Source organism: Peromyscus californicus, unplaced genomic scaffold, assembly GCF_007827085.1.
Source record: "Peromyscus californicus insignis strain IS unplaced genomic scaffold, ASM782708v3 Scaffold_13__1_contigs__length_99412109, whole genome shotgun sequence".
Taxonomy (NCBI): Eukaryota; Metazoa; Chordata; class Mammalia; order Rodentia; family Cricetidae; genus Peromyscus; species Peromyscus californicus.
The window spans coordinates 30,321,156-30,393,244 of record NW_026294424.1 but is presented as its reverse complement, the minus strand read 5'-3'; the positions used below and the strand labels follow the sequence as shown (position 1 = coordinate 30,393,244).

Genomic DNA, 72,089 nt, shown 5'->3' with positions numbered 1-72,089 from the left:
CTAAAAACAGTGGATTGCCAATAGCTCTTCAGTAAGTGGAGATGCCTGGATATTATCTACCCATCTATGCTGGGGGATTTTGGCTAGTATGATCTTATGCACATCTTATACAGATAACCCCAACTGCTGTGAGGTCATGATTGCAATAGTCATATCATGTTGAGGAGATAGCATTTGGCAGCATCCCTCCCCATCCTCAGGCTCTTACATTCTTTCCACCACCTCTTCCATAGTGTGTCCTGTGCCTTGCTGGTGGTCGGGTTAATATAGATATTAATACAGATAATTAAAATAGGTGTCCTATTTATTGCAGATTACTCTCTGATGATATTTTATTTGTATGTTAATAAATAAAGTTTGCCTGGAGATCAGAGGAAATAGCAAGCCATTTTAAGTAAACACAAAAGTCAGGTAGTAGTAGCACACACCCTTAATCCAATCACTTGGCAGGCAGGGTCTCTGTGTATTCAAGGCCATACTAGGGAACAGAGCCAAGCGTGGTGACACACGCCTTTAATCCAGTACCAACTATAGAGACCTGGAGGTCTGTACAGACATGCAGTGACAAGAAAGTAAGGTAGCTGGGCTAAGAGCCAATGAGAGGGCAGAACAACAAGGCAATAAAAGCCTGGGTAGATAGGAAGTTGTGGCATTTTGGAAGTTGCAGAGCTGGTGAGGTAAGGTTGGCTGGTGGCTCTAACTATTTCCCAGATCTCTAAGGCTTTCACCCCTATATTTGGCTCTGTGTTTTATTTAGTAAGACCACTTAGAAATTCAGCTACATTGCTCCATCTCTTATTCTCTATATTCTTACCAGTTATCCAGCTGTTCATTGGCTACTACCCACTGCAAAAAGAAACTTTTCTAGCCAAGGGTGAGAGCTGTGGGGAGCCAGATCAATCCAAGACTTTCCCAGAGGCCCTGATGAAAGGAAAGGGGGAACTTTAGTTCTGTGTCCTTGGCCAAGAGTGGACTTAGCAGGGCCAGTCTAGGGCTGGAGCCAGAGCCTTGGAGGAGTCAAGACTGCAGTTTCTGCGGACCTGACTCTTCCCCCTGATCTGTGGCTATTGGTCCTAAGCAGCTCTATCTGAGTAGCCCATGTTCTCTTTGCCAACATTGTCTGACTTATCTTTCAGCTGATCTTGCCCGTTCTTGCCCCTGCAAATAGTATATATGATGTTTTAGTTCTTTTTGTTTTATTTAAATAACATTTTTTCAGTTATTTTACATACCAATAGCAGTTTCCCCTCCTTCCTCCCTCCAGTCCCCCCTCCCTGCGCCCCCCCCCCCCACTTCCCATCCACGCTCTCCTTCCACTGATCCTCCTCTTGTCCCCATTAAGAAAGGGGCAGGCCTCCCATGGGCTTGAACATAGCATGGCACATCAAGTTGAGGTAGGACAGAGCTCCTCCCCCTGCATCAAGGCTGGGTAAGGTAATCCAGCATGGGGAACAAGTTCCCAAAAGCCAGCTAAGCACCAGAGATAAGTCCTGATATCACTAAGAGCTTTATAAAGAGACCAAGCTGCGCAACTGTCTTCACACACGCAGAAAGCCTAGGTCAGTCCTATGAAGGCTCCCTAACTGTTGGTCCAGAGTCCATGAGTGCCCACAAGCTCAGGTCAGTTGTCTCTGTGGGTTCCCCTATCCAGCTGTTTCTGTGGGTTTCCCTGTCATGACCCCCCTGGATCCTACCATACCTCTTCCCTTTCTTCAGCAAGACTCTTGGACCTCAGCCCAGTATTTGACTGTGGATCTCTGCATCTACTGGATAAAGGCTCTCTGATGACAATTAGGGTAGTCACCGATCTGATTACAGTAGATAGCCAGTTCAGGCACCCTCTTCACTATTGCTAGGAGTCCTAGCTGGGTTTATCTTTGTGGATTCCTGGGGATTTCCCTGGCATCAGGTTTCTCCCTAACCCCAAAATGCCCATCCCATCAAGATGTCTCTTTTGTTACTATCCTCTTCTGTTCTGCCCCTAACCCACCTCCCATACTCAGCCTGCCCAACCTGCTTCCTCAAGATTCCATCCCTGTATCTCCCTTCCCCAGCCCCCAGTTCACCCAGAAGATCTCTTCTATTTCCCCTTCCCAGGAAAAACCATGCATCCCTCTTTGGGCCCTCCTTGTTATCTAGCCTCTCCGGGAATGAAAACTAAAGAAGATAAGAAATAAAGAAGACAAAAGAAATATCTGGGACCAGGAGAACTTGCATAAGCTGATGACTTATGCCAAGCAAGTTGCTGACCTAAGCATCAGTTGTTGAAGATGTTGTCTTCTGACCACTGGATATGTTTTACATCTTTGTCAAAAATCAAGTATGTGTCAAAAATCAAGATGTGTAGACTTATATCTATATCTTTAATTCTAGTTCATTGATCTAGGTGTCTGTTTTTGCAGTATAATTGGAAATCAGGTATAGTGATACATCCTGCAGTATCGTTTTTATACAAGCTTGCTTTGGTGAACAGTCTTTCATGCTTCCTTGCCAATTTTGGGGTTGTCTTTTCTATGTCTGTGAAGAATGGTGCTGGAATTTTGACTGCGCTTGCATTGAATCTGTGGATTGCTTTGGTAGGATGGTTATTTTCATAATATTAACCCTTCTGATTCATGAACATAGTATGTCTTATCACCCTTTATTATCTTCCTAAATTCTTCCTCCCATATCTTAAAATTTTCTTCGTGGGGCTTTTCTTTCCTTGGTGAAGATTATTCTATGATTGTTGCTTTGTTGATATTGTGGATGAGATTGCTTGCCTGATTTATTTTTCAGTATATTTATTGACATTTGTGGAAGCCATTAATTTTTTTGTATTAGTTTTGTACCTTGTCTCTTTACTGAATTTGTCAGCTCTTAAAGTTTTTTAGTGGATCCTATAGCATGTCTTATTTATAGAATCCTATTATTTGCAAATGTAGATATCTTTACTTCTTTTCTTATGTGTATCCCTTTTATTTCCTTCCTTTGTCTTATTGTTCTGACTAAGACTTTAAGTACTATATTGAATAAAAGTGGAGAGTGTGATCACCCTTGTCTTGTCCCTGATGGTAGTGAAAACTTTAGAGTTTATCTCCTTTAGCACGGTGTTGGGTATGAATTTTTCATTTACAACCATTATTATGTTGGGGTGTAAGCCCTCTTTCCCTAACTTCCCTAAGACTTTTAGCAAAGTTTGTATAAGTGAACTGGAACCACAGACATGAGCATCACCAACAGTTTCCCCTCTCAGTCTCTCCCCGCATCCCCTTCCTCTGTTCCAACCCCACCCCTCCATCCACTCCTCCTCCTTTCTGTTTAAGGAAGGGCAGGTCTCCCATAAATATCAACAAAACATGGCATACTAAGTTGCAGTAAGACTGAACACCTCCCCATGTATTAAGGCTGAGCAAGGAGACCCAGTTTGAGGAGTAGCGTTCCAAAAACCAGTAAAAAAAAAAAGTCAGAGACAGCCCCTGTTCCCACTATTAGGAGTCTCACAAGAGGACAAAGCTACACAAGTGTAACATATATGCAGAGTGTCTAGGTCAGTCCCATGCAGGCTCTCTGGTTGTTGATTCAGTCTCTATGAGCCCCTATGAGCCCAGGTTAATTGATTCTGTGAGTTTTCTTGTGTTTTCCTTGACCCCTTCGGCTCCTACAATCCTTTCTCCTCCTCTTCTGCAGGATTCCCAAACTCTGCCTAATGTTTGACTGTGGGTCTGTCTCTGTTTTCATCAGTTGCTGGATGACACCTCTCTGATGACAACTGGGATAGACACCAACCTAGTCCCAGGAGATGGCCAGTTTAGGCTACTTATCTGCTATTGCTAGGAGTCTAAGCTTGGGTCTCCTTTATAGATTCCTGGGGGATTCCATTGTGCCAGGTTTTTATGTGACTCCCAAATGCCCCCACTTTTCCAGTAGTCTCTTTCAGTACTCTCCCACTCCTTCCCCCCTTAACCTGATCACGCATGTTCCCATCTCCACCCACCCTCAGTCCACTCACAAAATCTCTTCTATTTCCCCTTCCCAGGGAGATCTTGGTGTCCCCCCAGATCTCCTACCCTCTCTGTTACCTACCCTCTCTGAGACTGTGGATTGTAACATGAGTATTCTTTATTTTACACTAATATGTACTTATGAGTGAAAACATACTATGTTTGTCTTTCTAGGTCTGGGTTGCCTCACTCAGAATGATTTTCTCTGGTTCCATCCATTTGTCTTCAGATTTCCTGGTGTCCTTGTTTTTCACAGCTGAGTAATGCCCCATTGGGTAAATGTACCACATTTTCTTTATCTGTTCCTTGGTTGAGGGACATCTAGGTTGTTTCCAGGTTCTGGCTATTACAAACAAAGCTGCTATGAACATAATTGAGCAAGTGTCCTTGTAATATGATAGAGCATCTTTTGGTTATATGCCTAAGAGTGATATAGCTGGGTCTTGTGGTAGGTTTATCCCCAGTTTTCTAAGAAACCACCACAATGACTTTCAAAAATGACTGTACAAGTTTGCACTCCCACCAGTCATGGAGGAGTGTTCCCCTTGCTCCATATCCACTCCAGGATGAGCTGTCACTTGTGTTTTTGATCTTAGCCATTCTGACAGGTGTAAGGTGGAATCTCAGAGTCGTTTTGATTTGCATTTCCCTAATGGTTAAGGATGTGGAACAATAAGTGTTTCTGGGGCATTTGAGATTCTTCTGTTGAGAATTCTCTGTTTAGATTGGTATCCCATTTTTTAATTGAATTATTTGGTTTGTTGATGTCAAGTTTCTTGTGTTCTTTATATAATTTGTAAATCAGCCTTTGCACAGATGTGGAGTTGGTAAAAATCTTTTCCCATTCTGTAGGCTGCCATTTTGCCATATTAACAGTGTCATTTGCTTTACAGAAACTTTTCAATTTCATGAGGTCTCACATATTAATTGTCATCTTAATGCCTGTGCTAATTGTGTTCTGTTCAGGAAGTTGTCTCCTGTGCCAATGCATTTGAGATTATTTCCCACTTTCTCTTCTATCAGGTTCAGTGTATCTGGATTTAGATGAAAGAAATGTAAAGGACAACAATGGACAAGTCACTGTTCTTGAATAGTAGCACAAAAGAACAAATAAAGAGGTCATTTAAAGTGTGGCTGTAGTTTAGGAGATGGCTCAGCATTCAAGAGCACTTACTGCTCTTCCAGAGGACCTGAGTTCATTTTCTAACATGCATGCCAAGCAGCTCACAACTGCCTGTAACTCCAGCTCCAGTGGATCTGATGCCCTCTTCTGGATTCTCAAGCACATAGATACTCACATGCACATATTTCAAAAACAATTAAAATAATTTAAAAGTGTAGCTTTGTATAAAATATGTGCTTGGTCAGCAGATAAGAACAACAATTTAATGAAATATCATTAAATCAGACAGCATTTGTAGTGTCCCAAAATCATATTTTTAAAAAATCAAGATAATTACAAACAAAATGTCTTTCAAATGAAAAGGAAAAGCCTTTCAAATTCTAGAGAGAAAAAATACAAGTAATAAGATATTTACCAGACCTACATCATGAAAGCAATCTTGCCTTTAAAGTAATAGAAAAAAATATGAGATATATAGATATATAGATATATAGATATATAGATATGAATATAAAACATTTATAACTGGTAAAAATGAATAGAAACAAAAAAATTAAACTAAGAAAAATCTCTTTTTAAATATTGCAGTTGGGAAATAGCTATTTTTTATTTAGTTTTACATATTAATTAATTCTATTAGTATGCATATCACAATGCATCCTGTTTATTTAACAGGCTTTAGACAGGGTTCTTCAAAGGAAAAGAGTAGTTTTTTGGTTGTTGTTTTTGCCTAAGAAAAAGTTTTTCACTACTGTGGTGGTTTGAATAGGCCTATATATTTGAATGTTTAGTCACCAGGGAGTGGCACTGTTTGAGAGAATTAGAAGGATTAGGAGTTGTGGCTTTGTTGGGGTAGGTATGGCCTTCTTGGAGGAAGTTTATCATTGGGCGTGGGCTTTGAGGTTTCTCTCTGCCCACAGATCAGGATGTAGAACTCTCATCTACTTCTCCAGCACCATGTCTGCCTGTGTGCTGCCACATTCTCTGACATGATGATAATGGATGAAGTCTCTGAAACTGTAAACAAGCCTCAAATTAAATGTTCTCCTTTATAAGAGTTGCCTTGGTCATGATGTCTTTTCATAGAAATAGAACTTGACTATGACAACTATTATGGAGGCTAGAGGCACAGAGTCAAGAACCATAGCATGAGTTGGTATCTGGAAATGCAGAAGAGCTAATGGCTCTGTTATATTCCAACTCCAAAGGCCTGAAGAAAGTTTGTAACTGTGGTTTTCATACAAAGATTAGCAGGTTCCAGACCCAAACTCATGAACATTTAAAGCTTCAGCTCAGTTCTGAAGACATAAAAACCCCCAGTGTCCTAGTTGGAAAGGCAGCAAGCAGTTGGAATGCTCTTTTACTCACAGCAAAGTCAGGGGTTTTTGTTCTGCTCAAGGCTTCAATTGTCTGGAAGAGCCTCAAGTACAATTATGGAGATTGATCTATTTCAGCTAGCAGCTGAATTGTTGATCTTACCCAAAAATCACCCTCACAGAAATACCAGAATATGGTATTCAAAAATTTGGGCACTCTGTAGATTACTCAAGTTCACATTTAAAATGACCATCACACATGATATTTTGTTAGTATGCCCCTTTTTGTGTTTCATGTCCAAATCTCTCATTCTTATGAATGCATTAGTCATTGGATCACGACCTACTCTACTTCAGCTTGACTTAGTATTATCTGGATTACACCTACACAGACTCAGTTTCACCATAAGGTCTCATTCATAGCATAATGGGCCAGAACTTAAGTATCTCTGGAAAATGATATAATTCATCTCAAAGCAAATATTCATAGTTGGAAGCTGATGGGATTGATAGCCAAGCACATTATCATAGGCCAGTGGATGCTTTCTAGAATCTTTTAAAAACATTTTTGGAAAATAGGACACAGAGGTCACTTATGCCATAGTCCTTTTATTGTGGACCAACACCTAATGTCTAACAATTTTGAAAGGTATTAGAGTAAATTTAGCACTAATACAAAATTTATTAGTTCCTATAATATTATTAGTATAGCCTCCAACCTAGTAAATAATTTTCATTTTAAAGCCAGGGTAGAAAACTGAGGAGAAAATGGCCAGTAGTCATTGCTTTCAGGGTACAATATGGTACAACTGCTTTGGAAAATTGTTTGGCAGTTTCTTCTAAAAATGAAGTGTAACATTTTCCCGTGTCATGAAGTCTACTCTTGAATCTATATTAAAGGAAATGGGCGCATATGTTCCCCGCTTGACACATACAGGAACACTCATAACACCACATACTAGAAGGAACCCACATTCCTACCAGTCAGAAACCAATAAATGCATAGCGAGACATCCATAGAGTAGAATATTTCTCAGCAATAAGAAAAAATGAAATAGAGCCACAGTCACAGCATGGGTACATTTCATAAAGAGAATGTGGAACAAACCAGGAGCAATGTGCACTTACATATCAGAGGTAATAGGAGGTGGCAGGCACACTGCACCAGTTGTTATTCCCTAGGGCAGCCATCAGCTGGGAAAAGTCACCAGGTCACTTTCTGTTGTGGTAGAGATAGTCTCTGATTTGCATTGAAAATGCTTACATATGTGTTTGGGTATGAAACTTTATTAGGATATGCACTAAAGGTGAGTTTAAATACAGGTATGGAAAGGAAACTCAAGAATCTGTAATGTACTGAATATATACCTATCTGAAGAACAAATACAAATGGTTAGCAATGCATGAAAAAATGTTTGTCATTATTTGCCTTCAAGAAAACACAAATCAAAACTATGAGATATCATCTCACTCCAATTAAAATGGCTATTCCAACAAAATACACAGTCAAGTATGTGGAAAAAAGAAACTCTTAAAACACTGTGGCTGAGGGGCTAGAGAGATGGCCCAGAGGTTAACAACACTGGCTGCTCTTTCCAGAGGTCCTGAGTTCAATTCCCAGCAACCACATGGTGGCTTTCAACCATCTGTAATTCAATCTGGTGCCCTCTTCTGGCATGTAAGCAGAACACTGTATACATAAATAAAAAAATGTAAAAAACAAAACAAAACACTGTGACTAGGAATATAAATTAGTACAGCCATTATAGAAAAGAACTCATTATGGTGAGTTCTCATAAAAAAATAAAATAAGAACTGTATCATACCCTCAGACCATCCAAGTGGCCTGGAAGAGACAGAGACAAGACAAGCAGCCTGGATGAGGCAAAGACTAGTAGAGCTGCCTGGAAGAGGCTCAGATCATCCAAGTTGCACGTGACACTATTCTACCTTTGGGGTGCCTGCAGGCTGTGCAGTGAGCTCCAGGTTTCCAGACTTTGTGAGTTGTCACCCATGCTAAGTGGACTTTTGTGGTTGATATATTGTGCACCCTAATAAAACTTATCTGGGGATCAGAGAACAGAACAGCCACTAGGTTAGACACAGAGGCCAGACAGTGGTGGCACACACCTTTAATCCTATCACTCAGGAGGCAGAGATCCATCTGGATCTCTGTGAATATAAGGCCACACTGGGAACAGAGCCAGGCATGTTAGCACACATACCTTTAATCTCAGCACTTGAGATCTCAAGTCTTTGCTTGGGAAGGACACACGCCTTTAATCCCAGGAAGTGATGGCAGGAAGCAGAAAGGTATATAAGGTATGAGGAACAGGAACTAGAAGTTTTTAAGCAGTTCAACTGAGATCCCTTCCAGGTGAGGAGGACTCAGGCTTCCAGTCTGAGGAAACAGGATCGGCTGAGGAGTTGGCGAGGTGAGGTTGGCTGTAGCTCATTCTGTTTCTCTGATCTTTCAGCTTTTGCCCCAGTATCTGTCTCCGGGTTTTCAATTAATAAGACCTTTTAAGATTTGTGTTACAGGCTTTGGTGACGCAACTGTTTTTGAGGCATTTCTGCTCCTGTGAGTAATCCCTCATCCAAATTCCTCTAAGTAACCCCAATGAAGTTCATTGGTTCAAAAAGCAAAAGCACATCAGCACAACAATTAAAATCAAAATATATTGTATGAAAAATAATTAAGTCAATTAAAAAAACAACAGCAACAACAACTAGATCCTAGGATGATGAGATGATTCCTAGTTATACACAGAAAGGAAAAAAATCAGCACCCCAAAGAGATATCTGTATACTCATGTTTATTGCAGCAGTATTCACAGCTAAGATAGGGAACCTACTTCAGTGTTCATAAAATGGGATACATATATACCTAGTGAAATATAGTATTCATGCAAACAGAAAAATAAAATATTACTAGATGTAGTAAATGGAAGTGGGGGTTATTATATTAAGTAAAATGAGCCAGATACTGAAAAATAAGCATCACCTAATCTCATTAGGATGTGGAACTAACAAACTTGCCTGAATGTGTTATAGTGACTAACAGAGCTCGTGCATGATTGACAGAGTGGCAGGAAGGCTGGTAAAAGGAGGTGGGATTTTATTAGTACATACTATATGCATATGTGAAATATATCATACTGGGCCCAGTTAATACACATAATCAATACATGTTAGTCAAAAACAAAGATAATAATGGATAAGAGAAGGCCCTAAGGGATAAAAGAATTAGAAACTTGATTAGAATAATAAAAGTAAAAGCCCTGACAATTATTTGCTTCTTTGTATTTTGTGCCTGCATGATTTTCACAAAACAAAAACTACAAAAAAGTTAATATTTACATGTATTCTCATTGCTAATCGCTATACACATTGATATATACCTTTCCTTAAAGTTCATTTTTCCTCTGGAACGTATCTCACCAGCTGTTCATTCTTAGTGTTTTTTAAGAAAAATAAAATGTCTAATTCATCTTGAATGATAACTCTGTTAGTCTAACAGTATATTGAGAGGTATACTATGATACATTACGAATACACAGAATATTCGGAGGTATATCAAATTACGGAGGTACAAAGGTTGGTATAAGACACCCAGTCCTGTAAGATGAGTGTGCTGTCCCAGGAAACAGGTTAACAATGTTTAAACACCCTTTCTTGTGTCACCTGAGAAGTGGAAAGCTGTTTTGCTGTGCATTTCACAACTACCGAGTGACACAGGGGTGAAGCAGCCCCCTTCTCAATATTCAGTTCTAGCTGAATTACTTGGTAGCTTAGTAAGTGAGCCAAGTGTGGGAGACAAGATGTGCCAGTTTCTGCTTGTAGATCTGAAGAGCTTGTGTGACACAGGCTAGCTCCTGACAGAATAATGGAGGGACAGATGACAGTGTAAGGCACATTTGCCAGCAGCTGTGGACTTTGTCAGGACCAAAGGATGCCTGAATTTTACCAATGGGCTAAGTGCAGGCTGTGCTCTGGGCTCCTGTCATGGTCGGTGCTGGCTGAAGACCCCTGAGGTCTTGTCCCATAGGTTTTCCCAGATGAGTCATGGGAGCTCAGCACCATAAGCTAAAGTTGAACACTGTCTATTTTTAAAGCCAGAAGCCAGATGAGGAGACACAGCTGCAAGAAAGAAAACATCTGTCCAGCAAGGTCCCCAAACAGCACAGGGAAATCATATACTTTCAAGCATTGCTACTCAATGTTCACAAGTTCAAATCTAGTTTTGATCAGACCCCATGAGGTGTCCCTGGACCATCCCTTCCCCATGTCTCAGATGAGAAGAGAGTCACTTGTTAGATTTTTGAACATATTTAGGAACTGCACAGTCTGGGAGCTGGTTGAAAACACATTTTATATCTTAAAGTTCCCATGGAGATTTCTATTAACCTCAGAAACATTAAAGGTATGTTCATTTTTAAAGAGAAAGGGGGTTTTGTTTTCTAAAACTATTTTTAAGTGGAAATGAGTGATCAACTGACTTGAAATTTTGCCTTCCTTCTTGTTGGCCCTGTTTTATGTACAGGTTAAATTTCCTAAATCAGATCTACAGGCTGCCACGCGGCTCAGGCGGGTGAAAGACACCCATGGGGCAGCCTGGGTCCTCACTGTCCCAGGTACCTGAAGGCATCCAGAGGCCTGTAATGCAGGACGGGTGGGTTCTGTTATGATGAGCAAGTATATGGTGGAGAAAAGGAAGAGAAAGAGGCGAAATGGTTCTGGTGTTGCGGTAAGAGGCAGATCTGAAGAAGAGAGGGTGGTGAGGAATGGGCTGATGTTGGTGGCCTGCTTGCCACCATGGACCACGGTGATGTCTGGGATGCTGCCTAGGGCCATGTCTGTGTCCTTGGTCTTACTGAAGCCAGGGTCTGTGTTAATGTCTATGACCCATGTTGCCACCAAGGCCACATTGATGCCCAGGGTCTGGATTGCCATCTGTGGCCATTTTGGTGTCTGGGGGCTATGCCGTCACTTGAGCCATGTTGATCTGAGTGACCTATGCTGCTACCAGGGGACATGATGACATCTGGGCCTCAGCCACTGCCATGGGCCGTATCTGGGTCCATGTTCCTGCAGCAGCTAGGGTGTGTGTTGATATTCATGACTTCAGTAACCACTGAAGGCCATGTGGATGACCAGGTCAGGCCTGACACCTGAGTCCATATTGGTGCCCAAGGGCCATGTTGCCACCAAGGCCATGGTAATCTGGATATCCTGTGCTGCCACCAAGGACCATGGTGATCTCCAGTGTGGGGCCATAGCTCCTGATACCTCCTAAGGCTGTGCAAATGTTCATGGTCTTGGCTGTCACCTGAGACCAGGTGGGGATCTAAGGGTCATGCTGCAGCCAGGGCCATACAGATATGAATGGTCTGTGCTGCCATAAGGTGCCATGGTGACATCCAGGCCCAGGCTGCAGCTGGGGGTCACATATGAGTCTGTGTTGATGTCTGTGGCTCCTGATACTATCAAAGGCCATGCTGATGTTATGGCTTTGGGCCATCACTGGACCATGTTGGTCTCTGAGAGTCACACTGCCACTGGAGCCATGGTGACATCAGAGCCCAGGCTGCTGCTGCTAATGTCTACCACAGCCAGGGTCTCGGTTTATATCCGTGGCCCATGGTGCCACCAAAGGCCACACAGATGTCTGGGGTCTAGGTCACAACCTGTGGCCATGTTGGCACCTGAGGGCCATGCCACCACTGGGGTCACACTGATCTGAGTGGCCTATGCTGTTATCTGAGGCCAGGGTGTCATCCAGGCCCAGGCTGCTACCTAGGGCTGTATCTGGGTCCATGGCCCTACTGCAGCCAGGGTCTGTGTTGATGTTCATTGTTCCTGATACCATCGAAGGCCGTGATGATGCCGGGGGTCAGGGCTACTACCTGGGACCATGTTGGTGCCTGAGGGCCACATGGGGCCGAGGTGTTGTCCAGGCCTGGGCTGCTGCCTAGAGCCACATCTTGGTCCGTGGCCCAGCAGCAGTCAGTGTCCAAGATGATATCTTGTGTCCACGCCTCCTGTTACCACTGAGGAATGTGCAGATGCTGGGGATCTAGGCAGCCACTGAGACCCTGTCAGTGTCTGAGGGCCTTCCTGCCTCAGGGCCATATGTGATCTGTCTGGCCTGTGCTGCTACCAGGGCCATGGTGACGTCCCGGGCCCAAGCTGCTGCTGAGGGCATGTCTGGGTATGTGGTCCTACTGCAGCTGGGGTCTGTAATGATGTCCACGGCCCGTATTGCCACAGAGGTTCATAGGATCCATGTGTTTTGAAATACAATGGCTGTGCTGAGCCAATCTGCCCCTCACTGGCTCTGGGTAGCTGGCCCTGCCACTCGCTGGTCACTGCAGCAAGAAAGCTGCTCCCCCATGGGAGAGCTGGCCCCCACACTTGGTAGAGATGGCCTCACCCCTCACAATGGATGTGGGAGGGCTGACCCAAATGGCATGGGCCTAGAAGAGCTGGCTCTCTTCTTTGCCTGGTGGGGGCAGTCCTAGTGATCTGGACCAACCAGCCCAACTACCACCCACACCCACATTCTGTGCCTTGGGTTGGCCCACCCTAATATTTACCCTATCTGTGACCTGCTGGGGTGCGTTAAGGGACTCCCGTTGCTCCTAGAGTTGCTTCTCACAAACTATCCTTCTTAGAGTTTGAGATGGACTCTGTCACTCCTCAAGAACTGGCCAAGTTATCTAGGCTTACTGGCCAGAGAGCCCTGTATCTTCCTGTATCTGCCTCCCTCGTGATGAAATTATACATACACACCACCACTCCAAGCCCTTTTACATAGATTCTAGGGTCAAAGGCAGGTCCTTGTTTCCTCAAGGTAACTAACTGAGCCATGTCTCCAGTCCTGAGAAAAATCTTAAATGTCTCTCAAAAAGACCATGTATTAAAGGCATGTTCTGCAGTATTTGGAAGTGGTGCTGAAATTATGTGTGTGCCTCTACTAGGTTCCTCAGGAAAGAATTTAAAAACAGCTTGGCTCATGTATGGCCATAAATCCATCCCTCTGGGAAGCTTCCTTACAAGTCCAAAATCTTCCTATAAGAGCATTACACAGATAATATTTTTTCTTTCCCTTTTCATGAACATGGAAGCTATTTCTCGGTTGATCCGAGCCAGGACAATTGCTCCCACATAACCAGTTTTGGTGGGCACAGTTCGCAGCCCGAACAGCTGTGAGTTTTATTCCTGTGTTATCAGTTTGCATTTTAGCTCTTATAGTTTTGGGGTGAGCACAAGGTATCCATTAAAGAATGGACTTAGTACTCCATCTTGACTGGAATCTGGTTATATAATCTAACTTGTTGAATTGACTGGTTGGCTCATTTATTTCACCCAAAAACAAAAGGATTAGGCTTCAGAGTTTGACTAAATCCCATCAATATTTAAATAGCCTTCTCATTAATTTCATTTTATGAGCAAGCCATAATTATTTTTTATTTCCTTTTTGGCCTAGAAATTTTTGTTCTCTAACATCAGAAATATGAATCAGTGAATAAGCCAACCCCCTTTTCTAATTTTAAATCTTATTTCAGTTGTTCTATATATATATGTTCCCCACCATATGAACCATGAAAGAAAAATCCCAAATCATCAAAATCCCTATTTATCTGTCCTTGGGAAGAAGCCTACCTCAGCAAACCCCATAACCATTTCCTGTCTTCCACTTCTGTTGAGGTTCTGGTTAAAATTCCCCATAGCTCACAATATGTACAGTAAAATACCAGCAGGTTTTTAGTGCAACATAACCTCATTCCATAATGTTAGTTTTATGATATTTTATTCCCTATCTTATTCACACTTCAGCCATTCAAATTTAGAGGAGGCTTCAAGGGGCTTATTTATATACATTTTAGTAGATTCAGATTCAATCCACTAAGGCCATCAAGAACACCTTAGAACTGGAAGTTAGTTGGGACAAATTCCTATATTTTGTCCTACACGTACAGTTAAATTTAGGGAAACTGTACTGAGCAGAAAAGAGAGGAAAACCCAATCAGTAATAATATGTTTGGAATTTGGAGAGTAAACAAAAAGTTACATTTGAAATAAACCTTATGGTATGTGAAGTAAAGGACCTCACAAAAGACTCTCCTGGCATTAGGTGAGCAGCCAAGGCTTTACACTGGAGCCCTTTGTCCACCTTCTTCTAGGCAGCTCGTATTTGCTGAACAGGAAGGAAGGAAGGAAGAACTAGGCTGGAGGAAGTTGCGAAAGAAAATCCTTCTGATATCTCTCTCCAGATAGTATTTAATTCATTCATTCTCGACATGTGTCACAGGAACAAAGACATTCAGTTTCACCCCAAGCTTGTTAGAAATGCAGATTTGTAGGCCTCTCAATCAGTCTCTGGGGATGAAGTCTAGAAAACTGGAGATGAAATCAAGATGCAATCACTTATTTATGAAGTGAGTACCCCAGGTATCTAACCAACAGTATAGTGACTCTGGATAATAACACTGTATTATTATATACTTGAAAACTGCTGAGAAGTGGGTCTTGTGTTCTAAACACACACACACACACACACACACACACACACACACACCAACCACAGACACTGGTAGATTTATTAATTAGCTTGATTTGTAGTAATTATTTTATAATGTATATATACATATGCATTTAAAATACCACATTAGTTGAATATTTCAAATATATAAACTGTTTAATTCTTTTTATGTTTTTAATTTTAAAAAATTACGTCACTTTCCTGTGTCCCTCACCTCCCTCCAGCCCCTCCCAGCTACCTGCCCTTTAACTCCACCCATGTTTCCCACTCACTCCCAAATGATAACCTCTCTTTCTTTATTATTATAACGTGTGTGTGTGTGTGTGTGTGTGTGTGTGCCCATGTGTGTGCATAAACTGCTGAGTCTGTTTTGTTGTTGGTTTATATATGGTTTCAAGGCTGACCACCCCACTTTAAACAAATGCATGGTGGTTCTTTGTCTAGGTGTGAGACCCCATGAAATTCCCTCCTTTCCATATTTCCATGTCTATTAATACTGTCATTCTTCTAGTATTGCTTATGCAGCCATTTCAGAGAGATTGTTTCATAGCAGACTTCCTTGCATTCTGGTTCTTACAATCTTTCCACCCCCTCTTAGAAATGTTCCCTGAGCCATAGATTCAGGAGCTGTGAGGTAAATATCCTCATTGGGACGGGTTCCCCACAACCTATCTCTTGATCTCTGCATTGTGTCTAATCATAGTTTTGTGTGATGATCTCCATTTGCAGTAAGATGGACTTCGTTGATGAGGGATGGGAGCTACACTTATCTGTAGATATAAGGGTAAGATTTAGAATATTAAAAGGAAATCTGCTGGTCTAGTAAAGTGGCAGTGGTATATTGTTTTCTAAGGTCCAGAGCTCACTAGCTCTGGAAAGCTGCCCAAGTTTCCAGTACCAGGCATAATAACCCTCCCATTGAGTAAGCTTTAAGTCCAATTATGCAGCTGTTGCCACCAACATATGAGTATCACTTATTGTACCATTACGTATATCTTGCCATGCTGATATTTATCGCGGTTCATAGGTATTACAAGTGGGTAGGAGTTTGATTGCCTCACTCCCTTGGCAGCTTGCACAGTATCTTCTGAAACCATGCAAGTTAGACCACAGGAGAGATACTTTCAGGTCAGATCTAGTTGAATACATCCAAGTTCTGTGTCCTACGTGTGCAGAATCTTCATCTATAGGGCCCTACCCTCAACACCCAAGAGACAACCAAGGGCTACATTGATCATCTATACTGTTTTGGGAGTCTCTTGGACTTCCTGTGCCTGGTATTGGTGTTTTTGTTAGTCTATGGTTCTCACGGGAAGCATTGAGAACCCAAGTGTCTTAACTCCCATACATATAAACATGTGTGTGTGTGTGTGTGTGTGTGTGCATGACATGTATGTATTATGTATAAAAGTTCTCCAGGAGATTTAAAACAGACTAAACTTTGATGACCATTGAGATAGAAGAAAGTCAAGTAGGCAAGCTGAATAGAAGAACAAATGCAGACTCAAGGAGTCACATGTAATTGGAAAGCCCAGACAAGCAGTCAGCATGGTTTGGGGGATTGGTACAACATAGCCCAGAGGGTGCAACGTGAGTTCTTAGATGAGGACTGGATTTGGGGGGCTAGACAAGCTAAAGGGTAGTCTCTTCATTCTGTTACAATAGAAAATTAATTACTAAGTGGGTAAACTAATATCCAAGTCTGGCCATAAGATTAAAATGAAATCAGGAACTAATATAACAATTAAGTTAATATGACAAAAAAATAAACAATGCTTTGAGAAAAGATATGTAGATTACCTAGAGCCAATGAGATTATAGTCAGTAATATAAAGTTTCCATCCTATAGGTAGACTAAGGGCCTCAGCTGTATTTCTGCTACAGTCTTCATTGATTGTAAAATGAGCTTCATCACGACGATGCTTAGGCTGGGAGACAAGCTGCAGATAGAAGACAATGTGCAGAAATGAGAAACCAATAACCTAGTTCTATCACTGAAAATCTAAGGTCCTAACAAAACACCTAGTCCCAGGAGTACTAAGATAACCATTCTTTTTATACTTCAGTAAATAGTTTCTAACTTTCTAAGGTATGTAAAGCATTTAGCATTGTTCTTACTACACTGTCAAAGAAAAATGTTATTATTCTAATGATCAATTTTAAAGAATTCAATGGAAATCATGTGAATTGGAAGCATTTATTTCCAAGAACTTATGTAATGGCATATTTTTGTTATAGAAGAAAAATAACAATAAACAATATGAAATTGTGTGCTGTAGAACTTTGAAATACCACTGTTTAAAAAAAATTTAATTTCTGCTTTAATTCACACTTACTGGGTGGATGTGTAGTTGCAGAGCCTGGGAACACCTGGAATGATAATGCTCACCGACTCAAAAACAAAACCACAGAGCAGATGTGTTGCTCATGAATTACAAGTGGATGAGTGAAGCGTTGGAGCACAAAACTATTGGACACCAAACAGGTGCAGGGTAAGAACTCTGACTTGTTTTGTGAGACTCGGGGTGTCTACTGTGTTATGTAAAATACTCATAAAGAAGACTATACTTCTTTAACTTGAATATTCACCTTTTGTTTTACACTTTTATGTAAATTACTAACATTGGAATTTTCTTTGATAAAGTTTAACTGTATACGATCACTCAATTTGTCTAAGGAACTTGGACCCCTTCTTCTAAATTTTGATTCCATGGATGCAATTTCTAGGTTCTAAATGATATAAAGTCTCTTCATTTCTTTGTTTTTAAAACATTGTCATAAAAGGACATTTTCTAATACTAAGCAACTTCAATATGCCTTATTACAGTGTCTTACTATTGCTATCTTGTGGCCAGAAAATGACCATATGTGAATTTTCAGAAAATTATGTCAAGTGTGTTCATGAGATTCACAGAGATGAGGAAAGAGACAAAGAAACTCTTGAGTGATGTGACACTCTCCAATCTCCAGTGTACAAAAGAGTCTACAGATTTGCACTAAGATCTGTTAGATGAGTCCATATGAGATGAGAGTTCTAGTTTAAGAGGTTGGATGGTCAGTGTTGTACCCAGAGTCCCCCAAAGACCACCAAAAGACCGATCCAAATGCAAAAGCAAAGAGTATTTTAATTTACAAGTTTAAACTCAGGTCCCTCCATCCATCTGACACAGCAGCTGAGCAGGAGATCTCACTCTGAGTGGCAATCAAGCAGGGTTTTTATAATGGTTAGGGTAGGGGATCTAGAGGAATTCCAGCTCTATGTAGCTACAAGCTCAGGATTGGTGCTTACTTTAGGTTAGAGATGCTTGGTTTGAACTGATTGGAGAGTTGCAGATGTAAGGAAATAGCCATCTCCTCTAGCAGTTTGTCATCGCAGACCCATTTTCTCTGACAACTAGACATCCCATTTCCTATCTGTAGGAAACTTGTTCCCTGTAACAGATATGATACATAATCTCTCATATCCTTTAGGTTATGGCAGGAAATGTCTAGAACTTGTTTTTTATGTGGCTCTTAATTGTCTGGGTCTAGGAGCAGCCCATCCTCTGGTGGGTTTCCCAGGGCTTAGGGTGGAGGGGCAGCCCATCCTCTGGTGGGTTTCCCAGGGCTTAGGGTGGAGGGGCAGCCCATCCTCTGGTGGGTTTCCCAGGGCTTAGGGTGGAGGGGCAGCCCATCCTCTGGTGGGTTTCCCAGGGCTTAGGGTGGAGGGGCAGCCCATCCTCTGGTGGGTTTCCCAGGGCTTAGGGTGGAGGGGCAGCCCATCCTCTGGTGGGTTTCCCAGGGCTTAGGGTGGAGGGGCAGCCCATCCTCTGGTGGGTTTCCCAGAGCCTGCTGCCCCAGTCTGACCCTTCTCTAAGATGGCTACAACCCTGTCATCCTCCCAGTTAGAAGGTTGAATTTCTCTTTTAAAACTTCTTGCCTGGTGGTGGTGGCGCACGCCTTTAATCCCAGCACTCAGGAGGCAGAGCCAGGTGGATCTCTGTGAGTTCAAGGCCAGCCTGGTCTACAAAGTGAGTTCAAGGACAGGCTCCAAAGCTACACAGAGAAACCCTGTCTCAAAAAACCAAAAAAAAACCAAAAAACAAAAAAAACCTTAGTTTTAAGTGGTTAAATAAGATGTACAGACAGATATATGGAATGATTGAATAACTAATAATTATCCACAGGAAAATTAGGATAAGTTATGAATAGATATAGAGAGGGGTGTAGGTAGTCAGTATGTCTGGGACAGACATAGTGAATAGAGAGCAGGAGTTGGTAATGAGTGGGGGTGGGGTCGAGATGGTAACGTATGGGTAGAGTGGAGAATATGTACTCAGTGGACGAATCTGGCAACAGTTCATGAGTGCAAGTAGATAGTGAGCATATGGAGTAAATATGAGGAAGAATGGGACTGTGAATGGGTAGATGGTGAGTGTGTATGATGTTGAATAAGTATCAAGTGTATGAGGGCAGGAGGATGTAGCAAGTGCAAGTCAGTGATGATGTGTATATAGGGAGAGGCAGGTGATGGTGGCATTAGGACAAAGGTTTCTAAGGAGAACTCCTATCTCCTGTATACTTAAATAATAACTACCTATCATTCTAACTCTAGGTAAGTGGTTAAAGGGATTAAATCGGTATAGAATAGCAGATAATGGGAAAGAATGAGGTGAGCTGTGTGAATAGTGAGTAGCTTTGTGTAACAACCCATGTAGTTTTTGTGTGAGATTGAGGGGTGTGATAGTAACTAGTTAGGTAGCCAGTGAACAAAGACATTGGACCTAATCCTTGTAATCAGACTTTTCTTGTTCAGCAGATTTGGTCTCATACTTGGAACTTAGTCTTAAAACCAGTCTTTTAGGATTTGGGGTATATTGCTCTAAGTTTTCCTGGTTTGTAGAGTTTCCATTAAGAAATTAGCTGCTCTTTCGATGGATTTTCCTTTATATGTGACTTGTAAGATTTTTGGCTATGTTGTTTTGGTTTTGTTTGTTTTAAGTGAAGTCTCACTATGTAGCCTTAACTGTTCTAGGACTAGATGTGTAGACCAGGCTAGGCTTGAACTTACAGAGATACTCTTAACTCTGCCTTTTGAGTGCTGGGATTGAAGGCATGTCTGTGACTTTCATTGTATCTTGCAGCTTTTAAAACTCTCACTTTGTTCTATATATTTAATGTTTTAACTATAACATCCCATTTTATGGCCCTATCTGTTTGGCATTCTGTGTGTTTCTTATATCTGAATGGATTTGGCTTTTTCCTTAGTTTGGTCTAGGTTTTTTTTGCTTTTGTTTATTTTATCTATGATGTTATTGAAGATCTTGTCTATGCCACTGACTTGGGATTCTTCTTCACCTATGGCTATAATTTGAAGATTTTGGTCCGTTCATTGTGTCCAACAGTCCCTGCATGTTCCTTTTATGTGTTTCTTGAAGTTTTTCATAGTCTTTGTTTGAATGGTCTAATCTCTACTTCATTTTCAAGTCCTGATATTCCTTCTTCTACTTGTAAGGATTTCCTCTGCATTTTCTAATTGGATTATTGAGTTTTTCCAACTTTCATCTTCTTTCTAGCTTGAGTTCTTTTTAATATTTCTATCTCTTTATGACATACAGTTTTCAGATTCTGGATTGGCTTTGTTACTTCATTCAGCACTGTATTTGTATTTTCTTGGCTATCACTCCAGACATTTGTTTCTTTTCTCATTAAATTCATTCTTTACACTTGTAGAATTCTTTGGTGATGTTTGTGATCATTCTTTTAAGTTCTGAGTCCCAGGGCTTACTTAGTCAATTCTCATTGGACAATATTTCTATATAGCACTGGATGATTTAGAGGGGAGATATACTGTCTTCACCTTTCTTGTTGTTTGTGTTTTTACAATGAGAAGTGGACATGTGGACTCCATTCATTGACTGGCTGTTTGATGTGAGATTCTAGGCTGCCTCAGGTCAGACTAGTACACAGGCACTTCAGTAAGGCCTGAGGGTTGAGGACAATATGGGTGTGCAAGTTTCCAGGAACACACTGGGTTGGATCCATGAACAGATTTGCATCCTGGGCTATGCCTGGAGGTTAGATGTGGTGATATTTTATTTGTGCTCTAATAAATAAAACTTATCTGGGGATCAGAGGACAGAACCAGCCACCAGATTAGACATAGAGGCCAGACAGTGATAGCACACACCCTTAATCCTATCACTTGGGAGGCAGAGATTCCTCTGAATCTCTGTGAGTTCAAGGTCACACTGAGAACAGAGCCAGACATGCTGGCACGCACCTTTAATTCCAGCACTTAAGATCTCATGTTTTTGCTTGGGAACAAGGACACATGCCTTAATCCCAGGAAGTGATGGCAGAAAACAGAAAAATATATAAGGCATGAGGACTCAGAGGTTTTCAGTCCGAGGATTCATGGAAATAGGATAGGCTGAGGAGTTGACAAGGTGAGGTTGGCTATGACTTGTTCTATTCCTCTGATTTCTCAGCATTCACCTCAATATCTGGCTCTGGGTTTTTTTTTTATTAATAAGGCCATTTAGCAATTCGTGTTACAGTTAAATATTGTTCAGGCAGGCTAGGGTCAGCAGGGGTGGGAATATCAACAGACTGTACTAGTACATAGGTTGTGCCAACAGGAACAGGTCTGAGATTGGGAAGGAATACGCAGGGTAGGGTTATAGCTTGGTACAGGTCATTCTACCCAGGCTAGGATATAAGTCCCTGGCTTGTTCTGGGAATTAGAGATGGTGAGAGTCAACTAGGATTCAGGGAATTCACCAGACTGGACCTGGACACAGAATATGGAGGCAAGGACTAGATGTTGGATATGTTGTGGGTAACTGGAATGAAAGAGAGGGGACATAAAGTACAGGTAGTCCAGCTGGATCTGTGGCATGGGTGTGGTAGCTACAGTGTCCCAGGTAAAAAGCAGGGCTGAGGTTAGCAGCAGGTACCAAAGGAAGCGAGATAGGTAGAGAAGAGTGTCTTAGTCAGTGTTCTATTGCTGTGAAGAGACATTATGATCACAGCAACTCTTATAAAGGAAAGCATTTATTGGACTTGCTTGTAGTTTCAGAGGTTTAGTCCATTGTCCTCATGGCAGGAACATGGCAGCATGTAGGAAGGCATGTTGCTGGAGAAATAGCTGAGAATTCTAAATCCAGATCTGCAGGAAGCGAAAGACACTGGAATTGGCTTGGGCTTTTGAAACCCAACAGGCCACCAGTGACAAACTTCCTCTAGAAAGACCACACCTATTCTAGCAAGGCCACACCTCCTGGTCTCTCTCGAGTAGTGCTCCTCTCTAATGACTAAGCATTCAAATACATGAGCCTTTGGAGGTCATTCTTATTCAAAGCACCACAAGGGGTCTTGCCTATTTTTAAATCTCTACTACTGAATATGTTTCTCACAATGGTTTCACTTTTGTTTGCATATTGCTACATTAGCTTTTAGTATTGTTCTGTACCCTTTGCCACCAAGTATACACTTGGATAGTCTCTCTTTTCCGTCCCACACCAAACATACATACATTCCCTCTCATTCCTACCTCTCTTATTCTTTCTGCTTTCCTTATCTCTTACTTGGTATAGCTCATAACTATAACCTTCAATGGCATCAACAATCTCTGAAGTCTGTGGCCCTAAATAGTATCCAAACAATCATCTCCCAGGAGGATAGGATCACATTTGATCTTTTTAAAAGGTGATCTAACACCAGTCACTACACTCACCTACAATATTTGCCTCCCATCCCTAATATTAGTAATTAAAATCCCATCATACACCATATTGTCCTTACTTATTTATCCTCAAATGGCTATTGAAGTCAAAGAGAAAACCATTAATTGAACAGTGCATCTGCATATACGACCATCCAGAAGTTGTAGCTGCTTTCGCAGTTAATCATAATAGGAGAAATATAGAGTATGTACAAGAACTAAGCTCTTAGACAAAGGATATTTCTTATGAACTACATACCTCAACTCTATCACAAACTAGTTGCAAATTAGCCAAGATACATATATCCTAGGATGGTAATGTAAGAGACATGAAAACTCGAGGTCACATAACTTCCAAAAATTATTAATCACACATAATTGCCAACAGTAAAAGTGAGTTAGCTGAAACTTCAGTCACCTCTCCAAAAAAAAAAAAAAACCTTCTAAAGAATAGCAAATATTTTTTAAGGTTTATTTATTCATTATGTATACAGTATTCTGTCTGCATGTGTCCTTACAGGCCAGAAGATGGCACCAGATCTCATTACAAGTGGTTGTGAGCTACCATGTAGTGGTGGAACTCAGGACCTCTGGAAGAGCAGTCAGTGCTCTTAACTGCTGAGCCATCTCTCCAGCCCCAATAATAGCAAATATTAAAAAGAAAAAAAAGGCAAGCAAGCAAACTGTTGAATGAATCCCAAGAGAACACACACACACACACACAGAGAGAGAGAGAGAGAGAGAGAGAGAGAGAGAGAGAGAATAAATTAATTCATTTCCAAGAGCCACAACCATGAAATGTACAAAATAAAAAATAAAAGTGCAGAAAAACAAAAGAAAATAAGTGTGACTTTGCTAAGGGTCTATGAAAAAGCAGACAACAGCAGCCAAGAAGCATCATTGTACCTGAGAGGTGTACCCTATTTTAAAGGGTCAACAGGCAATACCAGAAATTTCATATATTCTATTCATTATGACAGTTACACACATAAATATGGAAGAGACAATTCAGAGAAACATTTCTTTTTCAATAAGCAAGTCTTAAGTTATACATGTGTGTACATGTGTATGAAACAGCAGCTAACTTGTGAAGTCAATTATGCTACATTCTTAAGGTACAACTGGTAAATATGTAATTGAATTAAAGTACTTATGATTTAGCAAAGTAAACATATATACATAAAATATATAGATACTTTATTCTAACTTTAAAACCCATATGTTTGGGTGTAGGTATTAGAAATATTTATACTAAGCTTTAGTGTTTATCTCTTAGGAATGGGAATTCTGAGTCTTTTTTCTCCTTCTCTCTGTTTATTAATTTTCCATTGGTATTTGTTATCATTTTAAGTATTTTTCAAAGTACCAAGAAGAAAGGATTTTGAATGTTTTCATCACAAAGATATGATAAATGTTTAAGGCAATTGATATGCTAATTACCTTAATCTGATCATTATACAATGTGTATGTAAATCAAAATGTCACACTGTATTTCACAAATACATTTTATAAATCTGGTAATTAAAAATTGACAAACTTGCCATGATACAGGGGTTCACAGAGATAGCATAATTTCTCCAAAATCAAATAGGTAATAAGTAGTAAAACCAAAATTCCAATATGAATATATTCCTTCTATAGTCCATGCTTTATGATTTATAACACTCTAGTTGAAAAACAAATTCAATAGTAATCTCAGTCTGACCCATTCTGTTCCCCTCACATACACTACACCATCATGATCATCACCATCACTACTATCTAACCAAACAAAAGACTTTCCAATGGCATCACATTTAGGAACTACTGCTTCAATACCCCTCACAATCACCTGGAGGGCCAGGAACTCAGAGACCTAGGACAAAGCCAAGATATGACTAACAACAACAACAAAAAAAGCCCTCAATGAAATGATTCCTGATGATATTCTCCTATGTTCATAGATTGGTGCCTACCAAATCATCATCAGAGAATCTTCATCCAGCAACTGATGGGAGCAGATCCAGAGACTCACAACCAAGCATTAGGCAGAGCTCTGGGAACTCTGCAGAAGAGAGGGAGGAAGGGTTGTAGGAGACAGAGGGTTCAAGGACACCAGGAGAACAGGAACCACAGAATCAACTAACCTCTGCTCATAGGGGCTCACAGAGACTCACAGAGACTGAAGCAACAACCACAGAGCCTGCACAGGCCTGTGCTAAGTCCTCTCTCTATACCTTCTGGTTGGTTAGCTGTGGGTTTTTGTAGGAATCCTAACAGTGGGAGCAGGGTGTCTATGCCTCTTTTGCCTGCTCTTGGGACTCTTTTCCTCCCACTGGGTTGGCTTGTGCAGCCTTGAGGTGAGGGTTTATGCCTATTGCATCTTGTTAGGCCATGTTCAGTTCATATTCCTGGGAGGCCTGTTCTTTTCTGAAGGGAAAGGGAGAAGCAGTGGATCTGGGAGAGAGAGGATGTGAGTATGTGTGGGGGGTGGTGCTTGGAAAAACAAAAGAAGGGGAGGCTGTCATAGGGATGTATTGTATGAGAGAAGAATAAAAAAACTGAAAATAAAAGAACTACTGCCTCTGCAAGTCACCTTGGCAAACAACAATCAGTAACAGCTAGAACTTTACTGGCTGAGAGGCCTGTTGTGCAGGGAGACTTTCTTGAGTTCCAAGAAGAGGCAGCATGCCAAGAGTGTTCTCCTGGGAATATAATATATGGAATACTAATTATGTACTGCTAGAACACACACAACAGGAATATAATTACACTGAGCAAGCAGGAAGGCAGATTATTTATCAACCAGAGCAGAGAAAATGGAACATTACCTAATAAGCAATAATTGAAAGTTAATAACAGATTTTAAGAATCTATCTTTGTTTCCACAATGATGCTATAAAAACTCAGATTAACATAAAAATATCTAGATATGAGAAGTTTTTCTCTAACAGTATGATAGGAATGCTGTTCAAAGTGATAGGAATGATAACACCATTCTGAGAAATAGTCATAAATACAGGATTTTGGTTATAAAATAAGAATGTAATAACTAAGGTAGTATAACTTAAAGCATATTTGATATGCTATGAAATCTTTTTAGTGGTATATTGGTTATGTAAAATTGTATTTACAAAACTATGACCTAATTACTTCAATTCTGCAAATATTATTCCATGTTGTTTAGCCATCTGTCCAAATGCTGGCTTATACTACACAAATGGGCTTGAGCTATAATAGAAAAATGTACATCCTCTAGTAGCTTTCAACCAGATCCCTGCTGGCCCCATCAGATGACCTTCTGCAAACAGTGTTTGTGATCTGACCTTTAGTGTATGCATGCTTGAGTCCCAGATCTGCTTTGTAAGAGTATATATAGGAAGTCTTTGCCAGATAGTAGTAAACATAGGGTTTTTGTCATTTTGTAAATATTAGTATTCACTTTGTGATTAAGGCTCATCATAAAGAGAACACATGCGCGCGCGTGCGCGCGCACACACACACGCACACACACACACACACACACACACACACTGAATGAATAAATAAATAAATGTTCTAACAATACAGGAATGAATAAGTGCTGTTATAAACAAAGTAAAAGCAACTTACTAATGTCTTAACTTTTGTATCTACTAAGAGTGACCCTTCCCCTGTATAAACACAAATGTGTTGTGTGAGTTACTTTGTAAATAGAATACCTCTAACTTTTATGATTTAGAATAATACCATGAACATCCTCTTAGCTAGCATTTCAGAGAAGCTAGACAAGAAAGCTTGTGTGTGTGTGTGTGTGTGTGTGTGTGTGTGTGTGTGTGTGTGTGTGTGTGTGCTGTGTATGCCAGTATCTGAGGAGGCTAGAAGAAGGTGTCATATATGCTGGGGCTTATGGGAGGTACAGGTGATTATGAGCCACAAAGCATGGGCACTGAGAACTAAGCTATTGTCTTCTGGAAGGGAAGAAATCACTCCTAACAACACTGCCTTTTTCCAGCCCCAGGTTATTATCTTAGTTCACATTTGTTGCTACAGCTTGGACACATTGCACCCATTAAGTTTTACTGACCATATTAAGTTTAGGCACTTTTCTTTTATATTCCAGTTTTCAGTCAACATTCCTTCCCTATTATGATCCAGGAACAGTAAGTGGTTGGACTAGAATCCCTGTTAATACAAGGCAGCATGTCCAAAGGAAACCCTTTCTCCTCTCTGCACAAGAAACTGACATGTGGTGATATTGTTAGGTCTGGATACGTGGAAACACGCCAACTATGTCACAATATCAAGAACTTTCTGGAAAAAAAAGTAGTAAAAAGGTAATTTTTCGATGTAAAAATGCATCTTAACTGAGAGAAGTATAGATGTAGAGAAATACCTGTTTGGGATTTCTTGAATATGGTGACTTGTAACTCGGTATCCCCTTGGCTAACATCCTACAAGCACAGCCTGCACAGATGTTAGAAGGGATAGAAGCTCCTGTGCATCATTAGGGCTACAGAACAACTCAACCAACAAGAATAACAAGTCATACTTAAATTGTTACCCAGGGCCAAAAAAGTTTTCCAGATGACATTATGGACCATTTGACGGAATGCTATAGAAGAGGAACACCTTTATTAACAATTCGGCGCTAATATTATGGCATAGTGCTTATGCTATATTTCCCTAAGTTAGGCTCCCAGTGTAGTCTGTATTAGTCTATGAGGCTCAATGTTCAATTGAGTTTAAGAAAATCCTTTGGCTAATGATAAACCACTATTGTGAGCACAATGCTCTTCTTGAATGTAGCTCATAGTGGAATCATGGTAGACCACACCAGTAAGTTTACTTTTGTTCTAAGTATAGCACCTATATGCTGCAGAGCATGGTGTCTCTTGTCTCTTCCACATAGTCAGCATGCCATGGAGGCTCATTTTTATGTTGGTCAAGTCATATTTCCACTTCTTATGGTAGAGTTCCCTCCCACTTCTGTCTAGAGTTCCAGTTTTAAGTATAGTAAAGTGTCCATCACTCCATAACAAAAATAAATAAATAAATGAACAGCCACTGTTCTTAGTTTTTATTTGGTAAGTTTAACATCTGAGTCACTTGTAGTTCAGTTTCCATTATCTGGCATTCATTTTGGCTTTCAATCATTCTTCTTTTCATGGTGATGTTTTCATTTCATTTCCAATGCTGTGATAAAATACTGCAACAAAAAAGTATCTTAGGGAAATGAAGGGCTTGCAATTTCAAGTTACAGTCTCTCATTCTGGGGACGTCAAAGCAGAAACACCAGGAGGATTTTGTCATATCACCTTAACAGTCAGTAACAAAGAGAGAATAAAAGCATCTTTGCTTGCTTCCTTTCAGCTAGCTTTCTCTTCTGTTATACTGTTCCGAACTCCCTGCCCAGGGAATGGTGTTGCCCACAATGGCTGGGTCTTCCTACGTCAAATAATAAGCCAATCTCCTACAGATATGCCCATAAACAAACCAGATCCAGATAAGTACTCATTGAGACTCTCCACCCAGTGTTAAGAGACATGTTTCTTTAATGCCGAGTTCCTAAAAGGAATCCCTGGAAATGTTGAGGAGTGACTTTAGGTATTACCAGCTACAGTGTCTAACTTTTTATGTGAATTCATGCTTGTTTGGAACAATCTTTCACTGTGGACAATCTATGTCTTTTATACATTTTTGTGTGCATTTCTACCTGAGGACTTTGCAGATACAACCATTTGGGAAATTAATTTTCACCTGTGGCCTATCCACCTCACACTTTATTGACTCAATGACAAAGAGCTGTTTGAGCTTTTTCACACAGATAAACTTCCTAATTGCTTTTCTGGAAATGTCGGATATACAGTATGACAGACGGAACTATGTATCAAACTTCCATCTTTACTTCCGTGTGCGTACTGCAGAGTGAGGCTCTAACAGCTCGTATCTTTATAAACATCATTCTGCATACTTAGGATTCTCTAAATTAGCTTCTTCTTCATGCTCTTTGAAATTTCCTAGCTATTTGTACAAGTTTTATCCATATTTACTCTGTATTTTTTGCACATTATCTGTTTTATCCACCATGTTGTTGGGGTTCCAGTGCTCTGTGCCTGTCAGCCTACTACAAAGAACTTTGTTAATATAGTGACCTTTTATCCAAAACGTTCACTAATAAATATCATCACTGAAGAATATCATACAGTATTTAGTAAAAGCAACTATCAGTTTTTTCTCTTTCTGTAAATCGTGTTTTCCATCCCATCAAGAGACAAAATCTTTTTCTCTTTTCCTTGACTATGAGCTGGCCTTGTGGGTCACTTTACAGTAGAAAATACTGAAAGCTGTGTTCTGGGATTTCACAGCCTATTCGCTAAAATAATTGTAATTTCATTTTATTCTCCTGGTGCTCTGTCATCTGTGTATCAGGAGCACAGTAAATAAATGAGATCCCACGAGAGAAAGCCGGTAGTAAGAGGTCAGCTGAGTTTTCATGTGGATAAGTGACCTCAAGAGCTTCAGGGAAATCACCAGCTGAGGCCAGGACAACCCATGGATCTGCATGAAATAATGAGTTGCTGCTGTTTATGACACCAGCCTTGTGACTGTTGTATAATAATTGGTGCTTAGTTAATGACCAATAACTTTCTGTGCCCCTGAATGATATTACAGAGGAGCACGTATCCTAAATTACACTAGAATTCTAAAACGGGTGATTTTTTTCTCTCAACTGGCATAACTACAACTAAAAGGTTAAGCAATTTTAATGTCTTAACTTTTTCAGATTATGGATGCATATTTGGGGACTGGGCTCTTCTTGGATTAAAGCTGTATAATTAATCACTTGATATTGTCAATTAGTTTCTGGAAATTGATGCTGAATTTAAGGTGATTTGTCTTTAAATGAAATAGATAAGCATATATATATGTGTGTGTGTGTGTGTGTGTGTGTGTGTGTGTGTGTGTGTGTGTGTGTGTGTGTATGCTTTACATTAACCCAACAGAAATTTCTTACATAGAAGAAAGTATCCTATAGATTTCTGACTGTGGAAACTAACCTTTGTATTCACACTGGAATGAATTCAGTTCCTTACCCATGGGTCTTTAGTTCTGGCATTTAAAAAATAAAGCAAATGGCACCCCTCCAGAATTGATGCCAAATGCATGCTTCAGCAATAATCACCATGAAGATTGTAACTTGCCATGCTTTTGACATTTCACAAATTCTGACTGTAAATTGTAGAGAGAGAGGAGCAAATTTTAAACTGTTAGCCCATTTTATTATAAACATAAAGGAACACATTTCCCATTACAGCCCAGTAACTTTCATTTTATGAATGTCCAGATCAAAGCATTAAAGCTATTTCTATGTATTCCAACGGGATTTTCTGAAAGATGTGTCAGGCTTTATGAAAGAGAACAAGCTGGGAGGAGCTGGACATAAAGTGTGGCCTGGTTCTATGATCAGTGTCTACTATCTGCAAAGTTTCTAAAACACAAGGAACTGAGAGTTTCTCCAAGCATAACATTCTTTATTTGATTCTACAGAAATAAAGTATATTTATCATCCATATTACTGATGTTTATGATTGCCTAAGCATAAAATAAGAAGAAAGAATGGCCGCTGCTTACTGCCAAGCACAGGTTAACGAAATCTCTGCTTCTGTATGTTTTTTGAATAACTGTCCTCTGGTCTTAAAATAGTTCTTCCAACACAGTTCTTCTGCTATTATTCTCTCATTAAATCATCACATAGATAATTGTATCCTATTGACAAAAGAATCTACTGGAGCGCGCTTTCCTTTCTATCAAGTAAAGGTCACAGGAAGTGAAGACAGCTATTAAGTAAATAGCAAATAAATTCAACTCTACAGAAAATGTCTTCATGTGCACACATTGCAGATAGGAAGGTATGAAACTGAAAATACAGGTTTCAAGTTTAAGATACATGTAAAACCACTGAAGTACTTTGACAAAGCATAATAAAATGATATAAATGAAATCTCCCTGGCTCTTCCGGTGACAGAAACAAGGTAAAAATTTTTATTACCAGTTCAATAGGGCATTAGCTCTTTTTTGCTGATTTAAATAGTCTGTATAATATCAAATAACTGTAATAATGATGAAGCTTTATACAGTTTCTCTTTCTTTTTCTTTCTTTTGTCAATGCATATTATAATACATATTAAGAACTTTTACACACACAGAGAGAAAAGAAATTCTTACAGCTGAAACTTGATTAACTAAAATAACTATACTTTTTATCAAGCCATAAAAAGAATTAATCTTTCTCTGAATTAAAACTATATTTAGTCAATAGAAGTAAACATAAATCTTGAATATCAAAAGACACTTACAAAGTGTTGGCTAAAGATGATTATTCCAATTCAATATATCAGTGTAGAGGCATGAATATGATGCTTTTTGCTAAAGATTTAGTTTTCTCCTCATAGATACAAATCTTAGAACCACAATATGCCAGTCAGCCCTTGCCATTGCAGCAAAACATTTGAAATAATAAACAAAAGAGAAAGAAAACTTAATTTTGCCTTATGGTTTCAAAGTTTTCTATTTTTGGTTGCTTGGCTTCTTGTTTAGGGAACTGTGATGGCATTGGAAATCATGAAAAAAAGCAAAGCTGCTTATTTTATGGTGGCCAGAAAGCAGAGAGATGAAGGGGCTGGGCAGGTCTCATACCTGTCTCAGGGCATGCCCCCAGTGTGTTTCTTGGTTTCGGCTCTTAAAGGTATTAGCGCTCCTCACAGGCTAATATAGTAGTTACTTTTTCTGTTTCTGTGACAAAACACCCTGAGGAGAGCAACTTAAGAGACAAGGGAGCCGGGCGGTGGTGGCGCACACCTGTAATCCCAGCACTCGGGAGGCAGAGGCAGGAGGATCTCTGTGAGTTCGAGGCCAGCCTGGTCTACAGAGCTAGTCCAGGACAGGCTCCAAAGCTACAGAGAAACCCTGTCTCGAAAACCCAAAAAAAAAAAAAAAGAGAGACAGAGAGAGAGAGAGACAAGGGGTTTGTTTGGGCTTATAGCTTCAGGGGTCACATTCCATCATGGCAGAGGTGTGGCCACAGGAGTGGGAGGCCAGCAGTCACATGGCATCTGTAGTCAGGAATCAGACAGTAAACAGGAAATGAGGCTGGACTATAAAGCCTCACAACCTGCAACCAGTGAGCCACTTCCTCCAGGAAGGTTGCTACCTTCTAGACGTAGAAACTGTTCAGAACAATTCCAGCAACTGAAGAGCAACTGTCCAAACACAGGAGCCAAGAGAGGAAAATTTCATATTCAAACAACAGCAGCTGGCAACTAATCCTTTAGCATGTAGGCCTTTGGGGTACATTAATAAATTAGTTTTTAATTAAGTAAATACAATTACATCATTCCCCCTTCTTCTCCTCCCTAAAAGTCTTTTCATGTTGTTCTCATGTTTTCCTCCCATTCATGGTCTCTTTTTCTTAAATTATATATACATGCAAATAATATATGCATATAATGTATATGCAAATAAATATATCAATGCTGTCTGCCATAGCCATTTAGCGTTTCTTGTATTTATATGTTTTTAGAGCTGACTATTTGGCATTGTATAACCAATTAAGGGGTTCATCCCTGGGGCAGACTAATTATCTTGCTCTCAGTAGTCTTTAATTGCCTGTAGCACTTCAGAGAAAGGTGGGGCACTATAATGATGCCCTCATCCATGTTAACAAATTAGTATTGTTATTGCTCAGGTCTTGTTTAAGCAGCCATGCTGTTGAGAGTTCATGGGTTTGGCTCCCTGTCATCCATAGAGGAATCACCCTTGCAGCAGTGAGGTCATGGATCTTAGAGGAGAAACTACTCCCTCTTTCCCAAACCCGTATAATCCCTAACACAATTCTACGTATTTCTCCTTATGCCCACAGAGAAGTGTAGCTCCCACTCCCCACCAAAGAAGCTTCTTATTGCAGCGCAGCCCACTGCAGAAAGTCACAGCTGGTCGAAATGCAGACAACAGTGACTGTAGAGTGCCCGGCTTCAACTCAGATACATCTATAACACAACACTTACACCGAAGGCTCAGGGAATATGGAGGAAGAAAGGGTGGAAAGATTGTGAGAGCCAGAAGGACTCTGGGGGACTTTTAAAAACCCACACCATACCCACAGCATGTATTTTATATGGCAGAGACTTTTGGCAATGCTATGAGACAGGACTAAGACACTGGGATAAGGAAAGAAACTAGTAAGAAGCAATGAAGTGGTGACAGAAGAGGAGGTGTGTGCTTTTCTTTTGATCAGAACGAGGACTTTCAAATAGATTGATGTAAGTTTGCCACGCCAAAAATATAGAAAGATGGATTCCTACATATAAATAAAATCAACTCCTCAGTGAGAACACAGAGAAGCTGACTTCACAGAATTGTAGTGAGCCTTAGTGCTGAGACTGTTTCCTTAAATAACAACATGGTCTTAATGAGAGTGGACTGACCTCCAGAACTCCAAGCACCAGGATGTCTGTACTTTCTCCTGGGATCACACACACTACTTTGTTTTATATTTATATTTGTTACATATGTTCTATTTCAAGATGGTGTGTAAAATCATATATAAAAAAAAAAAAGGTTGCCCGATCTACCAATACGTTGATATTTTATTGGCAATATCACTAACAGCCATAGACCTCTATGTGAACACTCAGTCTTTAGATAAGTGCTCTGAAGTGCATTCTTCCCCTGCTCGAGTTGACAGCCTGGTTTTCAACAACATGAACTGTGTTGCCTCTCTGATTCCTGACTATAATGACATAATCTTTCTGTCTGTGATGTGTGGTAGGGGTGTCTTCCCAACAGCTATTAGCCTTGACTTAAGAATACATACTTTAAATCAAAAATACATTTTAGCTTCACATTTAGAGTTGTAGGGGAATAAAGTTATCATGAAAACTTTAATGATGTGCTGCCAAGATTTCTCAGTGGGTAAGAGTACTTGCCACACGAGAAAGACAGTTCAAGTTTGATTCCCAGAACCCATGTAAAGGTGAAAGAAGAGCTTGACTTCATGAAGAACTCTCATCTCCACATGAATGCCACAGCTTACATAATTATGCCCTACACACACACACACACACACACACACACACACACACACACACACACCACACACACACACACACACACACACACACACACACACACACACACACACACTGATTCTTTAAAACATTTTACAACATTAAAAATCTGCTATCAGAAGATGATAAGAATATTTATAGCAGTAAGACCGAAGAAAGCCCCAAGCCATCATTCTGTTGTCTGAACTCTGGCAGGTGCTGAGATGGGAAACTGTTAGAGAGTGCTGTGCTTTTATTTTATATTATATTGATCATTAAGTGTTCTAGGATTAAGAACAGCATTTGACTTTATTGCTAATGTGTCAGGGTGTTGGCAAAATCTATAGAGATCATGCACTTTTCATGGCATTACCCAATCATGTGTTGTGTTCTTGAATGTTCTTCAGCTCCAAGGACCAGTTATTCACTTGTGTCCACCTCAAGTGTAGATGTCTCTTGTGAGGAAAATGAAACCTCAGATAAACTCAGATGAAGGAATAAAAATGAGAAGAAACTGAAGACAACATCCTTTCCCAAAGGTTCCCATTGATCCTGTTTCTCTGCCTCCTCCCACACAGGGCTCATGGGATTCCAAAAGGGATCTGAGGAAGCATGACAAGGGCTTTCCATGAGAGAGGGGAGAGAAAAAGTTCATACAAGAATCACTGAATTTAACGTTTTACAAAATTGTGTGATATAGAGAAAAGAAACAGAGTTCTGGGGTGATACACAGAGTAGGACATGACTTAGTTCTTTAGTCAAAAAGAGTTCTACCAGAAAAAGTAACTTTTATAGTGAGACAAGAAAAAAAAGCCAAAGGAAATGAAGTTTCTGGATCAGACAATGCCCTGTCCTTAGTGAGGTCGTTAGGACTGCAAAACCGTGTGATGCTGAACTAGGTCTATCTTCTGTGGGGAAAACATTTCCCATTCTGAGTCCTTGCTGGCAGCTTTAAACACTAAGACATTATTTTAAAAATTCAGTAAGAAAGAACTTAAGAAAAATGGAGTGTGTGTTTTAAAATAGGAAAATTGTCTTTGGTACAAAATGAAAGTGCATTAGGAAAAGACAAAAAGAGGGCCTGATTTATATAGAAGCTCCCCTCCAAGCTCCCACTTGGTCCACTATCTAAATGAGTCCTTGTTGGTTGATTGCAAGCCACCATTTTTTCCTAAGGTCAGGTAGCAAAATGAGACTTCCTGGAGGACTTATCTTGACCATGAAAAAAAAAATACATCTCTGTAGCACAAATCCTAATTGGTTTTAATAACAAAAACCCAGAGTCAGATATCAGGGTGAAAGCTGAAAGATCAGAGATGCAGAGCAGCCAGCCACTAGTTCTTACCTCTAGGAATTCTCCACCTGAAAGAGCCTGAGCTCCTGTCTCCTCCTGCCTTACATTCCTCTCTCTGCCCAGCTATATCACTTCCTGTCTCCACCTCCTAAGTGCTGGGATGAAAGGTGTGTGCCACCACTGCCTGACTTCTATGGTTATCTAGTGGCTAGCTCCACCCTCTGAGCTTCAGGCAAGCTTCATTTGTTAAAGCACAAACAAATTATCACCACACATCTCAGACAGGGGCTTCCAAATTTCAGGTTCCAGTTCTCCCAGGAACACAGAATTCATATGGCCTTCCATTAATAAAAGAAATTACAGACTCTGCTGTTAGCTCAGACCTATCTAATTACTTTAGACACTTCCTAAAGATTCAACTTTCTTTAAAGGTCATAAGCATCATAGATCATATCTTAATATTGTCTTCATCTGTATTCTCTCCTTTCAATTAGCTACTAGGCTATTATAACCTCTGTGATTGTCATTGTAATATTGCTTTCTTTGACAATAGGAAATTTAAAACAATTATTTCACTGTAGGAAATGTTGATCATGTATTTGTCCTCTTACATTTTTCTGACATTACACCAAGTCTACTTATGTGAATGAATTGTAGAATAAGATTAAGACAAGACATCTTTCCTTTATATACAACCCTAGGAGGAGTGACCTTCCATTACAACATTGGCTGTCTAGAAATTTACTGAGATTTTTTTGTACTGTCTTTTTTGATATGCAAGAGCTTTTACAGGAATTATTTGGTAATCGTTTACATAGATTCACCAAGCAATACCTGAGTACTTACCATGAATCATGCATTAGATATATTCCAATGTTTTCAGCTTATAACAAAAAACTAGTAGTATTGAGGAACTTCCATTTTCACAGATATTCAGTCTTTTACAAACTCCTGTATGGCCCCCTTCCTATTTCCCCACCAGGGGCGAATGTTCCCAGTGAAGGAGTGCTAATGAGTGGCCTGATTCATTGCAAAGGGGTAAAAATTGCCCTCGTGGGGCAGATCATATGAGGCTCAGCAGAGTGATAGAGTACAAAGAAGCAGATGCCTGCCACAGGGTGTTGGGGGCTGGCAGGACTCACAGGGTGAGGCAGAGCTATGAAGCCTTTTCTCCCAGACTAGTTTATTTGTCCTCTAAATCATCCTTGCAATGAAACAGCCCAGTATCAGCTAAGCTCCTTCTGACACAACCCCAAAATGCTTTGTTCTCATTCCACTCCAACAGTTCCCATCAAATCAATCTCCTGCTCTCCTGTGCCCACGGGAATCCTCCAGGACCAAACCATTCTTTCTAAAATCCAAGTGCAGATAAGGTTGGCTCTGGGCTCTCTGCCCTACACTCTATGCTCCTTCTAGTTCCATGGCTATGCCATGTACACTGTCCTGCTATCTATCACTAAGTTATCTATGACACAGTCTTATAAATTAAAAAATACTGAAATTTTAAGGGTATTTGTAGCTTTAAATTAACATACAAAGTATTAGGTCTCATGTCATTTTCAAACATAATTTCTGTTGATCCTTTTTTCTCCAATCCCACTCACCTTCTTGTACCCTTCCATTTCTAGGAGTCTACTTTCTATTTTTATGTCATGTGTTCAATTTTCTTCCACCATTCAGCACCATTTTTGCTATAATTTATTAAGTTTAAAGTTGTAGACATTGTAATAAATAGTATTTTTATTTAACATAAAATTACATCATTTTATCACCTCCCTTTCCTCCAATTCCATATCAAATATATGACCCTTTATTCTTGAATTGTGTGGGTGGTGTGTGTGTTGTGTGTGTGTGTGTGTTATAAAATCTCCTGGATTGGTTTAATGTTTCGTATATGTATATTTTTAGGACTGACCGCCTGTACTGGGCAGCATTTAAGGGGCTTATCCCCAGAGAAACTTAATTCTTCCTCAGCAGTCTTTTAATTGCTGTAGCTCCTCGGGTAGGAATGCAGCCACTTGACATTTCCCCCAGCTACAATAGCACGTGAACTGTAATCACTGTTCAAGTCTTGTTTAAACAGCCATAAGGTTGAGATTTCATGGTGTAGCTTCCCTGTCAAATCCAGAAGACACAATCTTGCAAATTTCCCAGTCCTCTGGCTCTTAAAATCTTTCTGCACGCTTTTCATGGAAGTTCCCTGAGTCTTAGGTGTGGGGGTTGTTGTAGATGTATCAGTTGGGGCTAAGCATGCCACAATCACTTGTTCTCTGCATTTTGAGCAATTTAGCTTTCTGTAATGGCCATTTGCTGTAAAAAGAAGCTCCTTCAATGAGGAGTAAGAGCTACACTTTTGTGTGCTTAAGAAGTATTTAGGATTCATTTAGGAATTATACTGGCTTAAGAAAATGTCACTATTAGGTCCTCCTCTAGGATCTATAACCTCAATAGCCATGGGTAGTTGCTTAGGTTTACTGTACCAGAATGATTTCTCTCCTATCAAGCAGGCCTTAAGTCCAATTAGATAATTGTTGGCTACCACCAAGATATAAGTACCGCTACTGCACCTTTAGAAATGTAGTGCTTTATCAGTCATTGTTATAGTTTATAGGAGTCAGCTGGGCAGGATTATTAATTGCTTTCCTCCTTTGTCAGCTTGCATAATGTCTTCCAGTACTACAAAAGCTAATCCTTAGGAAAAAGGCTTTGAAGTCAGATCCAGCTGGAGTTCTCTTGGTCCTATGTCCAAAGTGTGTGGTGTCCTCAGCAATAGGGACTTACCTTTAACTTCTGGGAGGTGGTAATAACAGACTACATTGTTCAGGGAGTCTCTTGAATTACCCTGATCAAGAACTCAAAAGTTTTATCATGTCTAGAACTAGGATTTTGTTAGTCTATGGCTCTTTGTGAGAGATTTCATCTCAAGAGCATTAACTTATGATATACATGCATACATACACACACACACACACACACACACACACACACAATATATGTGAAATAACCTTAACCCATTTTAGGTAAATACAAATGATTTCCTATGGCTATTTCAGACATCCTTAGTGTTATTATCCCACCTCCCTCCCTCTTTCTTTCTCTATAGTGTTCCTTCTCCACTACCCAATTTTCCCCACTCCCATACCCGATATGTATCATGCTATTTCCTTTCTCCAGAGCCTCTTCCCCACTGATGGTTCCTCTGTACTTTCTTGGTTTCTGTTGCTACTCCGAGTAATATGTTCACATCTGAAGGTTTGGAGCTAAGAACCACAGATGAGAGAGAACATTGAATGTTTGTCTTTCTGGATTTGAGTTGTCTTGCTTAATATAGTATTTTCTAATTACATCCACTTATCTGCAAATTTCATGATTTCATTTTTCTTTACAGCTTCTGTTGTGCATATCTATTTTTCATCATCCATTCATCAATTGAAGGACAGTTAGGTTGTTTCCACTTACTAGGTATTGTGGATACTGTTGAGGAATTACCTTTGAGGTAGGATGTTGAATCCTTTGGACATACACCAATGAGTGATACCAGTAGGTTATATGGTAGATTTGTTTTGAGCTTTTTGAGAATTTTTCACTAATTTCCAGAGTGGCTGCACCAGTTTGCAATTCCACCCACAGTGGATGAAGGTTCCCCTTACCCCACAGCCTCATCAGCATTTGTTGTCAGGTATTTCCTTAATCTTAGCCATCCTGACTAGGGTAAGATTCAAAGTTGCTTTAATTTTCATTTCCCTAATTGCTACAGATGATGAAGACTTTTTGAGATATTTCTTAGTCATTTTATTTCTTCTTTTGAGAACTCTTCAAATCGACAGCCCATTGTTTAATTGGGTCACTTGTTTTCTTGACTGTGCTTTGAGGTTTTAGTCTGGACATGAGTCCTGTATTTGGCTGGAGAAGTTTCACTCCTACTCTGTTTTCTTTGCTGTACAGAAGATTTTTAGCTTCATGTGCTTCCACTTGTCAAGTATTGGTCTCAATTTTTGGACAAATGGAGTCCTATTTAGAAAGTTCTTTCCTACACCTATATTCTGGGGTACTACCACCTGTTTGCTTTTAAAAGTTTCAGTATTTCATGCTTTACAGTGAGTTCTAATATAAGACCTCAATGGATAAACATTTTGAGTCAACTCTTGTGCAGGGTAATAAATACAGGGACTAAATTCTCTCTTCCACATGTGGACATCTAGTTTTCACAACAGCATTTGTTGGAGTTACTATCCTACAGCTAGTGTATTTTTGGGGATCTCAGTCAGCTATCAGCTGGCTGTAGTTAGGGTCTTCTATTGAATTCCATTGGTCTACATGTCTAAGTTTTTGTGCCAATACCATACTGTTTATACTACTATAGCTCTGCAGTATACCTTCAAATCTAGAATGGTAACCCTCCAGCATTGTTCTTTTTACTCAAGATTGCTTTGGCTCTCTGGGATCTGTGTGGTTCCTTATGAGTTTTAGGAACCCCCCCCCCCCCATTTCTTTAAAGAATGCTGTGGGGTTTTGACTGGGATTGCATTGGTCAGCAAATTGCTTTGGGTAGAATGGTCATTTTCACAATATTGATTCTGTCAAACCACAAGCATGGGAAGTCTTTCCATTTTTCTTTCTTTAGTTTTTCAAGATAGGGTTTCTCTGTGTAGCCCTGGCTGTCCTAGAACTCTCTCTGTAGACCAGGTTGGTCTCAAACTCAGATATACCAGTCTCTGCCTTCCAAGTGCTGGGATTAAAGGCATGCACCACCACTGCCCTGAATAAAGGCTTTTTTTTTTTTGGTAGTTTTTAGACACAGGACTTCTCTGTAGTCCTGGGTGTCCTGGAACTCACTCTTTAGATCAAGCTGGCCTAGAACTCACGAGATCCTCCTGCCTGTTCCTTTTCTGATGTCACCCTTAATCAATCTCTCCAGGGTTAAGACTTTCACTATAGAATTCTTTCACCTCTTTGGTTAGCTTCATTCCTCGATCCTTTGTTTTCTTTGAGGCTTTCATGAATGGGAGTGTGTCTATGACCGCTTCCTCAGCTTGTTGGGGTATTAAAAAAGCTACTGATTTTTAAGGTTGATTTTTGTATCCTGCCACTTTGCTGAAACTGTTGCTTCTGCTTTTCTGGCAGAATTTTCAGGATCACTTATATATATCATATCATTTGCAAATAGGGATTAATTTGATTTCCTTTCCTGTATCTAATTTCCTTCTCTTGCTTTATTGCTCCAGCTAGTGTTTCCAGCACTATATTGAAAAGAAAGGGAATAGTAGGCAGCCCTGTTTCATTCCTGAGTTTAATGGTAGTGCTTCAGGGATAATGTGGGTCCATCACACAGAGCCTTTATTATGGTGAGGTATGCTCCCTCCAGCACCAGTCTCTCTCGGACTTTTTGTTTGCTTGCCTGTTTTGTTTTGTTTTGTTTTTTCAAGACAGGGTTTCTCTATAGACAGGACTTTTATCATGAGGGCATGTTGGATTTTGTCAAAGGGTTTTTTCTGCATTTATTGCAATGATCATGTGTTTTGTTTTGTTTTTTTTGTCTTTAAGTCCCCTTATATGGTTTATATTTATTGACTTACATATGTTGAACCATCCCTGTATATCTCTGGGATAAAGCAAACTTGATCATGGTCGATGATCTTTTTGATATATGCAATTTGTAGTATTTCACTGAGGAATTTTTGCATCTGTGGTCATTGGGAATATTGGTCTGTAGTTTTCTTTTTGTTGTTATGTCTTTACCTGGTTGGGTATTAATCATAATTTTTTTGTGTATATGTGCCTATGTGAGCATGAGTGTGGCTGCCCAGAGGCCAGAAGACACATCACATCCCCTACAAGTGGTTGTGAGCTGCTGGAAATGTGTGCTGTGAACAAAACTGTTCCACTTCAAGAGCACCAAGCACCACGAACAGCTGAATCATTTCTTCAGCCTCTTTAGCACTGCCCCCCACCCCAATATGGTCCTTTCTATTTCCATGACCACATTTTCTGCAATTCTTTTTATTAACTAAATATGAATTCTCTGAAAAGCAGTGTGTGTCCTGATTAAAAAACTTTCAAGTAATCGAGTATAAAAATAGTTATTGGTTCAATCTTGATAAAGAAAACACAAGTCCTTTGAGAAGATACTTAGGATACCTCTAGTATCTATTATTTTGAAAGCTCATGAACCTTACAAGGTTAACAAATACAGCTTCTCAAGGCAACCTTCCTCATCCATGCCAGATAAACACAATTATCATAAAAGTCTTCCTATACATACTTTGTAACAACATCCTTATAATAATCAATAGGTTCTCAGAAACACTAGCTTTTCATCAGAATACCAAGAGAATCACCTAGAAACCTATGGGATCTATAGAAACATAAAATCCCAAGCCTCATACCTGAATTAGATCCATAAGTGATTCATTTGTCTGTTAAAGTTTAGAAGCTCCATGAGTAACACTGAAGGGTATCTAAAACTCACGTGCTCTTTAGAATGCCCATCCCCCATTGCCTACTTCCAGGTCTCACTGCCTTACCATCTGAGAAGATAAGTAATAAATAAACTGCTGTTTCCTCCATTTATTTCAGAAGAACCAGACTACCTAATCATACCTCATTATTCATTACTCACTAATCTCCATGTGCGGTTCTTTCCCTTTCAGATTCAATTTCCACCATTCCTAAACTATTAATTGCACTATTTTGCCCTTTAGGATCTAGGGAAAGCCATAGCAATCTAAACATTTCCATCTATCTTGAAATATTTCTTTCACCCAAATGCTGTTCAAGTAGCATGTACCCTAAAGCCCTATCAATAGAGATTCCTTTCCTCCTCACCACACTTAGGAAAGCGGGAGTGAGGAAAGGGTAATAATACTCCTTTTGGGGCTTTAACACAGTTTCAGGATCACGGTCTTCTCATAGCTCGTGTCTTTATAGCTCCTATCATCGCCAGGCATGCTAGGATTATTATATGTGCAATGCAAGCACGTGGACAGTGGAGAGAGGTGGATCCAGAGTTAAAGGTTAGCCTTAGCTGCACAGTTACTAGACTTGAAGGGACTATTCTTAACAGACCAATCGATAGATGATTCTGCAGTAGGTAATATTCAATCTTAGAATAGTGTGGTGTTTCAGATCATGTCCAGTGTCCTTAGCATGTGGGCTAAAGGCTTAGGGGATGAATTATTCCTTCCCTATAAACAAATCTCCCAGTACTGTGGAAAAGAATAAATACTTCATCCCTACTACAAACCAGTCCCAGCACAATGCTGGAAAAAAAAAAAAAGTAACTGAAATACAAGTGATTAAATGACCTAATTCAAGATCATGATTCCTAACATAGAAACACAAGGAACATGAAAAATCAAAGCAACACGGCACCTCCAAATATCCCCAATCCTGCAGTGACAAATCCCAACAAGAACTGGATGAAATAATCACCATTCCACTGGCTGGAACCATGGACTGAATAAAGAGGGAGAGCTAAACCCTAGTATTCAACACTTTCTGCTTCCTGACTGCAGTCACAATGTAACTGGCTGACTCAAGCATACCACCATGGTGGACTGCACCTTTGAATGGTGTGCCAAAATAATCCTGCAGTCCTTAAATTGCTTTGTTCAGGTATTTTAACATGAGACAAGTAACTAAATTATGAAATACTGCAATCTAATACAAAAAGTGTTACCAGCACAAACTAATGCAAAAACTGTTTCCAGCAATGGGGTTGTCTATAACAAACCTGACTAAGATGGTTCTGAGGTTTTTGGAATGGTTTTAAGGACAAATATGGAAGAGTTTAGAACATGGGTTCTGAAAACACTTAAAAATATTTATAGTAAAAATACTACAAGCAGAGCTAAATGACCCATTCTGGTGGAAGCTTGGAAGCCAATACTGAGAAAAAAAGACAGCAGAAGACAGGTGAATGAGGCTTCAAAGGGCAACAAAGACTTCTATAAAGAACTAGGGTATGTGACTTTGGGTTATACTCTGGTAAAGAACCCAGCTATACTCTGTGTCTTAAGAAACCTAGTGAGGTTGAGTTATGTACTACATATGTAATGCACTAACTTACACGGGAGAGGGCATGTTAAGACAGCACAGCATTCAGGCTACAGCATGGGAACAGCTCAGTTAGGTCTACAGTAAGAAAAAGAAGACATGAAAAATGGAAGTTCATTAAGAAAAGTTGTATGAACAGGTCTGTTCCTCCAGAAAACCCTGACTAATGCAGATGTTGGCACCGGAAGTAGTCTTTAGAGCAACAGATAAAACTATAAGTGTGACTTCTTTCAGTATTTGTAATAGGCTTTCCAATTTGTCAACACTGACAGTTACTGAAGCCTCTCCAGTTACTGAAACTTCTAGAAGCTTGGAGAGTACTGAAAGTCCCTGGTATGAATTAGTTTACAAATTTAAAGAGACAAATGCATTTGATAATCCTGACTGACAAATTGCAAAAGATATACATAAAGATGTACATAAAACTTTGGCAATTTGTAGGAAACAGATGCCAGATGGATGTTCCTTAACATCTCTAGAAAAATTGACAAAGGAAAAAAATGAGCACCATGATAAAATTAACCAACTTCTAGCATCTTAGAATACAATGAAAGACAACACTGTACTAGGTGACAAAATTGACTGGCCCCAGATGTATGTATGTACAGCCTAAAAGTTTCCAAGTGTGTCCTGGAAAAGAATCTTTTTTAGTAGCGAAAGAGTTCAAGTTGTGGAAAATCAAACTGAAGACCTCATTATGAGGCTAGCTGAATTACTGTGAAAATTTAAGTCCCAGCCTCAGCAGTTAAAGTAAGGGCATTAATTAGTAGAGAATGGGGTCCTACAACTTGGGATGGAAATGTGTGGGAGGACTCTATTGATGTTGAGAACTCTGAATCCTAAGGAATATATATAAACAACACATTTACAGATTGATAAAGGGATCATTAAAGAAACTGGCAAAGAAATTAAAATTGACAAAACACTTAGCTAATCAAAAGAAAAGACCTAAATTAATAAAATTAGAGACATAACAGCTCTCAATGAAACTCAGATCATCAGGACACACTTTAAATCCGTATTTCTATACACTGAAAAAGTTTTATAAGTAATTCAAATTTGACTTACAAAGAATAAACCAAAAGGATATTAGCAACTTAACCAATATGCAAGATGTAATGAGACTGAAGTGGTACTCCCCTCTATTCTGTCCATTTGAATAAAGTCCTTGAAACCATAGCTAAAGCAGTAAGAACAACAGTGATAAAAAATAGGAAGGGAAGACATTAGATTATACCCATCTTTGGATGATATGATCTTAAATATGAAAGATCTTACAGGTTCTTCAAGAAAATTCTTACAACCAATAAACATTTTCAACAAAGGAGCAAGAACCCAAATTAATACAAAAATTTAAGTTTTTCTATATAAAATAAGCATACTGAAAAAGAAATAAGGAAACAACCAACCTTTCAAGCTTCAAAATAAATAAAAAATACCTTGAAATAAATGGACCACTGAAGAATGAAAGTAAGAATATGCTATAAAATGAGCATGCCCCATAGGTCCTATGTTTAAATACTTGGTCCCCAGTTGGTAGAGCTGTTTGGGAAGGACTAGGTGTGCTCATGTTGGAGGAGGTTCGTAGCTGAAAGTGGGCTTGAGGTTTCAAGACTTGTTATTCTCAATGTGCTGTCTGCCTCCTACTCCTCCATCCTAATGGGAGCTTGGTAGACAGTAGTGATAAGAGCTATGCAGACAGACTCTGGAGGCCCAGCTCAAAGGGTTTCAAAGGAGAGCAAGATTAGCAGCCAGGCTAGAAATCATTCTTGAGATATTCTGGCCAAGAATGTAGGTGCTTTCTGCTCTTTAAGAATTTGCCTGAAGCTAAACTAAAAAGAAATGAACTAATTTCTTTGTTGGAGATTATAAACCTAATATTGCCTTGGCCCTGTAGTTATTAGCAATCACTCTTATGCGGATCTACGGTGATAAAGAACAAGTGGGGCAAAAAGAAATACAAAATGCACGGTTTGAGGAGAAAAAGAACACTGGGAAATTTAGTGTTGGAGCCAGGGTTTGTGCTGACTGTGTAAGAAAGAAAAGCAGAATGGGGGGGGGGGGGTTTTACCCATTAGGGGAAGACTCCACTCGGTTAATCTTCCAATTTGTAATGAAAAAAGCCTAAGAATTTTCTGCTCCAAAAAAAAGGGGAGGGAGGGAGGGAAGGAGGGAGGGAGGGAGGGAGGGAGGGAAAGGAAGAAAAAAAAAGAAAATGCTGCAAATGTCATTCAGTGGGGTCAGACTCAACCCAAGCAGGAAGCAGAACTTGAGAGTACTGTCCACATGGTATGGTATGGTTCTGGCTTCAGTCATGAAAGCTGCTGAAGCCAAGCAATGTGTGCCAAGGCAGTCCCTGCGTGAAGGTCCATGAAGGAACGGAAAGGACAAGAGGTCCTGAGAGACTACTCCATAAAGCTGTGGAAATGATGTCTGGATTGAATTGGAGATTCCAAGACATTAGAGGTGCAAGGGCCATGGGATCTCTGCCAAAGAGAACTGCATCAGAGAAACCAGCTCACACCATGTTGCAGGAAGTAAATCTGAAAGGGCAGAGCCATGTGTATCCTTTGACATAAAACACGAAGCTACAAGATTTGGAGTTTGCACTGCGAGGTTTCAGTCTTGATTGGGTCCAGTATTTCCGCACTACATCCCCATCTTTCCCTCTAGAATGGTAATATGTAGTCTGTTCTATAGTATGTTGCAATATGTAATATGAAGTATGTAATTTGCTTTTTGATTTGACAGGGGGTTACAATTAAAAGATTGCCTTGAGTCCCAGAAGAAGCTTGAATTTTGGATTTTAAATTTTGATGTTGAAACTGTGAAAGACTGGGAAACTTCTGATGTTGGAGTAAATGCATTTTGAATGATGGATGATATGGCCACAAGCCTACTGGGCGTAGGGAGTGGAATGTGGTGGTTTGAAGAATGGCTTCCACAGGCTCTATGAATACTGGGTCCTCACTTGTGAGAGCGATCTGGGAAAGATTAGGTATGGCCTTGTTGGAGGTGTGTCAAAGCAGCTGAGCTTTAGGTGTGCTTTCTGCCTCCTCCATGTGTAAGATGTGAGCTCCCAGCTACTGCTCCCATCACCTACAGTTATGCCTTCATTCTGCCATCATAAATTCTAACCTCGGGAACAATACAACCAATTAAACTCTATCTTTTATAAATTGCCTTGGTCATGGTGTTTTATCACAGAAATATAAAAGAAATGAAAATATACTCCCAAATAGCCAAAATAATAGCCAAAATAATCCTTGGGGTACCTAAGAGGTATCATAGTCGATTTTACAATATACTACAGAGCCCTAGTACCAAAACCAGCATGGTATGAGACAAAAACAATCATATAGACCAGTGCAGTAGAATACAGAGCCCAGAAAGAAACCTAAAGTTACAGCCTCTCAATTACTGACAAATATTCTAAAAACAAGTATCGGAGGGGAAAAAGATTCCTCTACAAATGTTTCTGACAAAACTTGGTATGAACAATGCTGAAGAATGAAACAAGAATCCCTCTCTCATCCTACACAAAATTCAATTCTACAGGAACCTCAGCCTTTGATGTAAGATCCAAGACAGTGAAACTATCAGAAGAGAAAGGAGGAAGACACTTCTGTGCATGCAGCCCAAGCAGGCAAGAGTCATCCTTAAAGGAGAGTCGTCATTACACACAGCCCAGAAACCATGATAAGTGCACTTTGTCTGAAATAGACTGTTATATTCTTCATCAATGAAGGACTGTCACTGAAGCAGGGAGAAGGCACAGAAAGCTAAAAGCCCAGCAAAGCTAAGCAGTGTGAGAACCCAAACCATGTTACTAAGTGTCTGGTACTTTTCTGAAACTAGATTATGGCCAGAAAAGATGAAGATTTCATTTCTGATACTGTAATAGGCCAGTGGCCTAAATAATCATGTTTCATATAAATAATCATGTTGGCTGTCAACTTGACTACATCTGGAAATAGGGCACAACTGTGAGGGAGTTTTGCTTGATTTCAGTGGGGAGATCTACTTCTAATCTAGATCTTAGCTAGTCTTGGTTGTCAACTTGACTACATCTGGAATTAGGGCACAACTGTGAGGGAGTTTTGCTTGATTTCAGTGGGGACATCTACTTCTAATCCAGATTTTTTTGAGCTGGGAAGACCCATCTCTACCTCTGCCACAGCTTCTGCTAGAAGCCTATCTAAGGACATGGAAGGAAGGTAGGTTTTGGCTCTTTGCTTGCTTTTGCCTGACTATCAAGTCCATTTCTTCACTGGCATTAGAGCCAACTTCTTCGGGATTCTGGCATATACTGCAGACCAGCTGAGACATACAGCCTTGTGGACTGAACAACTAGTGGATTCTTAGACCTTCCATTCATAGGCAGCCATTGTTGGATTAACAACCACAGCTTGTAAGTCATTCTAATAAATCCCATATGTATGTATGTATGTATGTATATATACACACACATATATGCATATGTGTATGTATATGTATATATACATCCCCATATAGTCATTCTATAAGTTCTGTTACTTTACAGAAGCTTAATTAATACAGTACCTTTATAAGGAATAACTAAATTTCAATTTCATTCCATTAAAAAATGTTTACTAGGTGGCTACAATGTGCAGACACCACTCTACAGACACTTGATAACGGAGTAAATCAGTCAAAGTGCCTATCTTCTACCTTTTTGTAGAGAGCAAAAAAATAAAATATTCAGGCAAGATGGTAGAAAATGCATCAGAACAAGTAAATGAGTAGAAGAAAGAGAAATTCAACCAGTTTCCCTAGTGCCTCGCAAAAGAGTGATCATTAAAGATGTTAAGTGAAATAAGCCAAACCCAGAAAGTCGACTATCACATCTTCTCTCATACAGACTCTAGATTTTAATTTGTGTGTGCATGTAAATCCCAAAACTTGAAAGGGGGCCATGGGAGAGTTAGAAACTTAGAGGAGGGATAAAGGAGAGGGTGAGAGAATACACGAGACGGGAAGCATTGCAGACAGCGGGGGCTGCGGGAGGGAAGGAGACAAGCAAGACGGGGAGACAGTGGGAGAGGGAACAATTAACAACAGAGTACAAATGCCACGATCAAACAGATCCGCTGCCTTTGAAAAACTGTCTAAGGGATACATAAAGTTGTGCCATTTCACAACACAAATTCCAGCAGGTCTCACATATACTAGGTTAATAAAACGAATCTATTGTTCCCTATTTAAGAAAGCCAACTGCTGTTTATGAAGATTATTCTCTACTTTTGAGAGTTCTTGGTCAGCCTTCATTGAATTTACAAATATACACACAAAATATTCACGTTACTCCATTTGTGTGTCGGAAATCAAACTCATCACTCGGTCCAATATATTACATTTCTCCTGTAATAAGAAAATTAATATTCATTCAATTCTATTCTCCAACATTACATTCACATGTTTAAAATATATAAACCCTTAAGTGCAGATATACATACATATGTAAACATATACAGACATACATGTAAATATACACTTGTACCCACATATTTTTCTTAGCCTCTAAGAAACTGTTTTTAAAACGTATTTTATGGTATCCTGCAGTTTGGGGACAACCAATGATTTGCTGCATTTTCATTTCTAAGGGCAACATTATTCAAGACTCAAACACCATGAACACTTCTAAATGAGATTAATCAGTTACAATCACAATGAAAATAAAGGATCCAAAAAGGAAGGATTGGGCTATTTCCTATGGCTTGAATGTGTTCCCAGAAAACATGTTAAAAGCTTAATCCCCAATGCAGCAGTGTTGAGTGGCAAGGCTCAGTGGCAGGCGTTTAAATCATGACATCTTCATTTTCATAAATGGATTGAGCAATAATTACAAAATAGCTTGCGGCTGCCAGTCTACCACTTCCTGCTCTCTCAGTCACTATCATAGGATGGGGTCCCAACAAGACCCTTGCTAGATCCTGGGACTGAACACTGAAATACCCAGCCATTGAATTCTAATAGTTTTTAATAAGTTACCCAGTATGTGCCATGATATTAACAATATAAAACAAAGACATATAAAATATCTGCTACCTTAGTAACTACCAATCAGTGTTTAACCATGTGTGCAGGTGAGTAGCTAAAAACAGAATTCAGAAAATTCATGAACTCAGAATGTCAGTATTTGTGGAAGTGTGACCAGTTAGCACATACTGGGGAAGGAACTTCACCTCTAGAATCATATGAATCCAAAATTCACATGGAAATTTAATCTCCAATTCATAGTACTAAGGTCATTTCTGCAGGAGGTGATTAGCTCACAAAGTGTCCTCCCTCGAGGTGGGACTGCGGCCACTATTAAAGGCTCTTCACACAGCTGTTTGTCCTTCAGCCACCCTGAGTAGCACAGGCCATGCTCTGAAGCACCAAGACCAGGTTCTCAGCAGCACCTGCATCTGCTGGCACTGCTACACTTGGACTTCACAGCCTCCAGAATGTGAAAACGAATCTATTACCTACAAACTACCCAGCTTTGGGCAATTTGTTATAGCCCAAACAGTCTAAGGAAGAAAAGCATCTGAATTTACAATGCTTCTGTGGTTATCATAATTTTTCCTTCAAATCAAAAAGAGTCAAGAAAATGTAATCCAGGATAATCTGTCACTGAAATTTAATCAATGTCTGTTATGGAAAAAAAATGTTTATTCTGCAATTATTTTAATTTAGAAATAGAAAACCTCTTGGGGAGGAGGAAAGAAAAACACAAAGTATGCAGGCAACTTTTTACTTCATGAGCTCACACTCTCATTTGTTCACTAGTTCCCACGAAGAGAAAGCACTCAGCCACCCCTGAAAAAGAAAGAAAAATGGCCACTTTTAAGCAGAGTATAATAATAATCATTTGAAATGCAACAGGCTGTGATTTTACTGTGGGATGGTCTTTATGTCAAATGTGTTGCTGATTGGTCAATAAATAAATCACTGATTGGCCCGTGGCCAGGCAGGAAGTATAGGCGGGACAAGGAGGAGAATGGAGCTGGAAGTGGAAGGCTGAGGGAAGAGACACTGCCAGCCGCCATCAGGATAAGGAAGATGTAAAGCACCGGTAAGCCACAAGCCACGTGGCAAGGTATAGATTAATAGAAATGGATTAATTTAAGCTGTAAGAACAGTTAACAAGAAGCCTGCCACGGCCATACAGTTTGTAACCAATATAAGTCTCTGTGTTTACTTGATCGGGTTTGAGCGGCTTGGGACTGGCGGGTGAGAGATTTGTCCAGACTGTGGGCCAGGCAGGAAAACTCTAGCAACAGATTTCATGAAATCAAACCCAGTTTCAAGAGAATAACACCTCACTTTATCCCAAGACAGTCTAAAAGAATAACACTAAATTAAAATCTGAAGCTGAGAGGTCCTTAATGATGGCGTGGCTTCAGGGCAGATGTATTTTAACACTCATTATGCTCCTGTGGGAAATGTCATTTTGGAACAGTCTGACATGTCTTTCGAAACTAACAAAACGCATTAATTACACGAGAGAGAAGCTTTTCATTTCTACATGACATACAAGTAACAAACCGATTTAAAATAAAAGCTACTGATAAGCACCACTGTTCTCATCCACTAGACTCCATCAGAAAGGTCCAAGAGTTTGCTTTAAGCACAATGAAAACAAGACTAACATTCCCACAGAAGACCCCCTAAATTTAAAAGCATAACATTAATATTTATTTTAATACTGGGATGCCAACTAGAAAGAGAATTCCATTACAAGATGAGCATTATATACCCAAGTACACATTTTACTGCTACTTGATATTATGAAGTTGCATTGCAATAACTTAATCACCAACATGGTCTTTTTAACTCCTTTGAATTACAGTACTACATACATTAATTTTGACTACAATTGTAAAACAAAACAAAAACACAAAAACCACGCCCAAACATCTATCATGAGGGGAAAAAAATGGGATTACAATTCAATCTAGTGAGAAGTTTGTGGGTGTATTTCTCCTGCCATCCTCTCTGAGTGATTTACATCATTCTAAGCATCTAAACATTCCTTTCAGTTCTGTAGCTACTGCAGTGTAACACAAAAGTATGTTCTATACTTCCCGTCCCCCCGCCAAAAAAACCCAAAACAACTGTTTTATTTGGCTTTCACTTTGGGAGGAAAACATTAAGTAGTAAATAACTTGTAAAACAACAACGTAATTTTTTAATTATAAAAAAAGCTTCCCAAGCAGCTAGCATCCAAAACGTTTCCTATGTTGCTCTAGCACTTGTGAGCCACTCAAATTACTCATGCTCTCTCTGCCTCAGTTTCTTCCTGAGGATTAAATGAGTTGATTCACATTTGACAAAAACAGAAACAGGTTAAGATCTCAGCAAAGGCTATTATCATCATCCTTATGTTTACTAGAAAAAGATAAAGAATTCAAGCCATTGACTTAATTGAACTAATATTTATTCAGTGTTCTTAACCCCTACATAAGTACCAACCTGTATCTTCGTGTGTGCACATGACGGTATTCTCTGTAAGATTAGGACCATTATAAAATTCTCTTCTCACAGCCTCTAATGCTTAGTTTCCTTTGTCCCCTTTACCAAGTGAAAACTCAGCATGTAAGGATCCAGGTCAAGCCCTCACCCGATACTGAACTGACTATAGCATTATAAACTTACATTTCAGTAAGAAATAAATTTCTATTATCTCCGAATTACCCAGTCTTGAGCATTTTGTTATAGCAGCCCAAAAGACTATGACAGAAAAGCTTCTGAGATACAATATTCACTAGTTCTTTTTCCTATAAACTAAAATAGTGTCAAAAAGAAAAAAAAATCATTGTTTTGATTCAATAGAATTCGATTATCTATAGTGGAAAATGTTTATTTTGAAATAAGTATAGTTTAGAAATAAAACATTCTGGGGGAAAGAATGACAAGAAGAGGGAAAAAAGTATGCAGGCAGATAAGAAGCCTTCCTCCAAACTCCCAATCTTAATATGACAGACGCACATATCAAAGTATGACTCAAGTTCACTGAAGTCTGTCAAGAAAGATAAAAGCATTTTGCTAAGTAAGTGAATGTTTGGGAGGAAAAAAACTACATCCAAAAAAAAAGTCAACAAGACTTTGTTTGTTGTTCTGGATGGCAAGTTAAGGACATCATCACAGAAAACAAACTGTGTCACCAAAGAACCTTCACACAGGAAAGACCCTGGCCTCAGCTGGGATGTGAGGGGAGAGGAGCACAAACACGGCCTTGAGAAGCTGTGGCACTTCTTTCCCCGAGAGGACAACTGGGCCCACAGTCAGATTCAGGTCTCTACTTCACAAGGCTCTCCAAGATTCCACAATGCCAAAGCTGGCATTTCTTATTAGTAACACAAATGGCGTTTCCCAATGGACAGAAGACAGCTAATGATTTGGTTCCTTCAAGCTTTTTGTTGCTCTATTTTTTGACACATGGTTTCATTATATAGCCCAGGCTGGCCTCAGAACTTGCAGTAATATTCCTGCTCCTGACATTTCACCTCAAAGTTGGAGGATTTTAGGCCTGTACCAAGCACGTCCATCAGAACCCTGTAACTCCTTATCAACCAAAAGTATCACTACGTGATCTTTTGTTTAAAGCCATCTAACGGTATGTATTTAGTCACATGTCCTGTAAAAAACAATTCTACCAATGTAAGTGGTAAAATATCTAGTACTGAAGAGATTTATAATTAAGGAGTTTTACTAAATAGATTTGAACTTTTCCACCCCATAAAGTCAGTATTATAGTTCCAAATCAGAGAAGAGGCTGAAACATTATGACTACAAAATTATACACTATAGAAGAAGCAGCAGAGCTGGCTCAGTCATTAAAAGCATGTATTCTCTTAGAGGACTGGGGTTCGGTTCCTAGCAACCACCCTAAGCAACTCACAATAGCTTGTAACTTCAGCTCCAGGGGACTCAATGCCCTTTCTGGCCCCACCAAGGAGCACTGCATTCATATGTATTTACCCCAACACATGCTTATGATTAAAAAAACAAAATATATTTTAAAGAGTCTAGAGTAGCCGGGCAGTGGTGGCGCACGTCTTTAATCCCAGCACTTGGGAGGCAGAGCCAGGCGGATCTCTGTGAGTTCGAGGCCAGCCTGGTCTACAAAGTGAGTTCCAGGAAAGGCGCAAAGCTACACAGAGAAACCCTGTCTTGAAAATCAAAAAAAAAAAAAAAAGAGTCTAGAGTATGTGTTGAAACTCATACCAAGTCCTTCAACTAAACTCAACTTGTAAATAAATATGGATATCTCTAACTGTTCTATGCCATAATATGTTCCAATGATCTACAATGAATTTTAAAAGCAAAGTATATAGCAAAAAACAGAGTGGAATGTTTGCTCCTAGTCTTCTCTCCTTTGTTACACACCCAAAGGTTAGAAACACCCCGCCAATAACACCAGTGGTTCAGTAACAATTAGCAACTGGATGCTTTTCTGAAGGTCTTACATGACTTTTAAAGTCATTAACTGTAATGTAATCCAAGTAAGAACTACTGTCCTTACACTGAATGGTTAATTAAATTGTCCAAGGTTACGACAGGTACTAAGCAACAAGGAAAAAAAAAATGTAGGCAATCTGGTTCTGTCAGATTTCTACCAAAATAGTAATTTTCAGATGAAGCATGGGTTCTCTGCACCTTAAAAGAATCAAAGACGACAGGATTTGTCATGAGTCTGGTCTGTCACTGAATACTTGGCAGTGATACAGTGTGCCTTTAATTGACTTTGATACTGGAAAACTTTATTAAATACAACAGTCGTACCTCACGAGTTGCTATAAAGACTGTATTAGGTATAAAAGCATTTTGAAAGTATTATTAGAGACACAATATCAGTACATTATTAAAATACCTTCGGGCCATATCTATACATTAATAAAATGGGCTAATGCTAATCTGCACTCAAATGGTTTCATTTGCAGTCATTGCTAGATAGTCTATTTTATAAAGTTACTTACACAATAATGTTATTAATAGGGATGTGGATCAGTTTCACAAAGAAGCCAATGAATCCCATGATAGCAAATCCTATGGCTGTGGCCATGGCAATCTTCTGGAATTCTGAATTTAAAACACAAAATTTGTATGAACTTTTGGCAGTCACTGAAAGTATGAAGAAAAGTTATCAGTAATATTAATAAAGTTACCAGCATACATTTTGATTGGTAGATACACAATTTTAAAAATGAAGAAAAAGTGAGAGTAATAATAGTACAAAACTTGACTTAGAGGTTTTTAAATTCTGTACTTTGTTGATATTTAAAGGAAACACAGAAACAAAAATGCTATGCTCCTGAGTCCATCAATAAACACCAAAAGTATTTATTATTCTCAGTGACCAAAATAAAAACAGTAAGACAGGACTGAGGTCAGCATCATAGTGCTTTGCCCTACACTGTCTTTTTCTTCACTGTAACATATTGATTATAACAGTAAGATCGTAGCTTTGGGTATATTATCAACAGCTAGTTGACTTTAATACCATGATAAAGTAAAAGGCCAAGACTGAAAATTCAAATTAAGGTGAGCAGTTTTACAAAAAGGTTTCAACTCTGGTATATTTCAAACCTATTCTATCTAAGGACACATTCCCTGACCACCTCACCTAGTTCTCCTATTCTACCAGATCTCCTCATTATCTTCCTTCACAGCTACCAAAGCAAGAATCAAATGTGCAACTGCAATTACTAGGTGGCGTTCCCTGACAGATCCACAGCTTCATGAGAGTAATCCAGTATCTATTATTTATTTAGGTATTTGATGTGTGTTAGCTAGTTTCATGTCAACTTGACACAGCTAGTCATCTGAGAAGGGAACTCCAATTGAGAAAATGCCTCTGTAAGATTCAGCTGTAGGCAGGCAAGCCTGCAGTGCATTTTCATTAATGACTGACGGGGGAAGACCTAGTCCACTGTAGGTGGGGATACCCCCGGGCTGGTGGTCCTGGGTTCTATAAGAAAGTAGGCTGAGGCCGGGCGGTGGTGGCGCACGCCTTTAATCCCAGCACTCGGGAGGCAGAGTCAGGCGGATCTCTGTGAGTTTGAGGCCAGCCTGGGCTACCAAGTGAGTCCCAGGAAAGGCGCAAAGCTACACAGAGAAACCCTGTCTGGAAAAATCAAAAAAAAAAAAGAAAGTAGGCTGAACAACCCATGAGGAACAAACCAGCAAGCAGCACCCCTCTAAGGTCTATGCATCAGCTCCTGCCTCTAGGTTCCTGCCCTGTTCTAATTCCTTACTTGGCTTCCTTCAATGGAATTAAAAACAAGATATGTAAACCAAATAAACCCTTCCTCCCCAGATAGCTTTTGGTCATAGTAATCATCACAGCAATACTAACCCTAAGATAATATGTTACTCAATTATAAGACTATAGACTTAAATTCTAACCCAGTCAATTCATGAATTACAGCAGACAAATTTTAGCATACCTTTTTAGCTATGACATGAGAAAGCAAAATAAACTTTCTAGATTGTAATAACTATACCATTAATTTCACGTTAAAGTTTTATTCACTGGAGGACAGAGCAGGGACAATGCCAAGGTTTCCACACACTGGTAATATGGAAGATACTAAAATATGACTAACTTAAATATGATATGGATGAAAAGCCCTTAATAATCTCGTATGATATAAAACAAAACTTTAAACAGTTCTTGCCAAGGACATAAAGGAAGAAAGGGCAATGGCAGTAACATCAACGCAATGCTCCTTTTAGTGGCACTTTATCATTGAACTGATTCCCAGCCCCGCAAAGATTAATCAGCAAGTGTTAACACAAGACTTAGAAAATGCAAATACAGTGTTTTCTTTCCTGGTTAAGATATTATTACCTTTTCTATCGGGTTTGGTGCATCTCTTAACCAGCCGAATTGAGTCCTTCACAAACTGCCGGCTTGGCTCAACAAACTGCATTACCTGATCCATGGCTGACTGTTTAAAAAATAAAAGTGAAAACAACATATTCAGTAGAATTCTTTCAAATATTAAGACTTGTTGAGTTATATACAGAGGTAAGTAGAGCAATGGTGAATTCAATTCACAAAGAAAAGCAAATTTCCAAGCTTAAATGTATTTTTTATCATATTCAAGAAAACACAAGACTACAGATAAACAAGCACAGATCTTACCAATGTTATCCTCAATGGCAAAGGTTCACACATACTCATTAAAGGATTCTATTATAAGGTTAAGTTACAACGGGTCCCTTTCCTACCAACTACATTCTTCTCACTATTCCTGCTAAGAAACCAACAAATGTTTAGATTCAGTAACTATGTTCTAAAGTTCAAACTGTTGAAAAATTAGTATCCGCTGTAGCGAGTTCCAATTATGGTGCAGCAGGAGCCAAAAAACAGATGCAAAAGTGTATTCCAATCTACTTGCTAGAAATCATGGCCATATAATATATCTAAGTAAAAGTACATTTCGTGGGATGGACAGTCTGATGAACGAACTTACCAAACAACAAACATTGGCAAGATCCAGATTCTGAAAAGCCTCTAGCTAAATGTTTAGGTTTGAACATTTTGAGGTTCTTTTGAAACTCTATTAATTAACAAAAATGTTATTCAATTATAAGACAACTCTGAGAACCACTGGTAACAGAGTCATGGCATTTGTACTTCATTTCCAGCTCCTAGAAGTCGGATGAAAATACAAACCCCATTAAGTCCCAGTTCCCTTATCTAAGTCATAAGCAGTGGACAACAGCTGAAATATTTAAGGCACACATTAAGAATCTATCCATAGCTTGATACACAAGCAAAGAAATGCCTGTTTTCTTAGTTTCACTTAGTTGTTCTTGACATCCAACGGCCCTAAAATCCACACTAGACCAATCACTGCACTCGATGTTAAAGGAGAGCCACTAGTTCACTAAGACCTCTTTATGCAGACTCTTGACCAATTAGACTTGGAGGAACACAATTTCACAAAACAAGCACACTGAGAGGTTCAGGGCATCAGGCTCTGGAAGCCGCAAGAGACTGAGTTCACCAACAGGGGTGGCAGGGGATGCTCGGCGAGAAAGCTGAACCCCTAGATCGGGACGCTAAGCCCTGAGGGTTCATGAACTATTGGAAATCTCTAACTGGATACTTCCACCAGAGACCACGTAGGTACATTCTGTGCCTGGATTTGGTCGCGTTCAAAGATGAATGGCTCTCTGTCCACCCGGACATGAGCGACCCAGCCCAGCGGACTTGACCCCGATCCTGCAGCTGTCCCTGATCCTCAGCTCCTGTCCTCCAGGATGATCAACGGCGCCCTAGCCCCCGTCCCCCCATCCCTCATTCCCCTCGTCCCCGGGTCCGCTCATTCCACGGCCCCTTCGCCCCCGGCCGGCTCGTTTCCCTGGTTCCCGGGCCTGCTCATCTCGAGCCCCCTGAGTTCCAGTCCCCGATCGTTCCGCCAGCCCCTCGCATCCCCAGGCCCTTCTCGTCCGCGGTCCCCTCGTGCCCCCACCGCCCATCCCGCCGCCCCTTAGTTCCCTGGACCCTCGACCAGCTCTCCCCGCCAACCACCCAGGAGAAAATCCTTACTTGCGGGATGGTGGTTTGCGAAGGCAGAGAGACACGTAGCTTAGGAGAGGATCTAGCTCAACGAACCGGAAGCTGGGGATCCACAGCCCGCCCACTGCTACTTTCCATTGGTTCGTCATGCAGAGACGTCACTGCGCCGGCGCGGTGCTACGTGTGTCTCTCCCAGCTTCCGGAGGGAGGCGGATCTGAGCGGCTCCGGTCTCCCCTGCAGAACCTGTGGATCCTGTCGGGCTCTTTCCCTACACTCGCCTCGCGTCTCCAGCAGCCTCTCCAGCCGCAGCGTAAATCCACGAATCCATGAAATGAGCTCTAGTTAATGAGTGTCAGCATTACAGCTCCGAATCTCCCCGCTGTGCATGTAAACAGTGTCACTGATCAAAACTGAAACAAGCGTCATTAGTATGTACGACCTAATTCAGAATAATCTCCATTCCGGGAAAGTGGCTTTCTGCTGTTAGTCATGGAAATAGAGCGGGAATTAAGGTCGTCTACCTAGCAGTTTCTCATTTAGCTATGAGGATTTAGATGTATTGAAGGTGCTAAAAGTCTCCGAGTGCAATACTTTTGGTTATTACGTGTTCCTCAGATAATCTTGGTTTGCTCCATCATTAGGGTAAGAGCCAACCTAAGGGCTTTGAAGAGTTTTTGCTTTATTTCTTGTGCAACATACTGCAGTCGAGTAGTATGATTGCAATGCTTTGCTTTCACGTGGAACAAAATCCGTAATTCTACTATTACGTATTCGAAAGACCTATAAAAACTTCATGCCAGTCGCTACAACAGATACAGTTTGCAGAATAACATGAAGTATCTCGTTGAACTATTGGGTCTTTGGTATTTGAAGTGTTTTAAAATCCAACATAGCAATTAGAGTTTGTTTCTCTCTCTCTCTCTCTCTCTCTCTCTCTCTCTCTCTCTCTCTCTCTCTCTCTCTCTCGTTTTTTTGAGATAGGGTTTCTCTGTGTAGATTTGGAGCCTGTCCTTGAACTCACTTTGTAGACCAGACTGGCCTTGAACTCACAGAGATTCGCCTGGCTCTACCTCCTGCATGCTGGGATTAAAGGCATGCTCCACCACTGCCCAGCTAAGTTTCTCTTTTTAATTCAGAGCTTGCAGCCACATATTGGGAAATGACAACTATTATCCTGTCATAACTAGACATATGGACATGGAAGGGTTAAATGCAGCTACTGTGTTATAACATTCTTATGTTTTTCATACTTGCTCCAGTATTACCGCACATCTATAATCCAAGCACTTGAGAACAGGAGATGAGTAGGTGTTCAAGGCCATGTTTAGCTACATAAAGAGTTGAAGGACAGCCTGGGTTACATAAAATTCTGTTTCAAAAAAACAAAAATTACGTTAAACATTCAAACCCAGCATTAATATGACATTAAAAGAAATAAAGAAGTAATCCATAAGGATTCAGGAGTAGAGGAACTGGGTAAAACAAAAAGTATAATTTTTAAAACCACTGAGACAGTTCAGTTAAATATAACCACTTTGTCATGGTTATTATCAACTTGGCATGATCTCAAGTAACCTAGGAGACAAACCTCTGGGCATGCCTGTGAAGGCTTGTCTAGATTAGGTTAGCCTTCATCTTCCCCCCTCAGTTCCTGTCTCTCTCTGGCTCCATTCTATGGCTGGGCTTCCCAAATGTATAAAAAGGAGGAATTAGTTGAGCACTGGTATTCGAAATTCTCTGCTTTCTGGTGATGGATATAATGTGACCAGCTTCGTCAATCTCCTGCTGCTAGGCCTTCCCCACCGTGTCGGATAAACTTCTCAAACTGTGAGCCAGAATAAACGTTTTCTCCCTCATGTCACTTTTGTCAGGGTATTTTATCACAGCAATGGGAAAAGGACGATCATAACCCTCATGTATGATTATAGGAGTGTAATAGAACACCTTTTACAAAAAAAAATGGCCGTTTGTAGTAAAAGTAATCTCTGAATCTCCACAATTCCAATTCTGAGTATTTACTGAAAATTGAAGAAACATTTGTAAAGGGTTTTTTCTTAAATAAAATTCCAAAATATAACCAAATCCAAAACCCTACAAACAGCAGAGGTCTGCAAGAGAATAATGAGCAGGCAAACAGATACAAACTTTGTCCTAGTTGGTCTCTCTATTGCTGTGATAGAGACCATGCCATGCCCACAACCAGCTTGGAGAAGAAAGTACTTATTTCATCTTACAACTCCTGGGTCAGACATAGTCCATCACTGAAGGAAGTCGACAAGAACTCAAGGCAAATCCAATAATTTGGGGATGTAAAGGGACATTGATAGCACCATGTGCAGTAAAATATAAACTTTGTGCATACAAGTGGAAAGGAAAAGAAAATCAGGATAAGTTCGTATTGACTTGATGGACAGTTAGTGGGATTTAAGTAGAAGAGGGAACTGTAGGTGCAAAGCAGGGGAACTTAAGGGATTTGAGAGTAAAAGTAAAGACTGAAAGGATAGCAATAAAAAACACGCTATCAGTGTTGTAAGCCTTAGTAGGTCAATCACATTCAATGAATGGCAGGCCTTACTCAAAAGAGTGGGCAACACAATTGGACTGTATGACATAACAAATAAACAAACAAAATCCTCCAAGTTGGATGGGTAGGGAGATTAGGGTGGTGCAGGTCGATGTGGGAGGAGTTGAGGGAAGGAGGTTTATATGATTAAAACACATAAATACATTGTATGAATTCCCAAAGAATCCATAAAAATATTACTTAAAAATACGATGTCAGATAACACGTCTGAGGGAATGGAGCCACAGCAACCCCGAAGAGCAGGTTGGCCTATGATTTGGAAAAGGAAAATGGAAAAGGAAAGAGAAAAAAGGAAAGCAATGCAGGCATGAACAGAGTACATCCAAGCTCACTTGCTAAACTGACCTTGAGTATTAGTGAAGTGGAAATCAATGCAGAGGAACAGAGAACAGGGTGGAGGTACGAGGTGTGACCAGTGACTGGCTTGATTGCTGGATTCGATCTTGAGTCACAGTACTCTTCCCCCAGCTCCGAGGAGTTACCTCCCCCAGCTCCATGTTACCCTGAGAGTTCCTCCACAATGAACCATCCTGTTCCTTTCTGGGATCTTTCTCTGTGTGTTCTCTGAGGGCTCCAGCTGTGAATGCTGCCCCTGTGTGCGCTTCCCAGGACTCTGTGTGAGCAGTACTTGGTGTCTGGGTGACAGTTCCCTGTGTAAACTTCAGTTGGTTCTCACTAGGTTTTCAGCCCATGGAATGCTGTGTGGATCGGTGTCTGTCAGTTTCTCTTAAGCAGTTCTAGTAGATTCTCTTGCCCAGGTTTCAGTGATCCACACACTTGCTCTGAGTTTCACTGGTGATTTCTGGCTGAGGAGCTACTGACCTAACAGGAGACTTTTGAAATGATGTCTTGTTTCTGATCTGTAGGTTGCATAGTATATTACACTGTGAAGGAGAGAGAGTTTTCCTGTGTTTACTTCTGCTCATTTCCCCTATATTTATGTGGTTGTGGTTACTGCTTGCTTGCTTGTTTGTGGTGCTAGGGATGGAACCCAGAGCTTAGTGCATACTCGACAATTGCTATGCCATTGAGCTATACCCTATCCTAAGACACATTAAAAAAAAAATCTTTCCTACCTAATATTATATGCTTTGACAACATCTTATTTTTTCTCTTCTAGTAATCAGTTTACCAGACTTCAGTGAGATCAGCTTTACTAGATTCCACATGCAAGACTGTACTAAACTTATCACACTCCAGGGTCTTCAGTGTTGTCACATGTGATAGAATTTTGTCCTTTTTTGTTGTTGTTGTTTGGTTGGTTGGTTTTTTGAGACAGGGTTTCTCTGTAGCTTTGTAGCCTGTCCTGGACTAGCTCTGTAGACCAGGTTGGCCTTGAACTCACAGAGATCCACCTGCCTCTGCCTCCTGAGTGATGGGATTACAGGCATGCGCCACCACCACCTAGCCTAGAATTTCATCCTTTTAGGGGTGAATAGTATTCCATTGTACATACACATTTTACATCCATTCTTCTGTTGGCCGATATGTTAGATGACTCTATATTGCTGTGGGATGTTCTGTATGGCAAGTGTGTTGCTCTGATTGGTTAATAAATAAAACACTGATTGGCCAGTAGCCAGGCAGGAAGTATAGGCAGGACTAACAGAGAGGATAATTGAGGGAACAGGAAGGTAGAGGGAGAGACCTGCCAGCCGCCACCATGACAAGCAAGATGTAAGGTACTGGTAAGCCACGAACCACATGGCAACTTATAGATTAATAGAAATGGGTTAATTTAAGATAGAAGAAGTAGATAACAAGAAGCCTGCCACAGCCATACAGTTTATAAGTAATATAAGCGTCTGAGTGATTATTTTATACGTGGGTTGTGGGAACTACACTATATCCTTTTTTTTTTTTTTTTTTTTTTTTTTTTGCTATAAGAAGGGCTATATAGACACAGGAGTGTAAATATCTCTTTGAAATTCCTTTGGGTATATGCCCAGTAATAGGACTGACATATCATATGGAAGGTCTATTTTAAAAATTTTAGGATACTCCATATGTTTATCCATAATAGCTGTGCTGACTTACATAAAGTATTCAATACTCAAAAGAAGTCATGCTTAAAAATTATGCTAGGCATCATGGTGGACGCCTTAAATCTCAGCACTCAAACAATTGGATCACTTTAAATTCAAATCTAGCCTGATCTATGTAGTGAGTTACAGACCAGCCAGGGCTTTGTGGAAAAGCTATGAATAAAGGAAAGATAAGCCTTAGACTAGGAAAAATATTTTCAAAATATATACCTGATAATGGATTTGTATTCAAGATATACAAAGAACTCAGCAAACAACAGTTAGAAAAATAATCCAATGAAAATATACACAATTCTGAACATCTCACAAAAGAAAATCCACAGATGGAAAGTAAGCATAAAATAAGCTTACATTATATTTCATTTGGAAATTCCAAATCAAAATATACAAACCTGATAGGATGACTAAGAAAATGAATAGTATTCCATTGTGCAATCATATCATATTTTACATCCATTCTTCTGTTGGTGGATACTGTGGATGACTCCAGAGCTTTACCATATAAGCATAGGAGTGCAGACTTTTCTTTGGAATTCTGCTGGGTATATACCCAGCAATAGAACTGTAAAAAAAAAAAGGAGAACATCAAGTTTCAACAAGGATTCAAGGCTAAAGAAGCTTGCTACTACTGCTTGTAGGAGCATAAATTATGGAAGACAAACTGGAAATTTCTTAACAAAGATATCCATAGTCCAAAGAAAAGTCTTCACTCTTATGGTTATACAGCCCTTCTTATGGTAGCAAAGCTCTGGAGTCATCCAAGTATCGACCAACCGAAGAATGGACGTAAAATATGATATGAATGTACAATGGAATACTATTCATTTTCTTAGCCATCCTACCAGGTTTGTATAGTAGCTCCTAACTAAGGTTTCCATTGCTGTGTTCACACCATGACCAAAGCAGCTTGGGTAAGACGGGTTTTAGACGGGTTTATTTCATCTTCCACTTTCAAGTAACAGTCCATCCTTGATGGAACTTGTTGTTGTTCGTTTTTTGCTCTTTGGGGGGGGGCACCACCCAGCTCCCAAATAAATCACACACGGAGGCTTATTTTTAATTATGAATGCCTGCCCTTAGCTTGGCTTGCTTCTAGCTAGTTTTTCTTAACTTATCCTGTCTATCTATTGCCTCTGGGCTTTTCCTTTTCTATTCCTATATACCTTTCTTTGTTTCTTACTCTGTGGCTTGCTGTGTGGCTGGCCCCTGAAGTCCTACTCCATTCTCTCTTGTTTCTTCTGTTAATTCTCTCTGCCTGACAGCCCCTCCTATCCTTTCTCTTGCCTCATAAATGGCTGTTCAGCTCTTTATTAGAACATTGGGTGTTTTAGACAGGCAAAGTATCTTAGCTTCACGGAGTTAAACAAATGCAACATAAACAAGAGTAACACACCTTAAAATAATGTTCCTCAACAGGAACTCAAGCAGGGCAGAAACCCCAGGCAGGAAATGAAGCAGAAGCCACAGAGGAATGCTGCTTACAGGCTTGATCCTCATGCCTTGCTCACCACGTTTTCTGATATACCCTAGAACATGCTTAGGACCCACAATCAGCTGGGTCCTCCCCCATCAATCACTATTTAAGAAAATATCCCACAAGCTTACCCGCAGGTCAATCACATGGAAGCATGTTCTTAATTGTAGTTCCCACTTCTCAGATATGTCTAGGTTTGTGTAAGGTTAACAAAAACCAACCATAACAGTTCTTCCTACTATACCACAATGAAAGAAAATTCTAGTCTCACACAGAAACCTATAGCTGTTTCAATAGCTTTATTCATAATTGTCATGACAGAGAAAAACAGAATATACTTCAATAGCTGCATGACTAAATTAGCTGGGCACATCCAGATAATCTTCAAAGAGATTACCAATCACCATGAAAAACCATGAAGTTAAGTTCACATTACTAAGTGAGAGAAGCCAATCTGAGAAGGCTGTGTACTGTAGGATTAGATGACACTCTGCGGTTATATGATACCCTGCAAAAGCCAAAACTACACAGGACAGAAGAAGAGCAGCAGCTGGTCGCCAGGAGCCTGGATGCAGAAAGGAGAGAGCAATAGAGCACAGGAAACTGTCGGTGCAGTTTGAACTGTATGTATGTATGATGTTGCAGAAGTGGTACCTGATGTGTCTGTCAGAGCCAGTAGAATTGTACAGAGGGTGAACCCTAATGTGAACTGTGTGTGTTAATTAAGCGTTTATCAATGTTGGCTAATCAATTTTTGTAACAGATGTACACTAGTACTAGGTTAAAAGATATCTATGAAAAAACTATATAACTATGGGCACATTCGTGGAGTTAAAGTCATAATTTATAACTATATAAGCGAAATGTTGGACTAGTGAACTGCTTTTCGTTGGTACCAGGAAAGAAATCCTAGTAAATGCACAAATTTAGAGACAACAAAGACGAGGAAGCCCTTTCCAACTCAGTGCTTGAGGTCAGTATTAACTCAATCTCCAATCTTCCAGATAAGCCTAGGTACAAAAATTTCTAAATTGCTGACAGATAGAATCCAGCCATGTATAATAAACATAACTTACCATAATCAAGAAGGACTTCTTTGAAATGATGGACGTGTGTTATCTGGACATAATAATCCCATTTACTCACTTGTCACAGAATGTTGCCATAGGAATCATATGGCCCACAAGCCATACACTCCTAAAATATACAGCATTTAAACACTTATAGGGAATGTGTACAAGCACTTGAAATAGATAGTATATAGGTCAATAAAACTAAAGGGAGGAGTCTGTGAGAAATCACTATTTTTAGAAATGGCTTAATTTTTAGAAATTGGCTTAATATTTGCAAAGTCAATCAACTTGTTAACAGAAAAAGAGGCAGGGAGTGTAGGGTTTTAAACTTTTTCAGAACATGAAGGAAAACTGCATCTGATTGTTTCACCGGCACCTGTGACAAAAGTTTTCCTCAAAGTGGTAGTGAAAGGAAGCTCCCTCAAATGGATGAAGCACATTTTAAAGCTGCACCATGCCATATTTGATAGCAAAAGACTAGATGCTGCAAGCCACAGGAAAATGTAATGGAATTCAGCTGCTATCACAAAAGCTACTACTTGGAAAGGTCAAGGTCTTTTCCGAAGGTCAAGCCATGGCTTAAGAAGTCCTGGCCATATTTTAGCTTTTGTATATATATTAACTGTTTCCTGTAATGATTTTCTTGTATGCTATATATGCTTCCAAGAACTCATAACAGTGTATTTTATCTGAAATACCTATCAAGCATCCAAGGCCAAACGATCTCCTGAAATAAGGTAAATTAAGCTCAGACCCTCCTTTCTTATACAACCTTAGTGGTACTTATACTAATCTTATAGACTCCTAACATTTACCTAATCACCTCTAGGAATGTAGTTTGAGCACACAAATTCCCTTTTTCTGATGTATTACTGATTTTAGCTCTTAGTTGACCTCCTCCTTACCACTCCCCTTTTGAGTTGTAAAAGAAAGCCTGACAGTCACTGCCTGAGGGAAATTCTTGTCTGCCTTTATGACCCTGTAAGAATTCAAGCCTGAGATCCACCCAGGGCCTAGTCATGGATCTCTGCATCCAGTCCAATTAGCGAGAATGAGGAGGGTTTATATGAGCGAGAATTGTTGAGACCAAGGTTGGATAAAGCACAGGGACAAATAGCCAAATGAATGGAAACACATGAACTATGAACCAATGGCTGAGGGGTCCCCACTGGATCAGGCCCTCTGAATGGGTGAGACAGTTGATTGGCTTGATCTGTTTGGGAGGCATCCTGGCAGTGGGACCAGATTTTGTGCTCATTGCATGAGTTGGCTGTTTGAAACCTGGGGCCTATGCAGGATTGTTTGGCTCGGCCTGGGAGGAGGGGACTAGACCTACCTGGACTGAGTCTACCAGGTTGACCTCAGTCTGTGGGGAAGGCTTTGCCCTGGAGGAGATGGGAATGGGGGAGGGTTGGGGGGAAGGTGAGGGGGACGGGAGGGGGGAGAACAAGGGAATCCGTGGCTGATATGTAGAACTGAATTGTATTGCAAAATAAATTAAAAAAAATTTAAAAAAAATTAATTGACAATCATACATAAGAGAATGGAATGATCTACTATTTATACGGTTTGACTCAAGTCATAAAGTGGAGCCTGTAGCCATCATTATTTTCTGTTTTATTTTCTTGTTTCTATAAGAAGTAAATTAAGGACTCTTCTACTACAGAGGTTCAGTTGTCATCGGTATTTATGAACAGTCTGCCATAGTAATTCTAATAATTACTATAATGTATGGTTATTAAAAAGCTGGGAAGCCAGTTTAAAAAAAAAAAAAGAATTCAAGCCTGGTGACCTTGCTTTGGCTAGAGCACTGCTGTTGCATGGGTATATAACTGTAAACCTCAAAGACAGAGAGAGGATTTTGACTGGAGAACTAGATGGAGAACTAGAAGAATGAGATGGAAGATGAAGAAGAGCCAGATGGGTAAGAATGAGATGAGAAAGACCAAGATGGGGCAGAACTAAGATGTGAGAATTAAGATAGAACTTAGAGGGGACAGCACAAAAATGTAGAGAGAAATCAGGTAAGAAAGGAGCTAGGCATGAGAGCAGAACTGAAGCTGTGTAGATAGAATTTTATCCCAGGGGAATAAAGTAGACGGACTAAGAGCTTGGTGTGCTGAGATTCTTTTCCCGAAAATAATTTACACTGTTTATAGCTTCTCTTCTGGGCCCCTAGGAGGAAGATTAATTATTAAGGCTAGTCCATAATAATTTTCAAGAACTAGATTTATTTTTCCAAAGACTAGGATCCATGCTTCACACACATCACTTCCTTTCAGGCTCTCCTGGAAAACATCGTTATGAACAGGACAGAAAATATTACATTGGAAAAAAAAGCACTTAGACGCAAAGGATGTGTACTGTGTAAGTCTACTGAAATAGACTACATCGAAGTTGATAGACAATGAAAGAAAACATTCTACCAGAGGCAGGGACTGGGAGTGGAGTCATCTGTAAACAGGCCCAAGGATACTTCTGCAAAGTTAAGGAAGCATTCTAAGTCTTCTGTTAGTGGCTGTGTGATTAAGACACTTGTTGAAACCCCTTGAACTCATAAATTTTAGGAATGTGACTTTTATTGTAAGTAGTGATTGCTTGTTTAATTATACAATGCATGACAATGTAATTTTGATTGTTATATGTCTTAGATAGTGTTAGTATTTCTGTGATGAAACTCCAAGACCAAAACCAAACTGGAAAGGACAGAGTTTATTTGGCTTACACTTATACATCATCATTCATCTTTGGATAGGATAGGATAGGAACTCAAGCAGGGCAGGAACCTGGAGGCAGGAGCTGATGCAGAGGCTGTGGAAGATGCTGTTTACTGGATCCCCCCATGCCTTACTAAACCTAAACCTCTCTTATATAACCAGGACCACCAGCCCAGAAATGACACTGTCCACAATGGACTGAGCCCTTCCCAATCAACCAATAAAGAAAATGCCCTACAGGCTTGCCTACAGCCTGATCTTATAGAGGCATTTTCTCAATTGAAGTTCTTTCCTCTCTAATGACTCTGGCTTGTGTCAAGTGGATATAAAACTAGCCAGCACAATATATTACAGTATAGTTGTTTACAATAGCATATTGGCTGGGCGGTGGTGGCACACGCCTTTAATCCCAGCATTCAGGAGGCAAAGCCAGGCGGATCTCTGTGAGTTCGAGGCCAGCCTGGTCTACAGAATGAGATCCAGGACAGGCATCAAAACTACACAGAGAAACCCTGTCTCGGAAAAAACAAAACAAAACAAAAATAACAACAACAACAAAAATACAGTAGCATATTGATTAACATAGACTACCAGGGTATATGACAATGTCTACACTCATTATTTTGTGTAACGAGCATATGCAAACAAGAATGGGAAAGACATAAAAGAATATATACATGTACTTGTGTTATTCTGTTTGAATCTTGAAACAAAAATTAAAACCTGTATTAGCGAACATTTATTAAACATTAAAAGAACCATAGTGATGCACATTTTTTACATGAAATACCCGGAAAAGACACGAGGTGGCGATGTTACACCAAGAAAATATGCGCAAAAGCCTGTATCTAATTGTCTGCATCTAAACCCTCAAGGTGGCCGAACATGAGTCTCTGGACTGATTCTCCTCCATATTTTTTCCCCAGGTGACTTTAGCAATCGTCTCTAATATTGTCATTGTTATCTCCACTCAATAGCTATCCTTTAAACATCTTCAGAACTTTTTCTTTTCAGCAATCACTAATGCAGTTCAAAAGTGCAGTGTTGCTGTCAATCCAATTATTCACTACTATAGTCACCGTGTCCACTGCACATAAGTGCACTGTGAAATACTGCCCTTTTTTAAAAAGTGCTTGGTACTCCTCTAGAGTCTGATTTTGTGTTTCAGACAGTCACACACAGAGGGCAGTGCAGGAGCATGGATCCCATCACACACTATAGTGTGGGAAAACCAGAGGAACCAGCTATAAGTTTGTGCACTCTGCCAATTCAGTCACCTACGGAAGGAGACACAACCAGGTTGTTAGTCAGCACCAAGAAGCATTCATTCCCTCAAAGCTACGGGGTGAAAAGAAAATGGATCCGTTTCTGAAACCAGCTATTTAATTCAGAATCATCGAAGTTGTTTCTATCTCAGCAGCTGAACTGGAGTTAACTGTGGTCTCTAACTGCACGTATAAACAACAATATGAAGGTAGCAAAAGAGACAACAGGCAGACTTGAGCCAAGAGAAAAAGACACTTGGTGAAGTTTCCATTCTTACGTCTTTTGTCCTCAGGGAATTCCCTGGCCTGGGCCATGTAGAGGACCAGAGCTCATACTGTCCCACATGGCAGAGAATCAAAGACGCAAGTGACAGGGTCCAGCGCAGCCACACTAATGGAAGGTGGCAAGAGAGGAGTCCAGAGAGGAAGCTGTAGACTGTGACTACAGCTGAATTTGTACCGGATCCCTGCACTGACAGACACTCAGTGGCCAAGGCCAGATGATGGAATTGACAGTGCACTTCACTACTTCATCTCTGGACTGCAGGAGAGGGGTGTGTGGTTTGGAATTGTGGCGCTCTGGGATATAGACTCAGCCTTCCCTGAATATTTTCCATAATTCCTTGAGCTTGTTCCTGAATGCCTCTGAGCTCTAGTTTGCGCTTCTAAAAGATGAAGGAAGCCACATCTTTCTCACGGGATTGTTTGTAGGATTAACAGATGCCATGTGTAAGTGCCTGGCACACAGGGCTTCCTTATGTGATGAGTTTGCGTCCCTCCACTCTTTTGTGGTTACCTGGAATCCTGTGACTAATTCTCTGCTTCTGAGGTAAATTCCAGTGGCAAACCTCCAAGTGAGCTCAGGGCTCTGGTCCTGAATGTTTATAAAGGGCTGTGAGTTTGCACCTCACAAACTTTGCTTACCTTCTCCATTCTTTCTGAACAGGGGTTGGAGACTATTCTGCCCCGTTACTGTAGGCAATACTCATTTGCTAAACCTTCCCAGGGGGAATCTCTATATGTCTGTACCCTCTGATATACTGTGAAGTAAGAACTTCCCAAGGATATCTCAGAATCATTTGGTTTTCTCAAACATTGTCCCATTTACGTGAGTCTGTGTTAATCTGTATGTCCCGGTCCCTCAGATCTCTTGGTGGTCATCTGGATGTAGCACAACGTGATTGTGTACACCAGTTATTAAAATACCTACCATCCCTTCACCGTAATGTGGGTCTTGAGCATCTCTGATAGGCCCATGTATTAAGGGCTTGCTCCCAAATGTTAGTGCTGCAGGAAGACTGGTGAACTTTTAAGAGGTGAACCTAGAGGAAGGATGGAAGTCACTTGACCGAGTACCCTTAGAGGGGATGGTGGGTCCTCCTTCTCTGCCTCTGGTTGGGTCCTGGCCATGACCTGAATGGCTTTACTCCATCGATGTACTCACTGAATGATGCCCAGGCCCAAACCCACCTTATCATAGACTAAAACTGTGAGAAAAAAACAAAAACAAACAAAAAACCAAAACCTTTTTCCATACAAGTTGATTTAAGGGAAACAGAATGAACTCTGCCCAACATCATCTACGATTCTTCGTGCTTCTTTCCCCTTATCATGCAGCTGGTAGTCACCCTGCAGTCCTGTAACCTAGCCAGTCAGCTCCTCTACCTTCTCCCTAGCTGTAACGCTGCAACAGCCTCCTGACTGGCTCCTCTGTGTTCATGTACCACTCCACCATGCTCTGCTCTTCCAGTTCCAGGCAGTAAACTTTTAAATGTGTTGTCAGATCATGAGTCCTTCACTTTATCTTCTCCCATAACGTCTTAATGCAGGTAAATTAGAACCTGCCCTCCCTGTGGACACCCCGAGTGCCTCTGCTGTTCCCTCACTTTCCTTCAGTAACTGGGGTCCTAGTTTACCTGTCTCCTAAATACATCACATCTTTTCACCCAAGCCTCCACATTTACTTGTTTCTTGAACTGGCCCCTTGCCTTTCCTCCTCCTGTTTTACATTGTCCCTGTTTCCTATAAGGAGTCCCTTCTGGGTGTCCAGAGTGAGAGCATCCTAACGACCCTCTGCCCTCTCTCAACTACTCTATTGTGTTTGTTTCTCCCACAGCATTTAACAGTTATAGAAATTATACTTAGTTGCGGCAGCACAAGAAAATTGACATAAAATAAGGTTTACTGTCCAAAAGCCTTCAGAGAAGAGTATATATGCAGCCCTGCCCCCTCTCATTAGTTATGAAAGGTTAGGCTGCACATATGATGGTCTTCACGCCCTTAGCCGTGGTTCCAGAAAAAAAACAAGTGTCCCAAGATGTTCTGTATATTTGTGGGTGTGTGGTAGGAACATCTGTAAGTACCTGACTGGGGAAGTGGCTTTGCTGGACACAAAAAACAACAAACAAACGAAAGATTAAAACTTTTGTCTTATTTATTATTAGCCGCGTATCTAGCACAGGCATGTAGAACAGGAATTAGAAAATATGTGATGCACGAGCAAAAGAAAAGCAGAATGAGTAGTGAGGAAGTACATGAGTGAAAACCGGGGCAAGTTTAAAAAGGCTTTATTTATTTATCTGAAAGTAGGTCTCGACAGCGGCCCAGAAGCCATGAGTGAGGGAGACCTTCTTTTAGTCCCCAAACACTGTGGCTAAAAGAAGCTAAAGGAGAAAGATTGTCATCACATGGATTCCCCCATCATGAGGGCTTCTTCCAAGGCATCTCTATGTGTAACACATGAGCCTGCTGTGGCCACATCCTCAGCTTCGGAAATGTACTCACTAACTAGATGTTCATTGTCTCTCAGATAGCTGCTTGCCATCAATCAGAGCATCATGGTGTCAGAGGAACGCACTGGGAGCTGGGCCCCAGTTACCCGTAGCACCAAGAAAACCTCCAGTCTGTGTTGTTTATCTGAAACCAGGATCACAGTATGTTCTGCTGGTTTTGGCAGCAAGGGTGATAATGAGGTTGTTTCCGCTGGTAGAAGGTCAATGTTGTTAATGTTCATGGCATCATGATCATTTTTGGAATGCTTCTAAATTAGAAAAGTAAAAGTTACACAAAGGAAACGGATGAGCTAAATCCGGAAGTGAATGACTAATACCACTGGTTGGAGTACTACTCATCAAGCACCTAATCACATGACCAAATGCATCTTTTTGCCTTTTTTTTTTTGGTCTATTTTGGATTTCCTGAGACGGATTTCACTCTGCTCACTCTGTAGTCTAGGCTGCTCCATAACTTTTAGTAGTCTTCCTGCCTCATCCTCCAAACTATTGGAATCCCATGTGTGAGC

General features: G+C 40.1%; 1 protein-coding gene across 2 annotated transcripts; it reads right to left on the bottom strand.

Moving 5' to 3' along the window:
* Window positions 1–21,930: 21,930 nt before the first annotated feature.
* Window positions 21,931–57,783, bottom strand: Sec61g (SEC61 translocon subunit gamma). Of its 2 annotated transcripts, XM_052734792.1 has the most exons (5): window positions 57,660–57,783; window positions 55,950–56,049; window positions 54,076–54,178; window positions 49,864–49,912; window positions 21,931–22,117 (listed from the first exon to the last, which is right to left on the bottom strand). In XM_052734792.1, the coding sequence occupies exons 2-4, from the start codon at window positions 56,041–56,043 to the stop codon at window positions 49,903–49,905; spliced, it is 207 nt and encodes a 68-aa protein (XP_052590752.1). In that variant the 5' UTR covers window positions 56,044–56,049; window positions 57,660–57,783; the 3' UTR covers window positions 21,931–22,117; window positions 49,864–49,902. The 2 variants fall into 2 exon arrangements, with proteins under 2 accessions (XP_052590752.1, XP_052590751.1); XM_052734791.1 differs by lacking the exon at window positions 21,931–22,117 and having other exon boundaries at window positions 49,717–49,912.
* Window positions 57,784–72,089: the final 14,306 nt, after the last annotated feature.

What these genes read in the sequence shown, in the direction of transcription:
- Sec61g (XM_052734792.1), bottom strand. Translation starts at nt 56,043, where the DNA reads ATGGATCAGGTAATGCAGTTTGTTGAGCCAAGCCGGCAGTTTGTGAAG. An exon ending in CACCAAACCCGATAGAAAAG is followed by an intron (nt 54,179 to 55,949) that starts GTAATAATATCT and finishes TTTTAAATTCAG; the next exon opens with AATTCCAGAAGATTGCCATG.